Source organism: Erigeron canadensis, chromosome 3 (genome assembly GCF_010389155.1).
Source record: "Erigeron canadensis isolate Cc75 chromosome 3, C_canadensis_v1, whole genome shotgun sequence".
NCBI lineage: Eukaryota > Viridiplantae > Streptophyta > Magnoliopsida > Asterales > Asteraceae > Erigeron > Erigeron canadensis.
This window is the reverse complement of record NC_057763.1, coordinates 11,581,628-11,653,716: the sequence shown is the minus strand read 5'-3', so window position 1 is coordinate 11,653,716 and position 72,089 is coordinate 11,581,628. Positions and strand designations below refer to the sequence as shown.

At 38.1% G+C, this 72,089-nt stretch overlaps 1 protein-coding gene across 1 annotated transcript; it reads right to left on the bottom strand.

The window, feature by feature from the left end:
• Nucleotides 1–35,639: 35,639 nt before the first annotated feature.
• LOC122593241 (BTB/POZ domain-containing protein At4g30940) lies at nt 35,640–37,318 on the bottom strand. The gene has a single exon (XM_043765626.1). It carries the CDS (start codon nt 37,077–37,079, stop codon nt 35,748–35,750), a length of 1,332 nt encoding a protein of 443 aa, XP_043621561.1. The 5' UTR covers nt 37,080–37,318; the 3' UTR covers nt 35,640–35,747.
• Between the last annotated feature and the right edge of the window lie 34,771 nt (nt 37,319–72,089).

Sequence of the window (72,089 nt, the reverse complement as noted above, 5' to 3'; positions counted from 1 at the left end):
TCTATTCGGGCCACTGGAGCAAAGGTCTCCTTATTCTTCGTCTAGCCTTGTTACGTATAATAACACCATCTTCGTCCATTTTATTCCTATAAACCCATTTTGTACCAATGGGTTCTTTACCAGGAGGAAGAGGTACCAAAAACCAGACACATTTTCTTTGAAATTGGGTAAGTTCCTCTTGCATGGCAGCAACCCATGAAGGGTCAACAATTGCCTCTCCAATATTTTTGGGAGTGATCATTGATAAGAAATTAACATATAGACATGAATTTCTGGTCGCTGATCGAGTCAAAATACCCTGCTGAGGATCACCAATTACTTGATGGGAAGGATGACTAGATGTCCATTTTAGTGCAGGAACACTTGATGAACCAAGTAGAGGGGCGGCAGAAGTTTGGGGAATCGGTTCAGCAGGAGGACTATAAGAAGAGAGATCAATTGTTAGAGTTGGTTCATTAGGACTTCGATCACAGGAGCCATTTGACTGATTAGAGTTATCAATGACGATGGGGTCATCAGCAGACTCCATATCTTCAGTAATAGTTGAAGCATCATGAAACTCATCAACAGCAGAGTCATCAATTGGCAAATCACCAACCAGAGATCTAGATTTGGCTGATGCATCATGGATTGATCATAAAATGGGCTCAACTGGCTCAATCGAATAGATATGAGCAGCAACTTGCTCCAGTTCAGCATCTGCTGAACTATCCTCAGTGAGATGCTGATTTTCAAGAGGCAGCGAGCAAGAGGCATCAACAAATGAGTCAGCATCCTCCATAGGAGGAGTAATGAACTCATTGAATATCTCTTCAGTAGAAGAAGATTTGATATCTTTAAGAGCTGAGGAGCTTTCATCAAAAGTGACATGAATGGATTGATCCACTTTTTGAAGACGAGTATTGAATACTCTGAAAGCCTTGTTGATGGCAGAATATCCAACAAAGTAGCCATCATCAGCTTTAGGATCAAATTTACCAAGATGATCCTTGTTATTAAGAATAAAGACAGGACAAGCAAATACATGAAAGTATTTGATTTGAGGTTTCTTGCCTCTCAAAACTTCATATGCTTTCTTGTCATGTCTTTTGACAATGAGACAACGATTTTGAGTATGACATGCAGTGCTGACAGCTTCTGCCCAAAACCTACTGGGCAGAGAAGACTCGCTAAGCATGGTACGTGCTGCCTCAATGAGAGTTCGGTTTCTCCTTTCAGCAACACCATTTTGCTCAGGGGTTCTAGTAGAAAAGAAATTTTGTGAGATGCCTTGATCAGCACAAAAAGATTCAAGAGTGTGGTTTCTAAACTCAGTGCCATGGTCGCTTCTGAGTTCTTTAACCCTTATGTTGTTGAGATTTTCCATTTTCTTGATGAATTTAATGATCTCATCAGCAACATCACTCTTAGAATGAAGAAAGATGGTCCAAGTATATCGTGAATATTCATCTACAATGACTAAAGTGTATCTGCTACCCTTTAGGCTTTGGACATTTACTGGACCAAAAAGGTCCATGTGAAGAAGATGAAAACAACTCTTGATAGAGTTGCCTTGTTTTGTTTTAAAGGTAGATCTATGGCTTTTACCTTTTTCACAAGCACCACAGAGTCTATCTTTTTCAAAAGAGAGAGGGGGGAAGGCCACAAACAAGGTTCTTTTTGGCCAGTGAGTTGATGGTTTTAAATATTCACATGCGACATACACTTGTGTCATAACCAATTTAATTCAGATGCTGACTTTGCAAAGAAACAAGTCTCACTATCAGTTTTGATAGGAGTGAAGTCTACAAGATATACATCTCTTTTTCTTGGTGCTACCAAGACGAATTCCTTGTTAACATTTACAATAGTACCTTGATGCTTATCAAGAATCACTTTGTAGTCAGCATCACAAAGTTGACTAATGCTTATGAGATTATGTTTTAATCCATTTACATAAGCAACTTTGGAGAATTTTATAAGATCATTTGCAAGAAGACCATACCCTTCAGTTTGTCCAGTGGAGTTATCACCAAACACTACAGTAGGACCAGGTGCCTCTGTATATAGTTATTTTTAAGCAGGAACTTAGAGCCAGTCATGTGTTTTGAACAGCCGTTGTCCAAATACCACACTCCTTTTCCCAGCAAGCCCTGCATGGATGTAAGAAGGATTTAGGCTTCACTTTGAGATTCACCAATAACCCTTTCAGTAGGGTTAGAAAAGGGTTCATTAGAGGTAACAGTTGGCTCTACTGAGAGAGTATCCACAAGAGTGGGAAAGTCACCCCCATCATCATCCTCATCATTGGGCATTATGTTTGTCCCATTACTTTGGAGATATACATAGATTAGGAGCACTATATTCAACCAGCATTGCTGGTTGTCCCCAAGTGTTATATATGACCCTTTGAGAGTGAGGGAATTCAATATGCTGAGAGGAGATGTACTCAGCAACATCTGCTTCAGTGACAAAAGTGGTGTCACTGGTGGTAGGTTCAGGAGAAGGGTTCTCACTGATCCTGGTAGAAGAAGAAGAAGCTCCAGCAAACATAGAGGATTTAGATTGTATAACAACCTCTAGAGCTTCTCTTGAACTCAAATTATCACATTTGGAAGCAACATGTCCTCTGCTACTACAAAGGTAGCATTGTTTGTCAGAGGGGTTGCCTTTTTGACTATGGATAAGAAAGTCCTTCAGCTAAGAAGAGAGATCATTTACTCACTGAGTGAGTTCATTGATTTGAGGGTTAGAGGTAGAAGCCTTACCCTTTTGTTTAGATTTTGATTTATTCTTTTGCTTAAATCTGTTACCTGAGGAACAGGACCAAGGATGGACTCACTATAGTGATTTTGAGGATTTTGTGATCCTCTAATCATGGTCCATGCTTGTCTATTAGCAGGGTGAGAAGATGGACCCTGCTGAGGTTGAGTCAATCTACTTGGAGTGATAGGTCTAGACTGACGATTTGGAGTAACTGGCCTCATTTGCCTATGAGGTAAGTACTCCCTATTTGACAATGAGGAATGAACATGCTGATTTGGCATTTTTCCTCTTTGTGGGGTAGTGGTTCTCATTTGCTAATGTGGCAAATGTCCCCGCTGAGGAGTTATAGACCTCACTTGCTGATGTGGCAAGTGTTCTCACTGAGGAGTAATAGGCCTATTTGGAGAAGGTATTCTTCCTCTCTGAGGAGTGTTATACCTCGAATTTGATCAAGCTGGCATAGTTTGAGGTGCCATATAGGTTTGAACATCAGCAGGTACATCTTTTATGGGAGGTATTTGCTGATATCTAGCATGAGCGAACCTAAAACGTCTTTTCATAAGGCGATCATGCTGATCACCCTTATTACCAGCGTGAGTAGGTTCCTGCTGAGTAGAAGAAGAAGATTGAGCACAAGAAGGTTGTTGAATGACTGGTTCCACTCGCTGAGGAGTGCTATAGTCGTATGGCGCAGCAACAGTACTCCTCTTAAAGGGTTCAGCAGACTTTCTGGATAGTTGCTGAGGAGCAATGGATATGTACCCATCACTTGAAATATCCCTTTAAAAGTTCTTGAGAGAGAATTGAATCCTCCCTTCATGTGGCATCATGCCAACAATAGGGAGATGAGAAAACATGTTATTGGTGCTGGTTGTAGAACCAGTACCTTAAACATTGGGGAAAGAAGAGGATACACTGGTGGAGGAAGAAGTAGCACCAGTATTCATTTCAGCATGGTAGTCACTTTGTCCCTTGACAAAGTACCACTTTTTCATCTCCTCAGGAGAGATGGAAGCTGAAGAAGAGGGAGGAATAGAGATTTCTGGCTTAACATCATGATTTCTGGCTTAAAATCATCTTTGAACGAGTCAGCAAGTGAGGCAGCAACATCAAAATTGCCACCAATCACTACTTGTACTTGACCAGGAACTTGTTCACTTAAGCACTAATGATGAAATCTAGAAGCTTTTGACCAAGAGGTCACAATCTTCTTAAGATTTGAGACTTCAATCTTCAGATTTTCATTCTTAAGTTGGAGTTTTTGAGTCATTAACTCATGAGATTAAAGTTCGACATGAACATTTTTCAATTTTAAGAGTTTTTCATACTTTTCATTTAACTCTACGCCAGCAGAGTTGAGTTTGGCTTGAAGTTCAGCACGTAGAGTTTCTACGAACTGAAGATCACAAGACAATGACTTAATGATTTTAGTCTTGTCAGTTTCAGAGGAAGAAAGAAGAGAGTGTACCTTTTTAACCGTGATATTTACCCACTGACTGGAGGAGACTTGATCCTTTGTCAGTGTATCACCGTCAGCAAGTGCCATCAGGCACATGGTATCAACATAATCATCATCGTCTGACTCATCTGAGTCAGCCCAATCATGTTCTTCAGCAACAAGTCCTTTTGCTGGAGTTTTGGCCTCTTCTGTTTCAGTCATCTTTGCCTTAAGCTGATAGTATTTATTCCTGTACTCATCAGCAAACTTAGAAGAATTAGATTTAGGGGTTGCTGGAGTGGGAATAGCAACCCTGCACTCCTTTTGGTAGTGGCCTTTTCTGCCACACCTCCAGCATTCTTCCTGTGATTTGTCAACAGGAGGCTTGTAAGGAGCAACCGACTTACGGTTGTTCCATTTTCTGGAACATTTCTTTCCAGCAATAAGAGCAAAGCCCATGAAGTCACTAAACATTTCTTGTTTTTCATCAGCATCAAGCTTATCAACAAGAGATTGGATAGGACTAGGAAGGTTAGAGGGGTTGGCACCATCATTGAGATTGATGGGCTCATCAGAGATAAGTGCAAGAGGGTCTGTGATAGGATGAGAAGACATGTTGACAGTAGAAGAAGAAGGGCCAGCATGTCTCATGGCATCAGCAGAGGCTCGAATGTTTTGAGCCAAAGCTCTTTCTTCAAATTGAAGAGTGCCAAAGAGTTCTTCAAGATCAAAATCTTGAATTTTCTTTGTGGTACGGAGAGTTTGTCTTAAGTTTTGCCACTTAAGAGGAAGAGAGTCGATGAATTTTTGGCATACTTCAAAATTATTATGAGTAATGCCAACATTAGTCATATCATTGAGCAACCCTTTAAAACGCGTATAGGTGCCCTCAAGACTTTCATCAGGAAGAGAGAAGAAGTTTTCATAAGCAAGTTTTAAATCAATTTTCTTGATTTTAATAAGGTGAGCAGAACCTTCATAGGTGCTGACCAGTCAATCCCATACTTCTTTGGAAGAGGGATACTTGATGACCAGCTTCATGATTTCTGTAGGAAGAGTGACAATAATCATGTTTTTGAGCCTGGCATCAAGATTTACCAGCTTACGCTCTTCATCCGTCCACTGGACCTCTGTTTTTACCAGGTCAGTCACTATCTCAGGAGCTTCAGGTGTTGTTCCTGGAGGTCTTTGGACGTACATCGGTATGTATGGACCCTCAGTTAATATAGTCATTAAATAGGGCTCCACACCAGCGGTGTGAAGAAGCATTCTCTCTTTCTAAGACCCAAAATCTTTAGGCTCGAATTTAGGAGGTGTAGACACATAACCAAAGTCACGTGTGTTTACAAGTCTGGGAATAAACGACATGTTCTTGTTTTAAAAAAAAAAGATTTTAACAAGAGAAAATAACAGAGAATTAATGTAAACACAAGAAGGCAAACAGATTTGTTCCAATGATTTAGGAACGGTGGCTTTGATACAACTTGAAAGTCCACGAATGCACAACTTATGTTATAGTTAAGCTAGACAAGAAAGTAAATAAGAAGACAAACAACAAGAACAATGTAACTACCCTCAATTTCTAATTAGGATAATTTATTTGGACTTATCTAGGTCCTTATCCCTAGAGGTTTATTAAGAGAATCGACCTTCTAGACATTCAAAGCATAGCGATAATTGCCCCCTAGTACAATGAAATGCCTTAGAAATACCATAAACAATAACTATAATCATTCAATACGATCTCAAGCTATAAATTAGTTCTAATCAAACTTGGTGAAATGTCAATGAACCAAAATTTTATTTCGAGAAGTTGAGTTACATAAATAATTATACAAGACTCACAAGTTGTGATAATAACCAAAAATCCCTATAAATGTCCAACAATTCAAACACAAAGCTAATTAAAGTACATTTGAGCACAAAAGTATAATGACCATCTTGAAAATAGATTTATAAATTATTATGTACATAATAGTAAGCTTGAATAATAATAAGTACATAAATATATTGCAACATTTGAATAAGTCTTCCAACTAAAAGATATGCATATAACTTAAACTTATTATAAATATAAACTCTTATAAACTCCACCAATCAACATACAACTAACCCACTTATTCTTACACTCTCCTGCATGTCTTACACTCACATATACATACACCTATACATGTATATTGAATCTAGTCATTTATGCATCCAAATACATTACAACATTCAAAATCTACACCACCAACCTTTTACTAACCAATGGCCACCTCTCCATCACTCAACTCAACCAATTAACAAGTCTCTAACACCCCACAACCCTCTAATTTTCGTGCTCCCTCCCCTCTACACTCTCACTTTTCATTTCAAACACACACATCTCCAAAAACTCTCTCTTTTCCTCTCAAATTTTCTGCACTTTTCTCTCCTTCTCTTCTTCTCATTTTTGATTCATACAACACAAATTAGAGCTCAAAAATCTTAAGTGAATCAACTATAATAATAAGGGATCATGCTAGATCATTCAAGGGTATTTTAAAGCAAGCTAAGGAGTCCATTTTGGGGTCATATGGTCGTGGGTTTGGCTGTCCAAAACAGCCTCCATTTCGAGTTCATCAAAGGTATAACTCATCATCTCTTAGTTTAATCTATCTTGTTCTTGTATATATTCAAGGATTTTTATCAAAAGTTTATGTTTTATTCTTGTTTTCTTTGAAAAACACACTTGATGAGGGCAAGTTGATAGAATCTTCTTCCTCATGCTCATGCATGTCAAGATCTAGAAGAATGATTTTAGGATTCAACAAGTTAAAGACCCAAAAGTGTTGTGTTATGTTATTATCTAGTAAAAGTGACTTTTTCCTTGAAAAATGAATATATATTTTCATATATTCATTAATATATTTTTGAGATTTTCAAGAATAAACATATTTTTATGTTTTATGGAAGACTTGTTAGGAGATTTGTTCATAAAATGGCTAGATGGTTACATGCAATCACCTTTTTGGATGATTTTGCAAGAACTAGGTTTGTTGAATAAGTTTTGTATAAAATCAGTTTAATATGATGAAGAATGATCTTGTATATGTTTGAAATCAGTGAATATTGATGTTAAAGTGATACAAAGAGAAGTATTAATCTTGTAGTGATGGATTTAAGTGTTAATTAAGCTAGAAAGGTCATTGATGTGTTGATATAATCAAGAACATTCTGATAGAAATAATTTTCTATATTAAATCGGGTGAACTGAACATGTGAGGGCATTTTCAAGCAAAAGTATCAAAATAAAAGTTATAGACAAATGAGATAAGATTAACCTCCAACCGGAATTACTCAAAAATACTGAACAGAACGAAAGATATGAATTTTCTACTGAAACTGGTCAAAGCTGTTATTTTGTCTGAATATTTTAAAAACTTTGACAATTTTTATCTCCTAAACCAAAAGGCTCCAGGAGGTCATACTTGGTGGAAAGTAATTTCAATGTGTTTTGAACGTAAAATAAAGTCATGGGATTTTTCTAACAATCAGAACATCAAGAACGTTTATAAAACTTCTGATGTCGGAAGCAGTGCCCATTCGGGACAGTTTGTGTTTGGATAATTTTTCAGGACACCAAACATCATCTAAAAATTCACCGAAAATTCACAAAAATACTAGATACATATAAGTCACTGTGTAAAAATCATGAAGGTCCAAATAATTCGGCTTGACCCCAAAATAGTAGCCAACATTTTATAAAAATCTGAATTAAAAACATGAAATTTGGAAGGAAACTAACCACTTGTATAATGGACTAAAAGATGCACTAAAGACCATAATGGGCTAACCCGGCCCAAATACTAAACCCATAGAACCATAAATCAGTAGGCCCACTTGGCCCAACAAACCATAAAGTCTAATAACCAATACAACCCATTAAGCACATAACCCAAATAAGGTTAAGCTCAATAACTAAATTAAGCCCAAGTCACTTAAAAACCCATCACATTTTGGCCCAAATGATAATGGCTCATAATACTTAAACGAATTTTATGAGATAAGTGTAATCAAAATAAAACAAAGATAATTGAGTGACATAGGCATAAGTAATTATGTTAACCAATCTATATATTGATATCACAAATGCTTATTCGCGCTAAAATCGGTTACACAACAAATGATGAATAAGGATAACATAACTTAATATGGTATTTCTATATGATAACCTAATATGCCAAGTGAAACCACAAATGAAGCCAAGTTACCGAGAACCTAACAACTTATAACTACGCATGTAATGAAAGTAACCTTTTACACCATCAATCTCTACAACCAAAACGATGGGAGTGTTACCAATATACTTGGATCCCACAATTGATAGCAACATAATGAAAATGGCATTTCTAAGTGATGGCTTAAGATAGGAACTTACGTATATTAGTCCTATCGTAGGGATAGTCTTGGTTTGAAATATGATGGAGGAACATAATGGATATATGGTCAAGGAAGCTATAGATGGGGAATACACATTTTGGATAGATGAGTATAATATGCGGCATATCAAGGTGAGTCATAGCCCCCCTTTCAAACTATTTTATGTGTTTAACTATCGGGGTGAAAAGCATGATATGTAAATGAAATTGCTTTTATATACATATATATATATAATGATTTTTGATATAATGATTATGAAATGAAATTGTTTCGTATGTTCAATGTGATAAATATTTTATGATGAGCTTGAGTTCTGTCAACCCGTTTTCTTTCGGTACACTACTATTTACTCCGAAAGTGGAGGCCTGTAGTTAGAGAGTTGCGCAACTAGGTTTCGTCCACCCACCCATAAGTGTAACGGTGGAAGGTTGGTTGCCTTTGTGACGACCCTCACTTCCAGTCCGACCATAGTGGTGCTCTAGCTACCTTATATTTAAATGGTCATCTCCATGGCACGACCCTATTATTATTAATACGGCACTTAATTGACAGCTTGTGCCATGAAATGAAATATATATATATTGTTGGACTTGATAAAATGGTAGTAGTAGTGGCTCAAGCATTTACTCATCAAAATTATGTAAATTATGCCTTTGTGGCTAAATGAAATTGATATTTAATTATGCCCTTGTGGCTAAGTGAAATTGATATTAATATTGTTGATAATTGGAAATTGTTTGAACATACGAATTGGGTATCGTCCCTCATATGATATCTTGAAAGACGTTGAAATTGGTGATATTAAATTGATTTTGGTAACCGAATGATTTTGGTATGATATACGATTAATCGATTTATATACTTTTTCTCTCATGATGATTTGACAAATGAGAACCTGAAATTTTACTATGGATTTTTCCAAGTCTTGATATGACATTATGGTATTTGGAAACTTGATAACATGATATGAAAATTTTGTCGATCATATGGTTTGGATATTTCGAAATGTAATAGTAATCGGTTTTCTAAGTATTAAAACGGTGATGTACCAAGATTTATATAAAAACCTATGCACTCACCAACTACGTTTTTATATTTGACACTTTTTTTCATGCTTTTCAGGAAATAAGCTTACGCATTGAGGATTTATATGCTTCATGATTATTTGCATTGCACTTTGGAGTCAAAGATCAAACCTTGTGATAGGCAATGGAATCCGCCTTGATCATTGTAGTTTACTATTTCATGTGCTTGTTATTTGGTTCGTGGACTTAATGTCCAAGTATGGTGGACGCATTTGTACTTGGAAATTGGTTCACATGTTTGTACATTGTAAATTCTTTTTATCAAATAAAGTTATGGTGAATGTTATTTATAATCCTTTGTTTTGAATACTCGACTTTCTGTACATCTCATTGTTCCGTCTTAGTTGGGGTGTTACAAACAATGACAAGTTCAATTGTAATAAATTAATGCAAGTATAATCATATGTATCATTGATTAAACGATGAATACATGGTCGATCTTACAAACTTGACTTACAAGAATACAAATGAACAAGGTAATTGCTAAGTCTAGACACACTATAAACTAGAACAATTACAAGTGACACACACTTTAAAGGTGACAAACACACTTGATACAATGCGGCTGTGTTGCTTTATATAGAGGAAGAATTAGGGCAACACAACCTTCCTTTGATGGTGATAGATGGTGGTTGTCGACATCCCATTGGCTCCTAGTACTTCCATGCAGTAGCCCTTGTCTTCTTTACCAAATTGGGTATGAGAGAGAACCCTTGAATTGGTCCCAACTGTACCTTAGCCATACAAGTCAAATTACAGTTGGAAGAACCACCATGTGACTCTTGTCTTCATCTGGTTTGAATTCTTCCTGCCATGACAAACATTTGGGCAGCATCCAACCCGCTGAAGAGAGTCACTGGACTCGCTGAACACTCGCTGACGACATACGTCAGCGAGCAAGTCTTGTCAGCGAATCCAAGACTCAACAACCCCCGCCTTCCAATGTAAAAGCCCGCCTTCCAATGTGAAAGGGGTAAGGAGTTTCCGGTTTTTACCGCCGTTTCATTAAAGATTTTTCTAAGATTACTCGTCCGATGACCCACTTGTTGGAGAAGGACGTCCCTTTTGCTTTTTATGATGCTTGTTTGAGTGCTTTTCAGGTTCTAAAGGAGAAGTTGACTAACTCTCCTATCATGGTTGGTCCGGATTGGGAGTTGCCCTTCGAGTTGATGTGTGATGCAAGTGACTATGTTGTGGGAGTTGTGCTCGGGCAAAGGGTTGATAAGCATTTCAAGCCCATTTACTTTGCTAGTATGAGTTTGAACCCCGCTCAACAAAATTACACCACCACAAAGAAGAAGTTGCTTGCCGTGGTTTTTGCATTTGATAAGTTTAGGTCCTATTTAGTATTGAGTAAGACTATTATTTTCACTGACCATTCAGCTTTAAAGTACTTGTTCTCGAAACAAGGTGCTAAACCTAGATTTATCCGTTGGATTTTGTTGTTGCAAGAATTTGATATTGAAATTAAGGATAAGAAAGGTGCAGCCGACCATTTGAGCCGATTGGAAGACCCGAACCGGGAGGAACTTCGAGATGGGGAGATTAATGATCACTTCCCCGATGAATTTTTAATGTTCATTTCTAATTCTGATGAAGTTCCTTGGTTTGCAGATATTGCTAATTATTTGGTTGCATGTGAAATACCGAATGATTTCACACACCAGCAAAAGAAGAAGCTCATATCGGATGCTAAGCACTACTTTTGGGATAGTCCATATTTGTTTCATTCTTGTGCAGATGGCATGGTGAGGAGATGTGTAGCGGGAGCCGAGACTCGGGAGATTCTTGATGCTTGTCACTACGGACCAACTGGAGGCCATTATGGTCCTTCGGTTACTGGTAAGAAAGTTTTTGATGCAAGTTTCTTTTGGCCTACAATCTTCAAGGAGGCTCAAACCTTGGTAGAGACTTGTGACATAAGTCAGACACACGGGAGCATCACTAAGCGGGACAAAGATGCCTCAGCAAAGCATTCAGGTATGCGAGGTATTTGATATTTAGGGTATAGACTTCTTGGGACCATTCCCACCGTCTAATAAATTCCAATATATTCTTGTTGCCGTTGACTACGTGTCTAAGTGGGCCGAAGCCAAGGCTTTGCCTACGAATGACGCAAGGGTAGTCATTGATTTCCTGAAACAGCTATTTTGTAGATTTGGTTGCCCTAGAGCCTTAATTACTGACCGTGGAACCCATTTTGCAAATCATCAATTAGCTAAGGTCATGAAGAGATATGGTGTTGTTCATTACTTTTCTACTTCATATCACCCACAGACCAGTGGTCAAGTGGAAAACACCAATAGGGCTTTATAAAAAATTTTGGAGAAAACAGTTGGGGATAACCCCAAGGTTTGGTCAAAGAAGTTAGATGACGCCTTGTGGGCGTTTAGGACATCTTTTAAGACGCCGATTGGCACAACGCCATACCGGTTGCTCTATGGGAAGACTTGTCATTTACCCATTGAGATGGAGCATAAGGCGTATTGGGCATTGAGAAACTTGAACTTGGATATGATGGAGGCTAGAGAACTTAGAATGTTGCAACTTCATGAGCTTGATGAGCTTAGGTTGGGTGCATATTAAAATTCTAGGCTTTACAAGGAGAAAACCAAGATTTACCATGACAAAAGGATACGTAGGAAGGAATTTAAAGTTGGAGCTAAGGTGTTGTTATTCTTGTCTAAGTTTAAAATTAAACAACCTAAGCTTACTTCTAGGTGGATAGGACCTTTTGTAATTAAGCATGTTTATCCGTCCGGTTATGTTGAACTGTGTAAGAGAAATGGAGACGGTTCTTTCATTGTAAATGGCCATAGGCTTAAGTTGTATTTGGAAGAAGAACAAGATGAGGGGATGATTGAGGAGATCCCCATTTTTGAACTCGAAACTTGAAAGTTGGTCGAGTCTAGCTAACGACTCGTAAATAACTTCAGCGCTTCTCGGGAGGCAACCCGTGTTTAATTTTGTTGAATTTTATTTTCTTTTTACTCTTTAGATTTAATTTTGTTTTGTCAAGAAAGTGCAGGTACAGACTTGGTGTGAAGCGGATTGAGGTAAGTTTGTGATAAAAAGTTTTTCTAAGGAAAAAGATGGAATTTGGAACCGTGAATCCCCATTGCGCCGCAGTGGGGGGTTTATTTGGGACTGCGTTGCAGTCTATATTCACGGCCATCTGGAGCATTTTTCCCCACTGCGCCGCAGTGGGGTTATAACGTAGTAACTGCGCCGCAGTCTAATTTCACAAACCTCGGGTGTTAAAAGCCCACTGCGCCGTAGTGGGCGAGTTGACTGGTCAAGGAGAGCGGGGTAATAAGCCAGAAAAAGAGGATAGGGTATTTTTATCCACAAAAACTGATATCTCTTTTTCCTTCTTGCCTACAAACTGAAAAAACCCCTTTCAAAAACCCTCCAAAAGCACCCGATTTCTAAATATTATTCACATTAATCTTGCATTTTCTTCCTCTTTTCTTCTAGTTTATCATCTATCTACTATCATCATGGGAAGAGGAGTAAGTTTTCTTGTTTACTTTCTTTGTATAATTCTTGATTTTTGGTTTTTAATTTTTAGGGTTGCAAATTCCGAATTAATTAGAGGGTTTTGTTGGTTACATGGTATTGAAGCTAATGGGGTGTTTAATTTCCCATCTATAATGCTTATTCATCCGAATTTGAGTTGAAACTAAAGCTAGGGTTTTGAAAAATTTGGGGCTTTTTGATGAACAAGTGTGGGGGGAGGTTAATCTTTGATTGTGTAATGTTAATTGTTGAAAGATGGTTGTTGAAGTGATTTGTCACACCCCTTTTCTTAGTAATTCGTGAAGAACAATGGGTGAACTTGCCCAGTTATTCAAGTCACTGCGCCGCAGTGGTGGAGGATCTTGCCCACTGCGCCGCAGTGGTAATCCTCGACCTATTTGTCCTTTTGCCTCACTGCGCCGCAGTGAGGGGTGCTCATGCCCACTGCGCCGCAGTGAGGTGACTTCCCTGCCAAAAATGGTCGTTTGTTTAGCATGATTTCATTTTTGCATTCCTACTACTACTCATAATTGTTTACCTTAATGTTTGTGATTGCATGATGCTACCGGGGTTGACAAGAGGAAATAGACAGAAGTCGGTCAAGCTAGCAAGACTGCCGAAGTCCCCGCTAAGACGACTAGGCAAGCACCTGAAGCGCCTACTCTTATTTTCTGGCTGGGTCAGCTGAATGAGAAGCACACATGGCTAGCGTTTGAGGGAATCAGGCAACCACACAAGAACAACTACCTGAATAAGTTGTTTTCTCTTCATAAGCATGTTGTTTGCCCCCCAAGGTACTAGTTGGTGGTAGGGTTGTTCATAGTGATATGTGGCAAAACATTTTCCTGAATAGAGAACAGGTTTATCGTGAGTTGTGCTTAGAGTTTTACTCCACTTTGAAATTTACTAAGGAGTTGCACAAGGTCAAGGATATCTTTGAGGAAAGATGTGTGTTGTTTTTCTGTGGGGGAACTTAAAGGAAGCTATCTATAGCTGAGTTTGGGTATTATACTGGTATGTATTCGAGGGAGGAGTTGGATAACCGGGAAATCAGGCAACTGTTGAGACAAGGTTTGTATGTGAAAGCCGATTTGGGTGATGGTGAGTCCATAGCACAGTATTGGACTCGGATTTCTGGAGGAGAAGCTTGGCCTACTGGTGGATCAGTTAGTTTGTCGAAGATAAGGAGTGTTAGATTAAGGTTGTTGCACAGGATGATTGTTACATTTTTGGTACAGAGGTCCACACATTGGGACAAGGCGTACTAATTGGATTTATGGTTGATCAAGGTATTCTCTGAGGGGGCGCCCAGGAAATTTGCATTGGCCCCTATGGTTGTACTTGATCGTAAGTGTAATCATTCTGATTCGGAGTTGGTGTTGGGGCACTTTATTACCCGGATTTATAGCCGGATGGGTATATTTGACTCTCATGAGTGCCATATCGATCTCCCCCCCCCCCCCCGGTTAATCAAGAGAGCTTGACCGAAAAAGAATTGATCCGGGCGAAGATTGTTAAGAAGGGATCGGGGGGCCAACCTGCCAGGTTAATGGATGACACTGGTGTTATTGGAGCGCCACCTCCAGATGTAGAGCCTACTGATGTTGAGATGGGTGATGCTCCACCCGAGCCACTTAGGCGGGGGCGTAGCATTCCTGTCCCGGGCTCCTTTGATCTCTCACTTCTTGGACAGACTATCCAGAACATTTATGAGGAGCATCAGCAGACCCGCCAAGCATTTGATGACTATCAGCGGCGGATGGACCAGGATATGACCTGGATTGGTTCACAGCAGGCTTATACAAACTACACGTTAGCCCATGTGGAACGCCCAGTATCTTGGACAGGAGTTTGTCCGACCGGATTCGGTTCCTCCTTTTAGCCCACCACCTATCCATGTTCCCACGTATCGTCAGGGCGGTGGTTCTTTCTTCCCTAGGGAACACGTCTCCTAGGCCCCATGACTTGGGAGGATCTCCGCGTGGGCCAGTGCAGTTTGGCACTTTTCAGGGAGGTGTTCCGAATGCTGGTGGTTCTTCTTCTGGTTTTATTGTAGGTACCGGCTCTGGTTTTGCTGATTTTGCTAGTGGCTCAAGAGGCTTTGCTGGTGGTTCTGGACAGGTAGTTGGTGATGCAGGTGGCTCAGGTACAGGAGATGCACCGGAGGAGACTACCAGCTGGGTGGACAGTCTGTTTGGTCCACCCGGTCTCCCACATGGATATCACGGCCAATTCCAGTAGACAATGATAATGATTCCCATCCAGTCCCGTGGGATGGAATCATATGGTGATTTGATATCATTGATTATTTAGATTACTGTACTTCATTACATATTTATATTTGGTATCCACCCTATTGGGTGATGAAACATTGTATTCTTTGATTTTCCTTTTCTTTACTTTTTGCATAAAACTGTAGGAACTATTATTGTGTTGGGAATTTTTGTTTTATGATGCAAATTCAGCAGGTTTTATGATAGCCATTGTGGAACACAAGTGTGGGGGGAAACCCATGGATTCTCTTTTCATCTATACTCTATGGCATCAATTGATTGATTGTGTGATGGTGTGCATATGTTGGCAGTAAGTTCAGCGCCACTTTATTGTTTTTAGTTTGTTTGATGCACACACAACTCTCGCACCTTCCGTTTTGTCACAAGTTGTTTCTCCCGCCAAGCAAAGTGTTCTACCTTTATAGAAAGCGCAATTGGTGACACGGGGTCGACTAACTTGTTTTCAAACGGAATGTGTCCTTGTTCCGGTATGTGCTCTTATTTTTCTATGTTTCTTACCCCTATTTACCTTTATTTGACCGAATATGGACATTGAGGGCATTGTCCATCTTAAGTGTAGGGGGTGGCAAATAGGTTTAAGCTACCGGGTTTACCTCTTTTGTTGTTTTACCATTGAGATTTCTACCGGTTTTATTGATGTGTCCCTCTCGTAGGCCTTTAGATTCTATCTAAGGTTAGGAGTCTTCATTTCCAGCTCTTCACTGCGATGTGCATGTTTGAAACTGGTGCTTTCAATTTGGTGGGATGATAGAAGTGGATATGGTTTTTAAACTTGAGTTGAACTTGTCCTTGTGGTAAATTGTTTTTGTCATCTAATTTATGATAACTTAATAAGCAATTCTACTACAAAAATTTTTTCTTTGGTAAAATTTTTAATAGGCGAAATGTGTTCTGAACGGTTATTTGGCTAGTCCTTCGGGATTGATAACATTACTTGCATACTCATATATATCCAAAACACCCAAATGTGAGATTTCATCATTTCATGTATAGTTGTGTCAGTTGACGGTTTTGGTTTGATTGCGTAGTAAATGCGTCCCTCTCTTAGGCTCTTGGATTTATTCGGGAGTAAGGTTTCCCTTTTCGATGCCCTGCACTAGGATGTGCGTGTTTGAGGTAAATCTATTCCATTTCCGGTTTCTTCTCTCGATAAGAGTATGCTGGTGATGTGTTGATTCTAGAACTTGGCTTGGTGATCGTGACGACTACATCGGATGACGAATTGGGATTTAGTTTTGACCATGCTTTTTCTTTTTCTTTCTTTCTACTATACATACCCATATACATACATTCTTCCTTTCTTTGTATACCTTAGTGCAATTATACACATATACATCCCTTTAACTTAGCCTCTACCCTTGTATAAATCCACTCATATATGAATATTTTACCTAATTATACCTTACTATACCGATAGTATAACCTGGGGGGCCATTGATTGTCATTGGTTTGTTTGGATGGTTTAGGAGAGCTTCAGTGGATTGTCTAGTGGAATATTCTTGTCTATGGGAATACGTCAATGGGTCAAGTCATTGAGGATTATCTTAGATTGTCTAAACAAATAAATGAGATAGACATGTTCATCAATGTAAGAGGGTACCTGCTATTAGAGTAAAAATGGTTCAAAAATAATAAAAAGATGAAAAACAGAAAAATAAAAGAGAAAGAGAACTTGGGCTACTAGTGGGTACTTTTTAGTTTTAAATGTCTAAAGGTTTTGTATTATCATTAATTATGGTAGATTTGGTTGTTAATGAGTTGTTTGAAGTTGATACACCAAAATGGTGTCGAGTTTTTGCTTGGTTACTTTGGAGGTGTGTTCGCGGGATGACATCTTATGTGGTGGTGGTTTGTTGGCAATCAATGGTATGGGTTTGATTAGACTATTTTGTACATATTTCATATATACCTTATACTTGTGAGTATTCCCTTTCATTAACCTAAATTCCCATATCCCATTGTACATATCCATATATATATAGCCTTAGCCTAACTATACAACCGTCCTTTATGCCTATTTTAACGATATACTTGGTGCTTGCACCGTGTCGGTGAAGCAATGATCCTTGTTCAAGCCTATGGTAAGATATTATACATCACGACCGAGCTATGAGTGATTATTCATATATTCGACCCAAAAGTAAGTTCGTTGGAGTAGCATGATATTGATAGGTCATTTGTTTCACTTGTGCTTAGTTGTGTTATCGAGGCTTGCAGATTGTTCAGGTATTGTAAAACATTTCGGGTTTTCATTTAAGATTAAAACTGCTTCACTCAACATTCATCATTGATATGTTTGGTGTTGTTTCTTTTTGATACTCGTAACTTTTTTTGATAGCTTCATTGTCAAGGGATACTTTTTCTTGAATTCCGGATTTGTTTGAGGACAAGCAATGCTCAAGTATGCGGGGATTAGATGTGACCAACTTATACCTATCGCCCACATCATTATTGGCCATTTTATTAAGTGATTTAAGTGGATTTTATGTGCATTTGGCGCGTTTATGGTGTTTGTTCGTGTTTTCAGGCGCTAAACAGGTTACGTGATCATTTGGCACATTTTCGGATGATTTCTGAGGCCAAGAAGTTGATTTGTGAGTTCGAGAGTTGTTTAAGGTTGAAAAGATAGAAAGTTGGAGTAAAGTCACAAGTAAAGAGAATGTTTGTGATCATCAGGTCAGGACTATGCCGCAGTGGGGAAAGCATGAGACCACTGCGCCGCAGTCACATTAGTGACAAATGAGACCGAGGAATAGGACTGCGCCGTAGTAGGGGAAGCATGAGCCCAATGCGCCGCAATCACCCAAAGAAGAAATTTGACCGTGGATCCTCACTGCGCCAAAGTGAGGGAATGCACATCCCACTGTGCCTAATTCCCAACTTATCAAAATTCTTTCTATGAGCTACTCTACAAGGAGTTATTTCAAGGATCAAAGCAAGGATTTCTTCCATCGATTCATTGAAGATTCACGAGCACCCATCTAGATCGTATCTACTTTTATTGTCTTGCAATTTCAATTTCTCAAACGATTGGTACATCATGTTTCTCTTTTATTTTAATTATTATTTTGAATTGATAATGAGTGGCTAAACGTTTAGTCATCCACCTTGATGAAACTAGACGAATGATGTGATTGCTATATTTTTAATTCAAAGAGTTGATTTTAATTATCATTGTGTCGAGATCTTGATGATTTAATTCCTCTTTATATATTACTTTGATATTGGTGGCATGTGTGTTCTTCGTTAGTGGTACTAGTTGAATGCATTTGTGATTTTCAAATGGTTGTTTGTCTATAAGCAATTATTACTAGTTCATGGTATGATAGTGAATATCATTTTAATGAAAGGAATATGTTGTCAACGTGTTTTATAACGGTTGGTGGTAGCACGTTATTCCTCACATAGTTACAATTGTTAATTCGATAATCAAACAAATTAAATGTCGGTAAGATTGTCTAGGCATTGGTGGTACCGGCTTGGGTAATTTAACTAGCAATTTAGGTGATCGGGTAATTTGTTCACGGTTGGTGGTACAACGTGAACACCTTAATTTTTTCACGATTATCTTTTCAACTCAAATGAATTTGTCCTTAATTGAATGCAATCATGTTTAAAGTCTAGTGAATTCAAGGTGGATGATCTTTATTATTATTATCTGAAGTTTTTCTTTACTTTTATGCAAATTGTTTTTTTTTAATTTCTTTTTATTTAATTGTCAAGAGAGAATTGAAGCAACACCCTTTTTCCAAATCATTTTACCAAACAACTAGTCTAAATCAATCCCCGATAACTAACACGGTCTTACCTTTTAACTGTATTGCAAACGGTCGGGTCCACTGCCCGATAGTGTGTAGTAGTGAGTTTTTAGGTGATTCTAGTTTATAATTTTTTAAAACTCGATTTAGCACATCAGGAGTTTTCTTGGACATGCCGGTTTTTACCGCCGATTTATTAAGGATTTTTTCTAAGATTACTTGTCCTATGACCCACTTGCTGGAGAAGGACGTCCCTTTTGTATTTGATGATGCTTGTTTAAGTACTTTTCAGGATTTGAAGGAGAAGTTGACTAATTCTCCTATCATGGTTGGTCCGGATGGGGATTTGCCATTTGAATTGATGTGTGATGCAAGTGACTATGATGTGGGAGTCGTGATTGGGCAACGGGTTGATAAGCATTTCAAGCCAATTTACTTTGCTAGTAAGACCTTGAACCCCGCTCAGCAAAACTACACCACTACTAAGATGGAGTTGCTTACCGTGGTCTCTGTTTTTGATAAGTTTAGATCTTATTTGGTGTTGAGTAAGACCATTGTTTTCACCGACCATTCAGCCCTTAAGTACTTGTTCTCGAATCAAGATGTTAAACCTAGGCTTATCTGATGGATTTTGTTGTTACAAGAGTTTGATATTGAGATCAAGGATAAGAAAGGGGCTGAAAATTTGGCGACTGATCATTTAAGTCGATTGGAGGACCCAAACTGGGAGGAACTTCGAGATGGGGAGATTAATGATCACTTCCCCGATGAATCTTTAATGTTTATTTCTAACTCTGATGAAGTTCCTTGGTTTGCAGATATTGCTAATTATTTGGTCGCAGGTGAGATACCAAATGATTTCATGTCCCGGCAAAAGAAGAAGCTCATATCGGATGCTAAGCACTATTTTTGGGGTAGTCCATACTTGTTTCGTGTTTGTGCAGATGGTATGGTAAGGAGATGTGTAGCTGGAACTGAGATGAGGGAGATTCTTGATGTTTGTCACTATGGTCCAATTGGAGGTCATTACGGTCCCTCAGTTACTGGTAAGAAAGTGTTTGATGCAGGGTTCTATTGTCCTACATTTTTCAAGGAGGCTCAAACTTTGGTAGAGATGCCTCAACAAAGCATTCAGGTATGTGAGGTTTTTGATATTTGGGGTATAGACTTCATGGGACCATTCCCACCGTCTAATAAGTTTCAATATATTCTTGTCGCCGTTGACTACGTGTCTAAGTGGGCTGAAGCCAAGGCTTTGCCCACGAATGACGCGAGGTTAATCATTGATTTCTTAAAATAGTTATTTTGTCGATTTGGATGCCCTAGAGCTTTGATTAGTGACCGAAGAACCCACTTTGCAAATCATCAACTAGCTAAGGTCATGAAAAGATATGGTGTTGTGCATTATGTTTCTACTTCTTATCACCCACAAACTAGTGGTCAAGTAGAAAACACGAATAGGGCTTTGAAAAGAATATTGGAGAAAACTGTTGGAGATAACCCCAAGGTATGGTCAAAGAAGTTAAATGACGCCTTGTGGGCGTTTAGGACGGGTTTTAAGACGCCGATTGGCACCATGCCATACCGGTTGCTTTATGGTAAGACTTGTCATTTACCTGTTAAGTTAGAGCAAGAGGCGTATTGGGTGTTGAAGAATTTGAATTTGGATATAATGGAAGCTAGTGAACTTAGAATGTTGCAACTTCATGAGCTTGATGAGCTTAGGCTAGGTGCTTATGAGAATTCTAGGCTTTACAAGGAAAGGACCAATATTTGGCATGACAAAAGGATCCGTAGAAAGGAGTTTAAGGTTGGAGCAAAAGTTTTGTTGTTCTTGTCTAAGTTTAAGATCAAGCAACCTAAGCTAACTTCTCGATGGATTGGACCTTTTGTGATTAAGCATGTGTATCCGTCAGGTTATGTTGAGTTTTTAAGCGTAATGGTGACGGGTCGTTCATTGTCAATGGTCATAGGCTTAAGTTGTACTTGGAAGAAGAGCAAGTTGAGGGGATAATCGAGGAGATCCCCATTTTTGAATCCGAAACTTGAAAGTTGGTTGAGTCTAGCTAAAGAGTCATTAATAACTTAAGCGCTTCTCGGGAGGCAACCCGTGTTAGTTTATCGCATTTTATTTTCTTTTCATTAGTTAGTTTTGATTTTGTTTTGTTAAGAAAGTGCAGGTGTAAATTTGATGTGAAGTGGGTTCAAGTATGTGTATTTTGATTTTGTCATACAAAATTTTTCTAAGGAAAAAATGGAGATTCGGAACAGTGAATCCCCACTGCGGCAGTGGGGAAGAATTTGGGTCACTGCGCCACAGTCCCAAAATACTATCCCTCCGGTGTAAAAAGCCCCACTGCGCCGCAGTGGGCGGTTTGACTAGTCAACCAGGGGAGCGTGCTTTATTGCCAGTAAAAAGGGGGGAGTTATTGTTTTTTATCCACAAAATTTTTATCTCCTTTTCTCTTCTATTTGAAACAAAAAAACATCTTCCAACACCCCCCCTTGCTCTAAAAATCATCCCTAATTTCACATTCAAGCTTGTATTTTTCCTTTTTTCTCGTAGATTATCAACTAAATACTATTATCATGGGAAGAGATGTAAGTTTTCTTGATTCTTTTCTTTTTATTTTTCTTTATTTTTGATTTTTAATTTTTAGGGTTTTGAAATGGCAAATTAATTCATGGGTTTTGTTGTTTAAGGGCTATTGATGCTAATGGGGTGGTTAACTTCTCAATACAAACACTTGTTCATCCGAATTTGACTTTGAAATTAAAGTTAGGGTTTTGAAAAAATTAGGGATTTATGGATGAATAAGTATGGGGGGGATTAATGTTTGGTTATGTGGTGATTATTGTTTGTTGTTGTTGATGGAATGATTAATTACCCCTAATTTTTGGTTGCCTGTCGTGATGAAAGCATGAACCTACCCAGATATTCATGCCACTGTGCCGTAGTGGTGGTGTATATGTTGCCACTGCGCTGCAGTGGCCGGCTTGTGACCTGAACGTGATATATGCCTTAGTGTGCCGCAGTAAGGACCACGCAGTCCCACTGCGCCACCTACAGTGGTGATAGGTACTCTGGTAATGCCTTTGATTTCTATGGTATATTTGGGGAGAGACGTGATGGTGACGGTGATGGCGCTCCTTCAGCTTTTCCTCCTCCTGAGTTTTGATCATTGATGGTTTTGGTTATTATTATTGGAACATTTTTACATTTTTACATTTTCAGTCTATCTTTTGATGTGTGTTTATTTGTTTGTAACCACCTTAGTGAGGTGATGTGACTTGTTTCCTTCCCTTTTATGTTGGTTTGATTGAGTAGAATTCTACATTGCAGGGCTTATTTTTATGTATTCGTTAACATTTTATTGTGTGTTCATGGTGATAGCACGTTGATTGTCATATGCATATGCTGGCAGTAAGTTCAGCGCTCATGTTTCTTGTTGGCATCATTCACGCATGGAACACCTTTCATACCCGGCAAGTTTTTCTTTTTCCTTATTTTTGCTTCTTAGTTTACTTTTCCCTATTTCCCTCAGATTGACTTAGTTTATTGGACATTGTCCAACTTAAGTGTGGGGGGGGGGGATGGTAAATAGGAAAAAGTCGGGTATTTTAGAGGAATTTTGAACTTTTGCTTGCTTGTCCTTGTAGTTAATTGCTTTTGTCACCTAATTATACATATAATTGAGCAATGTAACTACACCCTTGGCAAAATTTTAATATGTGGAATATGTTTTGACTGATTAACGTGGCATCTCTTCTGGATTAATAACATTACTAGCATGCTTATAGCACCAAAACACCAAAGTTGTGAGATATTATTGATTCATTGCTAGATATGATAGGTGTTACAGTTTTGGAACTATTAGCCTTGTAAATTTGTCCCTCTCATAGGCTTTTGGATTTATCCGGAAGTAAGGGTTTCTTTTAGAGCTCTGAACTTTGATGTGCAAGTTTGAGGTTGGTTTTCCATTTCTAGAATATTGCATTTGCTATGAGTGTGCCGGTGATTGCGTTGATTCTAGAACTTGTCCTTGTTGATCGTTCCGTTATTTTGCTATATGATGAAGAGGCAAATCTAGATTAATACCTTTATTCTTTGATTCATTCACCTTTTGTTTCGTAAAAATCTGTTATGTGCATGTTTTGTGATGTGCTTAGTAGCTAACTACACTGGTTAGTGAACCACCCGTTGGAAACCCGTATGTTGCACTCACTTTTAGTGCAAAAAACAATAGAAAACATGTTGTCACTAGCCTGTTCTTTGTTAAATCTACCTAAATATAAACCTTTCTTCGCCATACTGATAGTCGAAATCCTGGTGGGTCATTGGTTGCCTTTGCTAGATTGGATGGTTTGGGTTTTGCCTTATTATGTCGGGTCGGGATATTCTCATCAGTTGGGGGTAGTTTGATTTCGTCATGGTTCTTGGATAAAGTCTAAATCGTTCATCTTAGCATCTTTTGTGATGATTTGTCACTATTTCTTAAATTATGTAAGAAAATACCAATTAGTCAGAGTAAAAGTAGCTCACAAAAAAAAAAATGAATAAAAAGAATAAAAGAATTGGAAAAAAAAAAATAGAAAAAATGAAAAATTTGAGCTTGGGCTGTCAGTTGGTATTTCTCCTTTTGTCAAATCATTTTTATGTAAGTTGGTCGTCATTATAACCAACAAAGTGTGCTGAAGTTTAATACGTATATGGTTAGAATGTTTGAAGTTGGCAAGTTGTTTGAAGTCAACATTGATTAGATTTGGTTGATAAGTTGTTTGATGGAGAACTTTTTGGGATGTGGACCGTTGGCAACTAATGACACGGGTTTGTTTGGACTAGACTATTTGTAAAAAATTGTTAAGTGTTGTGTTAGTTCTTTGTTAACACAAATTGTTTTACCAAATTCCTTTGCCTTGTTTAAATGCCCTGTTTAGCCTTAAAATGTTACCTCCCTTAAAGTCCTCTTCTGATAGACGTTATAGGGCGCATGCGCCTTGGCGACTTAGGAACGATCCTTGTACAAGCCTATGGTTAAAAGATTATGCATCACGACTTGGCATTGAGTGATTATTCAAATATTCAACCCCAAGAGTAAGTTAGTTGGAGTAGGATAGGCGATTTGTCACTTATTCGTTTCATTTGTGCTTAGTCGTGTTATTAAGGCTTGTGTATCGGTCAAATATTGTCAAACATTCCGGTTTTCATTTAAGATGAAAACTGCCTAACCATTTATTCTCATTCTTGATTGTGGTTGAGTTTCTTTTTGATTACTGAAATGTGGTTCCATGATGTGCCAAGGAGTTTTATGATTTTCAATTTCGATTTGCTTGAGGACAAGCAAAGCTTAAGTGTGGGGGGATTTGATGTGTCATATTTTATACCATTTCCCACGTGATTTTAGAACCAATCATTCGTAATTTTAATAATTTTATATCGAACTTTCGATGCTTTGAAGGTTTGTTAAGTGTTTTCAGGTTGGAAATTGATTAGACGAATGAATTGGTCGATTTTGATGAGTTATGGAAGAAATGAGAGAAGGACTCGGTTGAAATCAAGCGAAATACGAAGAAAACGAATTCTGGAAGTTGTAACGGCCGTTACTAGAGTAACGGCCGTTATAGAGGGAGTTTGTGGTTTCTCCTGTAACTGGCAGTTACTTCACAAACGGCCGTTAGTAATTAACTAGCGAGTAACGGCCGTTACTCCAGTAACGCCCGTTAGTGATCTAGTACAAGTGTAACGGCAGTTAGCCCACTAACGGCCATTACACGCGTATTTTGTATAAAGGTTCAGTTAGGGTTCTTCACTTGTGACGATTTCTTGGCATAATTTTCATAGTTCTCATATAGTTTTTAACACTTTGGAGCAAACAAGTGGTTGGGGTGTTACATTTTTTCAGCCTTGGATTGTAATCATCATTGCTACCGGATTTTCGTCAATTATTTGGTATAATATGATTTCTTCTCTATTTGTTTGTTCTTGTGTTTTTAATATGAGTAGCTAAATCCTTAGCACCCGCTTGGGTAGTAAGCATGTCATAGGGTCGAATTAATATTGCTTGTAAATGTTGGACAAGGTTTATATGTTTAATCGAAGATCCACATTTATTTAGATTTAAATATTGTTTTCAACTTTTATATTAATTGATTGACAAATGTAATTAAAAGTTCGGGAGAAATCGATGTCATTGTCAATTGATTTATGTAATTGTTAATCGGTCTATAATTAACCTAAAATCGTTGGAGTTCGGGAGAAATCAACGATAAAGATTAAGAACAATTAAATTCAATTTTGAATGTGTAAACGCTTATGATAGAGGGATCTGATTAGGCGAATAAGCAGTTCGGGAGAAAGCTTTTAAAAGATTAAATCATAATATCAACTCAGGTATTTAATGCTTAACTGTTTAGAGTAGAAATTAAGTGCGGGAGCAATAATTATGTTTTGAGCAAATAAAGTTTCAAGTATAACGGGAGTTCATCTTGTCTACATTTTGAGTCGTTCAACAAATGCAAGTAATATTTATACCCGATGATTGGCATGTGAGCTGATCCAAGTAGGTGTTCCTTTTAAATCAGTGTTAAGATTCAACCATCAAATATTCTTTTGTGATTAATCCCACGGGATTACTGACTTTCTTCACTAACTTTTGCAACGTAACAATTCGGTCACAAAACCCCCCTTTTAATCTGAATCATTTTATTGTAACAATTACTTATTAAGTCCTTGTGTTCGACCTCGGTTTACCAAGTCAACTATACTGCATACGAACGGGTTCACTGCCCGCTAGTGTGTAGTAGTCAGTAGCTAGGTATTTCGTGCTCATAAATATAAGACTAGAAAATACACATCAGTGATATGTAGCAACAGATTTTTCTTAACAGGGAACCTGTCTATCGTGAGTTATGCCTTCAGTTTTATTCTAGTTTGAAATTGACTAAGGAATTGAATAAGATCATGGATATTTTTGAAGAAAGGGTTGTTTTGTTTTTCTGTGGGGGACAACAGAGGAGGCTGTCTATAGCTGAATTTGGGTTTTATACTTGTATGTATTCTAGGCAAGAGTTGGATAACCAGGACTTTAGGTAACTTTTGAGACATGGTTTTTATGTCAAAGGTAATTTGGGTGATGGCGAGTCCATTCCACAGTATTGGGGTCGGATTTCTGGAGGAGAGGCTTGGCGTTCTGGTGGGACGGTTAGTGTGTCTAAGATCCACTGTGTTAAGCTTCGGTTGCTTTACAGGATGATAGTTACATTTTTGGTTCAGAGGTCTACTCACTGGGGCAAGGCATACCAGACCAATTTGTGGTTTCTAAAGCTGTTTTCAGAGGGGGCTCCTAGGAAGTTTGCATTGGCCCCGATGGTTGTGATTGATCGCATGTGTAATCATTCTGACTCAGAGTTGGTTTTTGGGCATTTCATCACCCGGATTTACAAGAGGATGGGTGTATTTAATACTTAGGAGTGCCAGACCCATCTGTCTTCACAAGTTAATCAGGAGGATTACCATGTTAAAGAGTTGATTAAGGCAAAGATTGTGAAGAAGGGGCCGGGGAGTGTGCCTAACAGACTGATGGATGACGAGGGAGTTGTTGAGGGTCCACCTCCAGACTTGGAAGCCGATGTGGAGATGGCTGATGCTCCACAGGAACCACCTAGGATGCTTGGTCGTAGCATCCCTGTCCCGAGCCCCTTTGATGTTACACTTTTGGGACGAACAGTTCAGAATATGTACGAGGAGCAGCAGCAGAGCTGTCGGGCATTTAATGAGTACTAGCGGAGGATGGATCAGGATATGACATGGGTTGATTCACAGCAAGTCTACACGAGCTATACATTGGATTATTATCAGCCTTTGTGGAATGCCCAGTATCTCGGTTGGGAGTTTGTTAGACCCGATCCAGTCCCTAAGTTTAGACCACCACCTATTCATGTCCCCACTTATCGCCAAGGTGGTCAGTCGTTCTTTCTTATGAATGCCCCAGGGAACATGTCACCACGGCCCCATGATTTAGGAGGTACTCCTAGACGGCCAGTGCAGTTTGGGTTCTATCAGGGTGGACATGATGCTAGTGGTTCCTCCTCTGTTGTTCCTGATTTTGTTGCAGGTTCTAGTTCTAGTTATGCTAGAGGCGATGCTGGCGGATCTGGAGGTTTTACGGGTGGACATGCAGGTGGAGATGATGGAAGCTCTGGTTCAGGTCAAGAGGGGAGCGCAACTGGGTTACAGACCTTTATGTCCACCCGGTCTCCCATATGGTTATCATGGACAGCTTCAGTGAGATGATGATGTTTCCCATCCGTTCCCGTGGGATAGAGTCATATGTTGGTTGATTTGTGATGATTGTGGTATTTGGATTACTGTACTCTTTATTATTTCTGTTGGTATCCACCCTACGGGGTGATGAAATATTGTACTCGTTTATTTTCTTTCTTTTGTTTTGTTTTGTTTTTTTTTTTTCAGCATGAACACATTAGATAATATGATTTTGCTTGGGAATGTGGTTTTGTTTGTTGATGCAATTGAAACAGGTTTTAAACATTTGATGGCCATTGTGCAACCCAAGTGTGGGGGAAAACCCGTTGGCTTCTCTTCTCATCTATATTCTGTGGCATCAATTTGTTGATTGTGTAATCGTGTGCATATGCTGGCAGTAAGTTCAGCGCATTTTTGTTATTGGTATGTTTGATGCACACACAACTCTCGCACCTTCCGTTTTGTTACAAGTTTGTTTCTCCCGCCAAGCAAAGTGTTCTTCCTTTTTAGGAAGCGCCATTTGTGACGCGGGGTCGACTAACTTGTTTTAAAACGGAATGTGACCTTGTTTCGGTATGTGCTCTAGTTTTTCTTTCTATCTTTCTTACCCCTATTTACCTTTATTTGACCGAATAGGGACATTGAGGGCATTGTCCATCGTAAGTGTGGGGGTGGCAAATAGGTTTAAGCAATCAGATATATCTTTTTTGTTGTTTGCCATTGAAAATTCTACCGGTCTTGTGGATGTGTCCCTCTCATAGGCTTTTGGATTTTATCCAAGGGTAAGGGTTTCTATTTTGAACTCTGAACTATGATGTATATGTTCGAGATTGTGGTTTCGATTTGGTAGGATGATGGAAGATGATATGATCTGAATTTTGTGTTTAGTTTGTCCTTGTGGTAAATTGCTTTTGTCACTTAATTTATGATAACTTAATAAGCAACTTTACTACAAAATTTTTCCTTGGCAAAATTTTAAGCAGTGAAATGTGTTCTAAACGGTTGTTTGGCTAGTCCTTCGAGATCGATAACATTACTTGCATACTCAAATATATCCAAAACACCCAAATTGTAAGATTTCATCATTTCATATATAGTTGTGTTAGGTGTAACAGTTTTGGTTTTATTGCCTAGTAAATATGTCCCTCTCTTAGGCTCTTGGATTTATTCGGGAGTAAGGGTTTCCATTTGGTTTTCCATTTGGTTTTCCATTTCGATGCCCTGCACTAAGATGTGCGTGTTTGAGGTTAATCCATTCCATTTCCGGGTTCTTCTTTTAATATGAGTGTGCCGGTGATGTGTTGATTCTAGAACTTGGCCTGGTGATCGTGACGAGACCGCAGTGAGATCACTTTTGTGATATAATTATATCGGATGACGAATTGGCATTTAGGTTTGACCTATACTTTCTTTTCACTTTTTCTTTTTGTATACACATACCTTTACTATACATACTTTCATACACTGGCATATACATACATTCTTTCTTTCTTTGTACACCTTTGCAATTATACACTTATACATCCCTTATTAACTTAGCCTTTTCCATTGTATATATCCACTCAACTTTACACAAATTATACCTTACTATACCGATAGTCTAAATATGAGGGGGCCATTGATTTTCATTGTTTTTGTTTGGGCGGTTTGGGAGAGCTTCAGTGGATTGTCTAGTGGAATATTCTTGTCTATGGGAATACGTCAATTAGTCAAAGTATTGAGGATTATCTCGGATTGTTCAAAGAAAGTAACTTGTTATAGGCATTGTTTATCATTGTAAGAGGGTGCTTACTAATAGAGTAAAAATGGTTCAGAATAAAGAGATATAAAAAAAAATTTATTTAAAAAAATGTGGGGAAAGAAATTGGGCTACCAGTGGGTATTTCTCAAATTTTATATGTCTAGAAAAATTGTTGTACATTTTGGGCCGAGGAAGTTTGGAAGATTTGGTTGATTATAAGTTGTTTGAAGTTGATACACCACAATGGTATCGGGTTTTGCTTGGCTACTTTCGAGGAGTGTTCGCGGGTAACATTTTATGGGTTAGTGGTTTGTTGGCAATCAATGGTACGGGTGTGATTACTTTCCTTCTTCACTAACCTAAATTTCCCATACTCCATTGTAAATATCTATTATATATAGCCTTAGCCTAATTATACAACCGTCCTTTATGCCTATTTTGATGATGTACTTGGTGCTTACGCCACGTCGGTGGAGCTATGATCCTAGTTCAAGCCTATGGTAAAATAGTATACATCAAGACCGAGCTATGAGTGATTCTTCATATATATTCAACCCCAAAAGTAAGTTCGTTGGAGTAGAATGATTGTGATAGGCTCATTTGTTTCACTTTTTCTTAGTTGTGTTATCGAGGCTTGCGGATTGTTCAGGTGTAGTCAAACATTTCGGGTTTTCATTTAAGATTAAAACTGCTTCACTCAACTTTTTGTCATTTGACATGCTTGGTGTGGCTTCTTTTTGATACTCGTAATTGTTTCTATAGCTTCATTGCCAAGGAATGCTTTTTCTTTAATTCTGGATTTGCTTGAGGAAAATTCTATTTAATTACAATTATCTCCTTACTTTAACGATCGTTAGCTAGTAACCGTTAAATATTAACGACTGTTCGTTTACTTATTCGTGATCCATATTAATTAATAAATCAATTAATATTAACTATATTTGAATCGAGATGTGTGACCCCGTAGGCTTAAATAATTTCCGGACATACGTTCATTTTACGTGATCACATACTAACAATAATAACTTTCGAAATTAAGTGTGATGTTCGGTGTTGCAACAAATTTGGTGTACATGTCAAAAATTATAGTATTGCACAAAAAATTACACCAAATTTGATATACATGTCCATGCTTACACAACTTGATTGTTTGTTCAACTTTAAGTCTTCTGTTACATAATGTATGCATAATGAATACAACTTGATATATTTTCTCCATATACCCCAAAAGAAACCTACGGAAAAGATAGCGTGTGTCGTGGTATGTTTTACGGTTTGTCACTGAAATAATCTTAATAAACAATCAGCTCGATCACAAATCTCTGCGGTAACAAAATATGATTTTGGCCCCTTCTGTAGATCTAGATGTATTATAAAGTAATCAATAGTAATACAGTCTTGTCTTCCATGAGTGGGGAGGTAAGATGTAGATAGTTTTGCCCCTTCTTAAAGATAGAGACACTATTTCAAGTGGACATCCGACCATTTTACAGAGAGCAAGAATCAAACCTTGACCTCTATTGCCATTGGCATTGGGTTTTCTATCTGATCTAACCCTCCAGCCATCTAGGTGTAATATATATTTCAAAAAGGTGTAATATATAAACATATATACAATTTTCCTCTAAAATCGTCGTTTGGTTGACAAGACCGAAAATTCTATATGCGTGAACGGGTCACCTCACTAATGAACCATTAATTATACGGAATCAAACTTAATTGATCATGTTTTTTCATAAATACTTGATAGATATCATTATGTTTTGTTCCTATGTAAGAAGCTTCTTTGTAGTTCACATCCAAGTCGATCTATTCCTTAATTAGATCAGATAAAAAAAAAATGAAATAAGATAAAAAAAAATCGGTCCTCTTGTCAATTGGATCAACAAAACCGGACTTATTATAATAATGCATTACTGCCTGCAATGGTCTTAATTAATAATTCATGAAATCTCATGTTTCTGGCAGTATTAGTTGGGACTAGAACCTTTCAAATATATAAATTTGCACATACACATAAATCTTACTGACAAATGACCCTCGATTAGCAAACCGGAACTAAACAAATCATATTTATGTGTTAGCTACGTACCGACGTTAATTTGTCCACGGTGATCCCGTTACGAGTATTAATTAACTAGTGCTCAGACCCGTCTGGACGGGTAATCTCAAAATATATAAATCTTATAATAATTGTAAAACAAAAAGTGTCGTACCAATATTACAACTTAACAAAAATGAAAGCTAAATAAGAAACATATGAAAATTAACTCCATATAAAATATTGATTCCAATTTATCCTTTCTTTTCAACTTTAGTTAAATAAAAAGAGAAATAAAAAGTGTATGATCAATATCACAACTTAATTCATACGAAAGATAAAGAAGAAACATATGAAAATTAAATCCATATAAATATTAATTTCAGTTTACCTCTTTTTTTTCAACTTTAGTAAAATAAAAGATAAATAAAAAGTGTAGAGTATATAATTTGAAACATACATAACAATTCATTAATAAATACCATCTTGAACATTCTGATTTTCATCGAGTTGTTCATAACACGGAGTCGTAGATGATGGTTAATATGTGTTGGCTTATAAGATTTTTTTTATTAAAGATCGGTCATTTTTTATTAAATAAAGATTAAAAAAATAGAGCATTAATAAAGAAGGAGTATTAGGCTAAAGGAAATGGATTAGAATGTCAAGTGTATCCCAATTTCTCTTTTAGTTATATTAGAAATAGATGGTTTATGTTGTGTAACAATTGGTCAAACAAGGCAATGCCACAACTATTTTTAATGGTTTGTATAACTATTTTATATGAGTTATCCGCTAATAATATCAACGAATTTTGTAAAAATATCAAAATCTAGAAACCAAGAGTAAGAATAATTAAAAGTTGCCTTTTATTTTAAATAATTCTTACACTTGATTCCTAAAGTCGATCATTCATGCAGAGTCAGTTCCTATTTTGCGCAAATTATCGGTTTTAAAAGACAAGATAGAACACTAGTACATTAGAAATTTAAACCATGATTCAAGTGGAGTAAGACAAGGGTCATGATCTTGATGGTGTGTCTGTTATGGGCTGTGTGTGAAGTGAGTGTTTTACTCCATCTGCTGTGGAGGCTTTAGAGCAACCCAAGATTCTTAAATTTTGAAGCACATGATGTTAAAGGCTAAGGCTCCTTTTATGGACCACTATGCAAGTTTTATTTATTAGGATTTTTAAATTTTGGATTTGCCATCATAAAGAATAGTATTTTTAGAAGCTCAAGACATGTTTATTTAGAGGGATAATGACATACGAATGTGACCTATGACAAAATAGTTATGTAATGTAGTAACCTATTTAGGTGGCTATGTAAAGTATGTATCTATGTTTTTTTGGCTATAATATGTAAAAACCTTTTTATTTGGGTCAATTAATATAAGGACCTATGTATTTTTTTTTTTTGCTATGCTATATAAGGTCCGTACACATTTTACATTGTATAACCAAAAAAACATAGGTGCATACATTACATAGCCACCCGAATAGATCACTACATTACATAACCATTTTATCATAAATTGTTACATTTATATACCATTTTGTCATATTTAAATATTGGAGCACATGATCCTTAAAGGTTACCTCATTTTTTTTTTCTTTCTCAAAGAGTAAGTGTATAAGTTTTGATGCATGAGATTCAAATTGTTGTTTTCTTGAGCTGTATTTATTTCGGTTTTAGAAAAAAGACTAACCATTTCAAAAGTGAAATGATATGAACTTTATTCTATGGAATCGGTCATGAACTTTTAGCAATAGTGGTTGCAGCTACTCGTTTGAAACTAGTATGAGGTAAAAATAATAACCAAGATACTTGTATATCACTGAAAATACATTACAATAATTTTTTAAACAATAATTATCAAAATCACAAACCATAGCTTGCAATTCTAAACTCGTTAGCCATGGCTTGAAATTTTACAAAATCACAAACAACGGCTTACCCATTTTTGCAAAATGGCAATACCATGGGTTGCGAAATCACATGTCATGATTTGCGATTTTTATTAATATTTTATGAAAATTCGAAAAAAGTTGGATGCTATTGTGTTATTTTTAATAATAATAATTAAGTATTAAAGTTATTTTTTTTATTTTTTATATTGAATTGATATTGAAATATATTGTATATAAGGTTAAGTGCAAAAATCATCCATGTGGTTTGTCGAAACTGCATTTTTCATCTATCTATTAACATTCCGGCCAAAATCATTCCTGTGGTTTGCACTTGATCCTTGCTTCTGTTAAGTGTCTCACATGCGTGTCACGTGAGGGGTATTTTCGTCCACCAGACCTAAATATACTTATTTTATATAAAATAAACTCTTCCTTATTACTGATAATAAGTTTTTCCCTCTTTTCTTTCCCTCCTAATTTCTCGCTCCCTTTCCCTCTTTCTCCCACGTAAAAACGTTTCCCCACGGTCGTGAAACTTTTTAACGCGGGAGAAAGAGGGAAAAAGGAGGAAAAATTTCGGAGGGAGAAATTATTAGGGAAATAAAAGAGGGAAAAACCTATTATTATTATCTTTTGTTGGGTCGAAAATCGACCAAGTGTGATTTGTTCAGAAATAGTTGAAGTTCAGTGAAGACACTTGTACAGAATTCTAAAGTCGTACAGAATTCAGTGAAGACACTTGTACAACTTGTGAGATATACTCAAAGTAATTCTTACGAGTATTTCCAAGTTAATAGATCACTTGTATTTCAAGGTTGTTTAGATATTTTCACACTTGTGATTATCTTTGTTCCGCAACGACCTTTGTATTTGTTTATATCAATAAATCAAATACATTGAAAAGTACATCGTGTCTCAATGTCAAATACTTGATTAGATATATTATTTATATAGTTTCAGCAGTTTAGTTTCTTGCAATTACTTTCAGTGTTTGTACTTTATCGTCTCATATTCATAATCTGGATCGCACTCTCTACCGGTCAATTTCCAGTTTAGTGTTGCTTGCCAGTCGGGTTTACTTAATATACTTGAATTGCATCTTGTTGTAGGGACTCACGTCTTTAATAAGGCGGGGGTTTTCCTTTATATAATAAGTATATTTAGGTCTGGTGGACAAAAATACCCCTCACGTGACACGCATGTGGGGGCACTTAACAGAAGCAGGGACTAAGTGCAAACCGGATGATTTTGGCCAAAAACTTACCGGAGGGATGAAAATTGCAATTTCAACTAACCACATGGATAATTTTTGCAATTAATCCTTGTATATATTATCATTGTTATAACTTGTGTCATTTTACGTAGGAAAAGGAGGAGGATTCCCTCAAGTTATTTTTATAACTTGAGTCAAGTTGAAGAAATCTTGACCCTTGATTAAAAATCAAGGGCTAAGATTCAATCATTATCTTTGAATCTTGATCATTGATTTTCATCTAAAGGCCAAGATTAACCTTAATATGACTAGTCATGTTAGTTTAACTTGAGAGAATCCCTTTCAGAAAAGAAATAACAAAACTAAATCTACTGCAAAATGGCTTCCTAATTGCGTTAAATTTTGTATCATATAAATCTATTGAATACCTTTCACATGACAAATTCTCAATCTCAGCAACATAAATGACAGAAGGTAAGGTATTGGTCTCTTCGGTTGATCAATAGAACGAAGGAAAAAGCTCAGTGTACAGGCAAACATAGCACAATATACAAAAGAAATTTCTGAATTTCGGTACCTTTGAAATAATATACAAAAAAATTTCTGAATTTCGGTACCTTTCAAATAATTCAATGCCCAAATCTACATATGTTTTTATACTTCTCTTTTTTTTAACGGACAACAATAAAGCCAGAGACAGTCCTGGCTAATCCAAGCCCTCCATCTCTATATATGGACAAAAATACTCTCATCATAAATTCACGGCGATAAAACCTTGTATAGATCACCATACCTTAATGTATAAGGAGAATAATATTTGTATCACATATTTTGCTAAATATATTAACACATATTTTAATAACTTGTATAGCGTGTTTAAAAAGTTGTCAATTCAGTTATTAATGTGAAGTGGCAGGACGCCAGGACCCATATGTAAAACTGCCAATGTTCGCAGACAGTCAGTCACCAATGCAACAAGAGTTAGTTTTGTGAGTTAGTTTAACAACCACATGGCCAAGAATCCCTTTTGTAAATGTGAATAGTCAAAAAGAAATTGGATAAGCTCCAAAAAAGACCTATACCCCTTTTCCACAATCTACTGCTTTATGTATAAGTCTCTAATCTCTATGCATTATGGACAAGTCATATACAATCATATAACGGACTGTTCTGTAAGAGCATCTCAAGTACAGAAAAAGTAAATTGAAACAAACACACTAAAAACATTAAATTTAAAATGATTTTAGTCTTTTAGTTTCTCTATGATTAGAACTAGTAACTACACATGCTGGAAGCATACCAAATAAAACCAACAACAAATTAAGCATACAAAATCACACAATGGGTGGAGGAGGAGTTTCCCAAATATCAAACACGTTTTCCTCACTATGAAGAGCAAAAAGCCGATCGCCCGCTATCGAAAAATCACATATCGATCCCCCAAAACTCCTTCTAAGCCTCGACGTTAGAACCCAATCCGATCCACAGAACACCGAGATACAATCGTTCATAGACGAAAACAATTGCCCCTCGTGTAGTGCTAGTTTAGGGTAACATGGCTCATCGGGCATTTTTCCCTTCATTAACCGACTCCTTGAGCTCCATCTAACAGAACCCGGGTCACGCCTCAAGTCCATAAAACCTAAATCCTCAAACTCGTTGACCACGCATATCGAGCTATTTTCTTCCATACCAATCGCGTCTCGAACCCGTCTGTCGTCACTGTTGGCTGTAGACCACATGTCAGACCAAGACCAAACCATTGACTTTGACCTAAAGTCTAGCAAACTAATGTAACAATTGTCTTTTCTAGGAAACAAAGTGGCTACCAACAAACAATTTGACCCATTCAACCATTGCAGCTTATCAGCATCTCCAAGTGACCACCCGGGTGGCTCGTAAAAGAAATCGACTTGTTGACCCGTGTTTTGGTCCCAAACACCGATCCCATACTCATTACTCCGACCTTTACAACTCGAAAACAATTTATACCCCTCGTTAAAACACAAGGCACCCGCGGTATAGCTTTTAACAACGTTTTCGTGTGTCACATTAAACTTATACTTTAACTCTCCGGTTGTCGAATTAAACAAACCCATCCCTCCTTGACCACGTCCGAGCCGCTCACAAGTACTAATCACAAGCCCGGTCGGGCCAAGCCAGCCTGCATCGTTGACCCGTTGGTAATCAAGGTTAATTGGTGGATGTTCTTCAAACATCCAATCATAAATGTGGACCATACTACCATGGGCCACACAACAACCGCCATCAGGGGAGGCCCGAATAGCCGTGCCATCCCCTGGTGCCCGACCCGTTACGGACTTTGCGTGCTGGAGACGGTTGCCATCAAATTGGCCCCATTTGGCTGATCGAACATGGTCCATGAGCCCATAAAATAAGGCTTCTCTATATACTAATTTTTCTGGTATATTTGATGGAATATAAAGCTCCCCTGTTCTTAACAAGTCTAAAAGGATTAAAAAACAATCTGGGTTCCTATCAATAAAGTGTTCTTCTTCACATGTGGAATTCAATTGAAGTTCCCAATTATCATCAAACATCGCACCGAAATATGATTCTCTTCCAGCAATTGCTAAAGTTGTTGATGTGGTTTCAAAGATCTTGCCACCAACATTCAACCTCACTCGATCTTTTTGAATCGCCATGAATTAAATTATCTAAATTCAACACAAAACATAGGTCAAGAAAAACCCACTAAAAGAGTCAAAGGGTTTGATCATTTTATGAAGCTGGCCTAGACCAATCCATTAAACAGGGGAGAATTGGGTTGATCTGAATTTAAGAGATGATAGAAATTATGACAAATTGGGATATGGGTATTGATTACAGAAAGAATAAAGCTGGGGGTTTTTGAATATAGAGTATTTGGTTGAGAGAATTAGGAGAATTTTGAGGGATTGGGTTCAAATATATACAACAATTGAATGAATTTGACTTTAGTTTTTTTCTTTTTTAAAATACATCTTTAATGTTATTCTCACTGGGCTCATCATATCTCTCTAAGTTTTCTCCTCCTTCTTTTGGGCAAAGAGGTAGTCGGCAAGTTAGATCAACTAATATCGACTCTTTGGCAAGGCTGTAACATATGCATTGGTTATTATTGGCAAGGTTAATCGGAAAATTGGATCGGCTACATTTGGCTGATGCTAATGAACATTGGGAGCATCTTTTGTGACCGTTACGTTTTTTGTTTTTAGCAAACGTAAACGTTGGGAGCGGCTGTAATTTTTATTTTATTTTTTATTCTTTTTTACAACTTCTATATATACATACACAAACATTTTAATCAAACAACCAAATAACAAATATACAATAAAAAAACAAACATACTAATCATATTATCAAATTTTATTAGCCAAAATATCAGACGACGAATAACTACCTGTAGCAATAATCCCTGAGTTCGGAAGTTCCGATTTCTCGTCTTCTTCATCGTCTTCTGGCAGTTTCGAGTTCTTGGTTTCTGTTGCTCATGCAGCCTTAGAAGAAGACACTACATCTTCTTCTTCTACAAACACGCGAAGATTTATTTGGAGAGATCGGCACACGGCTCATGAGAGATTGATGTCCATGTACTTTGTACATGAGCCGATGTTTGAAGACGATGTTTACCGTACGAGATATCGTATGTCGAGCCGGTTGTTTCTGAAAATCGTAGAAGATATCACTGCATCATTTCCATGGTTTTGGGATTTAGTGAATGCGGCAGGTATTAGAGAGTTCTCGCCGATTCAAAATTGCACGTGTGCGGTACGGCAACCTCGCCGATAACTATTGATGATATACACATACGGAGCTCTAGCTCCATACCCGAAGCAGAAGCAGAATACGAAGACACCTTCGTACAGGTAATAAATATATATGTCCATAACGGAGCTTACCTCCGATCAAAACGAATATCCCGGAGCCCTAAAGGTAGCAAGTACCCAGCTCCAAGGAGATATACAAGAAGGAGCGGATAAAGATCTTTTCCATAACTATTCGACTAAAACATGTATCAAGTCCAAACATCACGGACACGGTTTGGTAACAGGATTACCACAAATCTCCTCAAGAAGGAAACAAGATATTCACAAAGGAAGAAGAGATTTACCCTAACTTTCTTACCCTCCTCTCCAAGTCATGTACCCTCTGTATAAATAGAGGAAGAAGCCTTACGGCAAAGCATTCATACACATCATACAAATCATATACAAAACCTTTACTCATAGTTTATTTGACCTCCAAATAAACCCTAAACAAATCCTTAAAACCCTAAGTCGAACACGAACGGCTTAGGATCAATAAATCATAAGCGTAAAGCGGTGTCCGACCCTCTGACCGTAAGGGAATCACCAATAAAACTTCCCCAACCATACTCACACATCCGGTTGAGCCATAGTGCGATTATTTGATCAAACAAATTGGCGCCGTCCGTGAGACCTCCAAACTATCTCTCTACAATGCCCACTCACTATCATAATAATCAGTAACGACGACTAAACTGGAAGTATATTGCTCAACGGAATCCAGAAACGTAGGAAGGCCGCGCAAGAACCAAATAAAAAAAAGGGCACTACGAAAACCCACGTATGTCAGATCTTCAGGAGACCGCCTACGAGGATAGAGTACTAGTGGTTAAGAAAACGCTAGAAGCACAGAAACAGTTAAGGGAGAATCATGTACCGGTACGAAAAGATCCAAACCAAAGAGGACAGAAGGCTTCTGGCTTGTACATCCGAATTCAAAAGTTTGGATAAACGCACGAAGAACCCCTGGTACCCCCGAACTCCCTTAATACCCCAACAGGAAAAGTACATAGAATGGGCGCTATAAACGCAAAGGGCCCAATGATGGCGGCCCCGAAACAGCAAGATACACCTATGTCCGGGCCACCAGACAAAAAACGAACCACGCCCATTGCAGAACTAAGAAGTCAGCACCAAGGCATGACTATGCCAGACACACCTGGAGAAGACCAAATCAAGACCGCTACAAGATCCCAGAGCCCACCAAAAAAGGTGCCCATATCATGCCCGCAGGAGAAAAACCAAAACAGGGATGTGCCTTACGAAGCCAGAGCCATGATGGATTCGCCCAACGGCCACTAGATACAAAGCTGAAGGGGCCTGGGCCAACACCGCAAAGTAAAAATCTAACAAAAGTAACAAATGCCTCACCATGGCAGGACAGGGAGATTGAAAAAATTGGAAACCACCAAAGGGAAAAGCTCTTCGCAAAGACACAGGGCCAGAAGCGAAGGAAACCCGAGCTGAACACCTTATGCCCTGGTCAAGATAACCTCCCAAGATAATTTATAGGCCAGAACCCAAGCATGACCTCCAGCGGACAAATAAACTATGCAAAAGCGACACCGCAAAACGAAGACATCCCACCACCTGGAAAATCCAAGAAATCGAATCCGGGTGAACAGAGACACACCTTTGAAGATATGAAGGGTCTCGAATTCCCAGCACTCTAGTCAGCACGCCATCCACGATGGTAGCGGACAAACCTGGAGAAAGGATTTCCGCACTGATAGATAGGAGGATCACTGACGCTTATGTACAGGCCAACTACGATGTCATATGAGCTATAATAAGACGGTTGAGAGAAATAGGCCAGGTCTATGAGCTGGAACCTGTTTCCCCATATGAAGACAGAGCAGAAAACAAAATAACCTGGGATAACTTCACACATAAATCACCGACCATAATAGAAGGATACCACGAAGAAAGGGACCTAGAAAAAGCGCCTGGAAGACAAACAGTGCCTCCGAGCAGTAGCCAAACCCAGGAGGGACACTATTCGAAAATGGACATAAAACTAGAAAACCTTCGAGAAGAAAACGATACTTCGTCCGAACATGCACACGCAACAAGTAAAACAAATAAAAACAACCCGCCTATTAAGAGCACACCTGGAAACCTGGTGAAAGAACAAAAAATGCCAATCGAAAACATATACTATAACGGCGAGGGGGGGGGGCAACTGACTTCCTGAGCCACTTTTCCAAAATTGCGGCAATTCGGAAATGGGACCTGATAACGATTTCCCGAGCCTTCTTTCACTCCTTAACCGGAAAGGCGAAGGAATGGAGCGACAATGTAAAGTCGATAGGTGACGTCGAAGACCTCAAAGCGAAGTTTGTGTTACAATTCGGCACACAAAGGAAGTATAAAAGGACGCATATAGCGGCACACGGTATAAAACGGCGAAAGGAAGAAACGTTCAAACAATTCATAGCCAGATACACATCCGAAACTAGGAGATAAATGGGTTACCCAAAATCCAGAAAATATCGGGACTCATCCATGGCCTTCGAGCACTGGAATTAGTAGAATACCTTACGACAATTCTGCAAGAAACATACGACGAGCTCGTAATAGGTGCTCACGCCTGGATTGATGAAAACCAAGGCAACGTTAAAAAAGCGGGTATCGAGGGGGAAGGCAAGTAGATAATATTGTTGAGATTGACAAAGTCTCCAAAACAAATCTTTGCAACGGAAAAGGTGGCAGAAACGTTCCCGTCCTCACCCAGGTTAGTAACTAGGAAAAAGGATCAGAATAAATACTGCGACTTCCACAAAGATTATGGGCATAACACGGACTCATGTCGGAATCTCCAACGGGCCATCGAAGACGCAATAACCGCTGGAAAGCTAAGGCACTTGGAAAGGAGCGTGAATAGAGAAAATGCAGAGCCCGAAGGAGACCACCGAGAAGGTGTAAACCTCAAAAAAAGAACCTCGTAAAAAGGAGGTTCTAGAATCAAAAAACCTAAACAGACGGATAGGTTGACCTTCCTACAGGACGGAGAATGAGCAAATAATGGGGTATCCACATCAAGACTCGGAAACCAGGCTCCCATTAACGAAGCTGGAGACAGGGCCGACAATGCTCAGTCCCCAGAGCCCTCCATAAGCAGGTTAAAGAAAATTATGGATCACCGGAAAGTAGCCAGTGAAAGCTAGAGCAGCACAGAGCTTACTGTGTAAAGGCCCTCTGCCATTTATCTTAATAAAAATTGCTTTCAAATAGATCGATCAGAGTACTATGCGCAATATATACATGTATACAAAAGACTTTATGAGGAGTTTAGGGGACGCCCGACAACACTTCCATAAAACAAAATACGTCATAAGACGACTGCCATAAAACAATTTAGTTAAAAGGCGACTGTCATAAGACAACATACGAGCTCCAAATATAATTGTAGTAGCTCGGTTCATGGACAAAGCCTTCGCGACAAAAAGATCAACAAGGCAAGTCCAAATAAGGCCTTAAGGAATAAGTCTTGCAAAGGTAAAAGCCAGTAGATTGCCTGATCCACATCTTGAAAAGGTATATACCATTAGATAAATCCACAAACATAAGGCTAAATTAATAAAATTATTCGGAAGGAACAACCTATAAAAGAAAGGAAATGAAGAAAGAAGAATCCAACAAAGACACGAACAAGTTTTATGGACAAGAACACGGATAAGCTCCGACTCGGCGTCCACCCTGTTCGCATTACAAAGGCTTGAAATCCTCGCGCACACCTCAGACCCATTTAGAAACGCCTTGCAGGCATGCGGGATTACTTCAGTAATAAGCTGCTTATACTTCCCTCTAAGCTCAACAAGGGCAGCGCGATTACTAACAAGCAATGCATCCTTAGCAGACAAGTCATCTCTCAACAACACAACTTCCTTATTCTTTGAGCGAACTCCCTCACGAACAACATTAAGTTCCGTAGTCAACCCACTCAATTTAACTTCTAAGTCAGAAACCTTAAATTCCAAAGATAGTTTCTCTGACTTCAAACTTTCAACCTGTTCGGCTGATGTCCCTATATCCTTAGAAAGCTCGCGAAGTCTTGAGTCCAAAACACTACCAACAAGGGATGCGCAAAAAGACGACTGATTGAAAAACTTAGACAGCTGCGAAGCATTTAGACTTGCCAGCTTTGAGACCCACTCAGGGGGAGCGATAGAGCTAAGGCTGCGGTGGCAGGACAGCCCCTAAGGAGCTTGGGTCAAGGGACTAAAACCTATAAACAAAAAGACGACCTACATAAGGCAGAACTTCAAAAACCGAGAGCAATCCCTCTAAAGGTAGAGGGTTACCTGAACTCTCCCCTGCCTCTCCGGATCTCTAAGCCTTCTTTCTGGAGCAAGATACGTTGGATCGCCTTGAAGAAGTCTTCTTTCTGCTTCTCAGGCGACCGACAACAGTACCCTGCTCATCCTCGGGCTGGTCATATTGTTCCCCACTTGTAGGATAGTCTGAAACATCGACAACAAGAGGGTCGACCGAGGCAGCCTCAAGAGAAATGGCTTCACCCGCATGGTATATGGCCTCCAGCCCAGCTCGATCATCAGTCGGCTGATCGCTACCCCTACCAGAGGTCCTTGACCCCGAAGCAGGAATAAAAGGCGCAACCTTCACAACCAACTGAGCAAGAAATGATTGCCTGTTTATCATTTGCTTAAAAGCCATCCTGCAAACAATATACGGGGTTGAAAAATCACAAAAATGAGGAACAATAACAGCAGAGCCAAGTATGACAACAAAGAGGGGATCAGCAGAAAATAGGCACCATCTAATTAGGATAACCCCAAAAACATTACAGAAAAAACGGAGAAATATAGGATAAAGGCGGAGAAACAAAGGATCTACGAGTGGGAAACTAAGAAAATATGAGGTAGGGCAGATCTATGAACCCACATATTTTTGGTCAACAAAGGCGATTAGGAAATCCACGAGGATGGAATAATCCAATTCGCATCACAAGAAGAAGAAATCGAGTTGGAAAGGCTACATACCTTGTTTGATGAAGCAGTTGTATCGAGAATACGATGGATGAATCGTTAAAATCACAGCCGCTAGAAGAAGGTATTATTTCTCTTTTTTGTTTGTTATTTATATGTGAGTGTTGGGTCGAAAATCGACCAAGTATGATTTGTTCAAAAATAGTTGAAGTTCAGTGAAGATGCTTACTCAGGATTCTGAAGCCTTTCAGAATAAAGCTCACTGAAGCTTCACTTCAGTTTCAGAAACAACACCACTGAAGACATTCAGACAAAAGTCAAAGACTGAAGACTGAAGAAGAGAATCATCTCAGAAGGAGAGCTCAGAGAAGATTTTATCTAAAGACAAAACTGAAGCAGCTCAGTTTAAAAGTACCTGCAACACTTTTACACTGATTACGTGGAAGTCTTTTCGAAGTACTTTAACGACCTTTACCCGGTTAATAACATTATATACCTTGTAAAGTACTAGTTTGAGTGAAAGGTTGGGAATAAAGTGTATTAAGTCACATCAAAGAAACTTACACACTTTACCTTAAATAAACATGTTATGGATTTAACCTACAAATCCATAAATGCACCTAACCTTATTTGTACGGCCATTTGCCATGTCATCAAGGCATCTTGGCCTATAAATACAAGACTTCACACAACTTGCAAAATGCTAGAAACTCTTGCATTGCAATTTGTGAGATGTACTCTAAGTAATTCATACGAGTATTTCCAAGTTATTAGATCACTTGTATTTCCGGATTGTTTAGATATTTACACACTTGTGTTTTTCTTTGTTCCACAACAATCCTTGTATTTTGTTTATATCAATAAAGAAAATATATTGAAAAGAATACTAAGTGTCTCAATGCTACATACTTGATTATATCTAGTATTTATATAGTTTCTGCACTTGTTCCATAAGTTATTTACTTTCTGCACTTTTATTGTATCCATATTTGGATCATACATCAGACTGGTTGGCTTCCAATTTGATTGTACTTGCCAGCCGGGTCATATCTTGCTATATATTCGGGACTCACAATTGGTATCAGAGAAGTGTTAAAGTTATATAACATAAACTGCTTTTTCTAACTTTTTGATCTGCAGATATGTCTGGACAGCAAGATGGTGGACCAATCCCAAATGAAACTAACCCTAATGGTAACCCACCCCTAAACATCCACAATAATATACCACAACACAATGTTCATGTTCACTTTCCTGTAAATCTTGTCCCTAAATTCAGTGGGGATAGTGACTCTTTTATAACATGGAAAGCTTGCATGATTAAGTATATTGCTGGTGTTGAAAGACATCTAACTGACATTTTGAAAGATGGTCCCTTTGTCCCCATGAATGCTTCTATTGTTGTCAGAAATGCCGATGGGACTCCTAGGTTAACACCAAAGGAGAAGGATCATTGGTCTGAGGAGGATCAAATGCTGGTAGATCTTGATACTAAGCTTCAGAATATGATTCTCTTTTCAGTTCCTGAGTCTCTCAGACCTACCTTGGTTTTACTTGAAAATTTTAAGTTAATGTGGGAGGAACTGATGACACAGTTTGAAGGCACAAATGAGACTGTAGTCACAAGAAAGGTTTCTTTAAACAAGAAATATGAAGCTTTTTTTGCTTATCCAAATGAATCTTTAACTCAAACTTATGTCAGATTTAAAATTCTAGTTAATCAGTTAAAGGCTTTAGGTGTTGAAAAAGACAAAGAAATTCTTTTGGAAAAGTTTTGTGATATCTTACCATCAAAATGGGAAAACTTAATCTTGGTTTTGAGACAAGGAAAAACCTTACATAGTCACACTCTAGCATCCTTATATGGAGCCTTCAGATATACTGAAGAGAACAAAGCCGAGAGAGTTGTGGGTGAGCAAGATGCCAAAAATCATGCTTCTACTAGTACTACAATGGTTCAGTATTCTGAGCCATATGGAACTGCCCTACTATCATTTGAGAGTGACGAAAGTGACTCAGTGAAGAAGATAGTGGCTGATTTAATGAAAATTGATATACTGATTACGCAACACGTGAATGTTATGAGGAAGACAATGATGATCTCGTTGCCATTCTGTAACACCCCGAACTAGGCTCGAAATGCACCGAAAAGCATGACACAAGATGGAATTATCGTAGAACGAGACTATATGAAAAATAAAAGGATTCCGTGAACCCAACATTTAGTTTACAAGTTACAAAAGCACAAGGAGCATACAACCATCAAGTGTTTTACAAAAATGATATCAAAAGATGGCTTATGATCCTAAGCAAGTCCATCAATGGGTAATGAATCACGGATCCATGGTCATAGTCCAACTTCTAGCAATGCAATCAAGCTCTTGGGTTATCTTGGTTACCTGAAAAGTGTACTAAACAATGTCAACACTAGGTTGGTGAGTTCGTAGGAAAGAGAGAACAAGAACACGTACCAATGTCATCCATCACATAAACAATCATAAAGAACAAAAATTTAGACATCCATTAAGTATCTAACATGACAAATGATCTCACACTTGCACACAATGTCCCTCAATTGTCCTCATGTCATCCATAATTATCATCAAGTACGTATCGTACCCGTATAATGTCATCAAGCACTAAAAGTGCTCGTTTGTATTGTCATCATACCCCTCATTTCATTCATTTCACGTAAATTGATCATCCATGGCCATCATTGTCCACACATAACCAAACACCATGTGTATATACTTCCTATGATACTACGTTTGAAAGGTCTTTAATGCTTATATATAGGGTCACCCGCAGCCTTCCCACCACATCTCCAACCTTTCAAAGGCATTATCATCCTCCATATATACCCAACTATCCTAAAACAACTCATCATACATACACAAGTAACCATACAACAAATCACATAATTGCACGTCATCAAAACCTTCACGCAACATGTAATTCACAATTTGTCATCATGGACAAAGTACACTTTTCAGCCCAACTCTTAAAGAGTAAGGGAAGCTACGAAAACTCACCTTGGCTCAAGCAATTACAAGTATAAGTCAGGCTATAAACGTCCAACGACCGCCAAATGTCCACAACCTATCAATATATACATTACAATACATATTAAGAGTCTCACTTTGTTCTACTTATGACTCCCAACCATGAATGACTCAAGAGATTCGAACAAGAAACCAATGGACCCGAAAGAATGTATACAAGAAGGTATGGGTCGACTCAAATACCATGGACAGTCAACAAGCTCAAAGGATTCTTTGTAGACTACTTTCAATTTTTCCCTTGTCTACTTCCAGTTTTGTAGACCAATTTCGGTACACAAGATGACCAATTGAGACAAAACTTAATTCTTAGAAAATGTAGAGGGCTCAAAGACCTTTTCAGAAATATAGGGTTTAACTCTTGAAGATCTCTAACGAACGAGTTACGGTGTTTCCAAAAACAGACCTGCACACTTTCGACTAGTTGAAACCTAGTAACCAAACACACCCAAATTCGTCCCAATATGTTTTGACCTCAAATTCGACTAGGAACTTCTTTCAAACTCATTTTTAGACATAAATGAACATATTTAGATACAAAACACTTCAAAACTGGATTCAAAACATCAATTTTTAGCTTAGATTCAAAATTGACCTAATTTACCCACTTTGTAACCCTAATTTTTGACCCACTTCGATTTTGACTTGCAATTTGACTCAAGATCATTTGGGTTTGACTAAAAACATGTTAATAAACATAAAATGATTGATTTGAGTGAAATGTAACTTACTAAAACCCCTTCCAAGTTGTTGGTCCGAAATTTGAGCTAGATTGGTAGAATTCTTGCACTTTGACTTTTCAAAATTTTGATATGTTGCTAAGATGATGATAAAGATCATTATTCCTATGTAAATCTATCTTGAAACAACCATTAATAACCCAAGAATTTAGAGAGAGAGATGTGTATATGTGTGTGTGTTCTTGGAGAGGTTTAGAGAGAAAGATAAGATGATATGAATGAATGGATAAGAAAGTGTAAGGGATTGGGTAGATGAGGCATAAGTAAAAATGGTAAATGCTACACTATTACCCTAAGTAAAAACTCTCTGTCTCCAGTAGTCTATTTTTGATTTCCAGCAACTTTAGACTATTACTCTGGGAAGTAGTCTTATTCTGTTTAATTCTCATTTTTGCCACTTTTAGACTATTACTCTGAGAAGTAGTCTTATTCTGTCTAATTCTCATTTTTGCCACTTTAGACTATTACTTTGGGAAGTAGTCTTATTCTGTCTAATTCTCATTTTTGCCACTTTTAGACTATTACTCTAGGAAGTAGTCTTATTCTGTCTAATTCTCATTTTTGCCACTTTAGACTATTACTCTAGGAAGTAGTCTTATTCTAAGTGTCATAAAAAATGTAAGAACCGACTAGTACTAACAAAAGACCCCGACTAGCACATAAGTCCCAAATTGAACAATAAATTGATCTATATATATGAACACATTGCACTTAATTGAGCTCCAAATTGTTCTCAATATATAACTAACTAAATAATTAGTCAAAATGTACATGAAGTCAAAGAGTCAAGAATCACGATTGTTACAGCTGGCTAAAATGTTCAATCATTTTAAGGCTAAATCTAATCAATCTGGCAAACAATTTGCATCTAGTGCTTCTTTTCATAAGTCCAATCTTGAATGCTTTAAGTGTGGAAAGAAAGGACATTTCATGAAGGAATGCAGATTTAGTCAACCCTCATCATCATCTGCCCCTAACCACTCTAATTTTCTGAAATCTGATGACGGGTATAAGGCCAAATACAAGAAACTTAAGGCACACATAGCTCTCATGGCACAAGACTCTTCCAAAAATAGCTGTATGATCGTGAACACCGAGAAATGGGAAGATTCTGATTTGTCGTCAGATGATGAAAAAGAAGTGAGGGACATGTGTTTCATGGCAAGAGAAGATCAAGGTCATGTTGTGAAGTCTGATGTCGAATTAGGTCGTTAGGTGGACATTATAATGAAAAAGGTTAGTAATTTTGGTAAGGAAAGTAATGAAGAACTTAAACTTGATCTTTTAGTTCTTATAGAGGCCGACATTTCTTTTGTAGAGACTGTGAGTTCAGAAAGTTTAAAAACGTTTGAAATAAATACTTCTGAACTGAACTCCAGTTAGGCTAGGCTAAAAGAACTGAAAGATGTTCAGTTGTCCCTGAGAAGCTATTAGTCTTTGGATGCCAAACTGGAAATTGAAAAAGAGGAATTAGAAAATATTCTTGAAAAAGAACAAAAAGTAATTAAATCTTGGATGAATGCTCCCAGACCAGATGCTGCAATTAAAAACACTCTTGATAAACAAAAGATTGAATATGAATCTGGTGAGCTTCATCTAGCATCTATAATCACTGATGTAGATGCTCTTCCAAAACAAATGAAGACTGACACTGACCAGGCCCAAGAACTCTCTGAGGGAAAATCTAAAGCAGCCCAGACCACTGTTTTAGAAAAGATTGCTAAACCAAAGAAACAAAAGAAGCAATCCTCTCAATCTTCATCCTAATCTATCTCCCCCACTGAGCCATCTACCTCTGATTCTGGTAAGGCTCAGGTGTCTAATGAAGAATCAATTTTGCCGAGGCTTGAAAGTTAGTTCCAATTGTTAGCAAGGCAAATGCAAAGTTGCAATGCCCGTTTAAAAAATGTTGAAGGAACACCTTTAAAACCACAACAAAATGCAAAACCTTTTTCCAAAAAACTTAAGAATAAATCTGTTAAAAAGGAAGAGAAAAAGGTTGAACCCCTTTTTAAACCAACTGTTCCTCATGTACCAAAGAAATCTGAGACATATAAGGGAGAGTCCAATGAACCCATCAAAAGATGGGTTCCCAAGTCGAACTAATCTTTGTGTATGTGCAGGGAGACCGCAAAAAGTATATATGGTACCTTGACAGCGCTGACTGCAGGACCATGACTGGTAACAAGACCTTGCTAAAGGAATTTAGGGTGCAAGAGGGGCCCTCGATAACATTTGGGAATGATGGAAATGGACAAACTGAGGGATATGATGTTTTGAATAATGGACAAGTCAAATTCACCAAAGTTGCATACGTGAATGGTTTGAAATATAACCTGATCAGTGTTAGTCAACTCTGTGATGATGGCTTTAAGGTTTTATTTGATATTTCTCAAGGCACTATATTCAACAGGGATTGGATGGTAGTGTTAGTTGCACCAAGAAGGGGAAATATCTATGTTATTGACATGGAAAGCTCACCCTTAGAACAATGTTTCTATACAAAGGCTGATGAAGATATCAACTGGTTATGGCACAAAAGGTTATCCCAACTGAACTTCAAAAATATCAATAAGCTGTCAAGAAAGCAACTTGCTGATGGGATCCTTCCATTGTCTTTTAACAAAGACAAGCCATGTCCTGGTTGTGAAATAGGTAAGCAGACAAGAGCTACATTCAAGACTAAACAAAAATTTAGTATAACTGAACCTCTTCACATGCTGCATATGGATCTCTTTGGTCTTGTGAATGTTCAGACAAGAGCAGGAAAGAAGTACACCCTTGTTATAGTTGATGAATACACAAGATATTGTTGGGTGATTTTCCTCAGATCAAAGAGTGAAGCTGCTGCTGAAATCATTTCTCTCATCAAACTAACTGAACTCAAATATCAACGAAAAGTTTGTCAGCTCAGAAGTGACAATGGCACTGAATTCAGAAATTGAACTCTGGAATCCTTCTGCACTGAAACTGGCATATCTTAGAACTTCTCCTCAGCACACACACCAGAGCAAAATGGTGTTATAGAAAGAAAGAATAGAACGCTGATTGAAGCTGCTAGAAGTATGCTAAATGAACTTGGTCTTCCAAAATGTTTTTGGGCTGAAGCTGTATCAACTGCTTGTTACACTCAGAATCGATCTGTGTATATTAAAAGACACAAAAAGACCGCCTATGAATTTCTCAGAAAAAGAAAGCCTAATATTGGATATTTCCATGTATCTGGATGTCCAATATATATTCTGAACAACACCAGTCAACTTGGAAAGTTTGATGCAAAAGCTGATGAAGGCTACTTCTTAGGATATTCATCAATTCGTAAAGCCTTCAAAGTCTATAACAAAAGACTTGATAAGGTTGATGAATCAATTCATGTTACGTTTGATGAATCAAATTCTGCAATTTTCAATAAACCATCTCCTGAACCACCCTTAGAAAGTCCTATTAGTTTTGGTACGTCTGATCACATTTCTGAACCTGATCAGACACCAAAACCAGTTTCTGAACAACCCCATTTAGAACCAGTAGTAACTGCTCCTAGTGACATTCCCCGTTCAGAACCTGAACTGACTATTGGAGCAGATGTACGTATCACTCCCCCACAAGTATCAGTTTCCACTGAAAGAACGCATTATGAAGAATTTCATGATGCGAATCATGAACTCCAGGAAGATGAAGATAGTGAGACTGAAGTAGTCTTCTCTGAAGATCCTCCTAAAGTTACTCAGAGGAACTTTTGCACTGATATATTTGTACATCCTGGTCAATACTCTAGGTGGACAAAAGCTCATCCAATCAATCAAATCATTGGTGATTCCACTAGAGGGGTTCAAACCAGAAGAGCCACTAGCGATCAACGCTTATATGTCAGCTTCTTATCACTGATTGAACCGAAGAAGATTAACGAGGCTATGGCAGAGCCAAGCTGGGTTGAGGCTATGCAAGATGAGCTCAACCAGTTTGAAAGGAACAATGTTTGGGAGCTTGTTCCTTGTCCCAGTAATTTAAAGAAAGAACCAATTGGGACAAGATGGGTCTTCAGAAATAAGATGGATGAAGATGGTCATATCATTCAAAACAAGGCAAGGCTTGTTGCCAAGGGTTACTCTCAAGAAGAAGGAGTAGATTTTGATGAGACTTTTGCACCAGTTGCTAGACTTGAAGCTATCAGAAATTTCTTAGCTTTTACTACACATCATGAATTTAAAGTCTATCAAATGGATGTCAACAGTGCATTTTTGAACAGTGAATTAGAATAGACGGTGTATGTGTATCAACCACCAGGGTTCATCAATGAAGAAAGACCTGACTGGGTGTACAGACTATTGTTATCAATTTGGTAATTAGTGGGGACGTGTTGTGATAGATGGAATCCAAAAAGTCCCACACATGTCCCAAGTCTTTATATCGACGGATAGGGTTTTATCCCTCCACCTATAAAAGTTCCTTTTATGTCAATTTCTTCATTACTTTCTCTGCCACTTTTCCATCTACTCTCTATAAGTGTCCCCTCTCTTTTCTTTTTACCGCCGCCGTTTACTGTTCCTCTCTTTTTTTTTCTAATGTTTCAGATGTCCTATCATTAAGGTATAATGTCTTCAAAGAGGAAGGTTGCTGATGTTGGTTCTTCTGGCTCTCCCTTCAATGTTGTTGATTCCACTGTGAAGAAGGGAAAAGGTGTTGCCGATGTGTCGCTTGTTGCTTTTTCCGGGACAACTGCTCGTAAATTTATGGAAGAGAAGCTTTTGTCAAGAAACCTTGGTGACCGGGAAAATCTTTTGATTAGTGGTTTGTGTCGGGAATATGAATATTCTCAAGATATGTTGAAGGAATCACAGTTTGTTGTTGGAAATTTGTTTGACAGGATATCAGATCTGGAGAAGCGCTTATCGGAGCTAGATGTGATGGTTAGGGCATTGCGTGGTGGTTTGGCGAAGCGACATGATGAGTTGTTGTAGAGAGATCTTGAGAATGGAGATCTTTTGAAAAAGCTGGATGGTTTGGTGAACCGAGTGATCCCCTATATCTGTGAAACACTTGCGACGGGTCCTGAGGCGGTGAAGTTGGTTGATCTCGTGGTGAATACCTCGAAGAAAAAAGGTGTGCTTTCTGCTACTTATTCTAAACATGATCCTGGATATGTGAAGATGAATGAGTCATTTGATCCGGCTATCAGGAACTTGGCTGTCTACCAGAGTAATTTTTTTTATGATGTTACCCATCTGTCTGATCTTGATGTTCATGATTTTTTGGCTGTAAAACCTCGTTTGGACTAGACTTGTTGTTTTATATGTTGTGAAACTTTATTATGGAATGTTTATGTATTAGACTTATATCGTCCTTTATTTTATTCCATATTTTGGGTTATCTGTTCAGGCGTCCCTGTCAGTTTGTTCCCATTTGAGGCTGCGACCATCAGATTTAAGACAAATACCCTTTTTTTTTGGTGCATTGTCCCTCTTGGGGTTTTTGTTTCGAGGCTCGTAGCCTTGTGTTAGTTAGTCATGAAAGGCTATTAGTTTCTTAATATGTTATGGTTGTTAGATTTTGTGCTTTGAAAGTGTTTTTTGTATTATTCAATATTCCATGAATATTAGTGATAGGGAAAGGAGACTTAACAGTGAAATTTTCGTGAATTCGAACTATTCCAGGTCCTGTCAACCGGAACCCCTTCGGGTGTTTCAAGCTTGTATGCCCCGTTTCCAAAGGATGCATGTACTCTGTATGGGCCCTCCCACATTGGTCCTAATTTTCCAGTGTACTCTTTCTCGCTTGCACTATTTAGTCGTAATACGTAGTCTCCGGTCTTAAAGCTTGTGAGGTTTACCCTTTTGTTGTAGTACCCTTCAATTTTCTTTTTGAAAGCGGCTTCCTGGATGGCTGCTATTTCTCTTCGTTCTTCGAGCAAATCCAAATCTATTCGTAATTCTTCACTGTTTCCTTTTGTATTCAACATCCGATGGGTGGAAACTTGGAATTCTGCCGGAGCCACGGCTTCTATTCCGAACGCTAGGCTGAATGGGGTTTCTCCGTTGCTTCTACTTGTCCGTTTCCTTGAGAGGGGTAGACTAACGCAAATGATTGCTTGATCTGCAATTGTTTACAGAACTTGGGGAAAACTCCTTTTGCGAACTGTGGCCCATTATCGGATACTATTACTTGTGGTATCCCAAATCTACATATAATGTGTTCCCATACGAATTTTTTCATTTGATCTCCATTTGTTGAAGCGAGCGGCTTTACTTCGATCCATTTGGTAAAATAGTCAATTGCAACCACTAGGAATCTTTTCTTGTTTCGCTCTTCGGGAAGTGGTCCTACGAGGTCAATTCCCCATTGTATGAAGGGCCATGCTGAGATAACTGAGGTCATGTCGTTCTTTGGTTGTCTTGAGACATTGGCTCGTAGCTGACAGGCCTCGCATTTCTTTAATAGTGCTGTCAAGTCTTGGTGCATAGTTGGCTAAATATATCCTAGTCTCATGGCCTTTGTTGCGACAGACCTTGATCCCGAATGGGCTCCGCAGATTCCTTCATGTATTTCTCTGATGATCATTTCTACTTGCTTAGGTCCTGCCCACCGAAGCCAGGGCGTGACGAACCCCTTTTTATATAATTTGTTGTCGAGGATTTTGTATTGTGGAGCTTTAACTCTTATTTTTCGGGCTTCGTCTTTGTCGGCCGGGAGTATCCCACTTATTAAGAATTCATAAATGGGAGTCATCCAATTCTCCCTTCTTTCTCTACAAGGTCCAAAACTCGCTTTTCTTCGATTGACCTTTCCTTCAGGACTTCCACTAATACCTGCTTTCCTAAATGTCCAAATGTGAGCGAAGCTAACTTGCTTAGGGCATTTGCTTTTTTGTTCAGATTTCTCCGAATATGTTCTATCTCAAACTGGCTAAAACATTCTATCAACTCTCGTACCTTTTGTAAGTACAACTTTGTTGTACCTTGCTTTGCATCATATTCCCCCTTTACTTGGCATGCCACTAGCTGGGAGTCGACATACGCGTGGATGTTGCGGATCTTCATATCTTTTGCCATTCGCAGTCCTGCTAACAGTGCTTCATATTCGGCCTCGTTGTTAGTTACTTCGAACTCGAACCTTAATGCATAAGTGAACTCTTTATCTTCTGCGCTAATCAGCATGAGGTTAGCCCTACATATGCGCTGCGTGGACTAATGCCAGGGTAAGTTTTTCTAATTCCAAGTAGTTGGCCTTTGCGCCATGTAAGACCCTGCTTACAAAGTAGATCGAGATTTGGTGTCTGTCCCTTTCGGCCACCAATACCGCACTTACACATTCGGGCGAGGCTGCCAGGTACACGAAAAGAGTTTTTTTTGGTTTCGAAGCCGTGTGTGTCGGTAGGTCTGCGATGTACTCTTTCATTTGTTATAGAGCCTTGTTTGCTTCATCTGTCCACGTGAAGTCTTTGTTGCTGGTGCAACCTTTCACTATTTTGAAGAAAGGGAGCTACCTATCTGCGCCCGAGAGAGGAAACGTCTGAGTTCAGCGAGTTTTCCGTTTAAGCTTTGGACTTCCTTGATTGTCTTTGGTGCCGGGATCTTTTTCAATTTGTCTATTTTCGAGGGGTTTGCATGGATCCCCTTATTGCTAATGTAATATCCCAAAAATTTTCCTTCCTCCACACCGAAAGAGTATTTTTTAGGGTTGAGCTTCATGTTTAACCTACGAAGGTTCCCAAAGGTCTCGAGGATATCCTCTATGTGGCCTTCCTCATCTCTGCTTTTGATGACCATGTCATCCACATATGCTTCTAGGTTCCTTCCTATTTGCGTCGCGAAGGCCTTGTCAACCAACCTTTGGTATGTGGCTCCTACATTCTTCAAACCAAATGGCATTTTTCGATAGCAGTAGGTTCCCTTATTTGTGTAGAATGTTGTCTTATCTTCGTCTTCTTCAGCCATTTGTATCTGGTGGTACCCTTTATATGCGTCTAGGAAGCACTTTAGTTTGTGCTCCGTTAGCGATTCCACCTTCCAATCGATCTCAGGTAGGGGGTAGCAGACTTTGGGACAAGCCTTATTTATATTCGTGAAGTCGACACACATCCGCCATCCCCCGTTTCCTTTCTTTACCATCACTGGATTAGCGATCCAAATCGGGTACGTGGAATCTCTTATTATACCGGCCTGTAGTAGTTCTTCCACCTTCCTTCTGGCGGTTTCGTCTCTGTCGGCAGGGAGGCTGCGCTTTTTCTGGTGAACTGGTTCTATGTGCTTTCGCTCGTTCAGCCGGTTCTCCGTCACGAAAGGCTTTCCTTCCAACGTGAGGACCCGAGGTACCTCGGTCATGTCTTTGTACTCCCATGCGAAAATATCCATGTTCGACTGTAACAATTTCCGGAGCTTATGTTTGCATCCGTCTGAAAGGTGTATACCAATAGAGATCGTCTGATTTGGGTAATCTGGGTTGACCGTGATCCTTATCGTGTTTTCCTCTTCCTGTGTATCCTTCGGGGCCGACGAGCTTCTATCTTCAGCCCTTTTCACGTCGCTGACTTGCTTTGCTGCTTCATAAGAGGAGTGGATCGTTCCTATTCCTGTCTTGGATTGGAACTTTACGAGCCTGTGGATTACTGAGGGCACCAATTTCAGTCGCTGTATCACGGTTCTCCCTAAGAGAATGTTATAGGGCGAAGGGGATCGTACTATCGAGAGATCCAGGGTCTCGGTTCTTTCGTGTGTCCCGTCGCTGATAGTGACGTCCATATCCATTTCCCCAGCGTCCATACATGTTCTCCCGAAAAGCCAACTAGCGGGCCCAGGAGTCTATTTTCCTAGCTCGTATGGCATCTGGTAACTTAAGGAAGCAGTGTTCAAAGATGACATCATACTCGCTCCCGCTATCTAGGTAGACCCTCTGCACCTCGATATTAAACACCGCGGTTTGGATAATAAGGGGGTCGTTGGATGGTTCGTCTTCTTCCAGAGAGGGAAAATAGAAACCCCCTGGCTTGATCCGAACTGGATCTAGGTGACTGGCCGATCTAGGTGACTGGCCATTCCTTGGCTGATCGCTAGGGTTGCCCTCCTATCCTTTAGGGGTCTATTTTTGTTCTTTTTTATCATCTTTCGTGGCGTGAGTGCACAAAAATCTCTGTCTTGGGTTTTTGATTCTAAGTAGCATCCCACGGATGGCGCTAAATGATTGTACACTAAACCGAGATTAGGTTAAGAAAGGGAAATGATGGGTGTTTTTGGTTATTTGTTGGCGATTCCCCAAAGGTAGAGTGAATCTCTTTACGCCAATTGATGTATATATAACGTATGACCGATTGTGATCGTACTGTTGAATGAGTTTTAGGCTGGTTGATTACATTTAGGATGTATTCCGAATGTCCTCTGATGCCTTCATGAGGTCTCCTTTTATAGAGATGACTTTGGCTTGGGAAATAAGTCAAGATTTAGGGTTTTCCTAAGAGTATAATTTCCATAATTGTCGGCTTCTTTGATAAGAACAAATCCTGACTTTGTAGGGAAGCGATTCTTATCCTCTTTTATCTTCTATGTGACCTTCGTTACGTACAACCTTCGTAGCGTGCTTCATACCTCAGGCAGGGTGTGTCATCAAGATCCCAACGGCTACTCCACTAAACCCTTGTGATTTACCCAATTGTATCTTGCAAATAATACCAATAACTAAAACTAAAGTTTGGTGAATTTTTACTAAACTTGATGAGACTTTTCGCACAATAACTTTTATCGAAACCGAATTTATTTTTAACTTCTAAAAGTAACTTCAACGAACAATCTTCTCACAATTATTAACCGAATGAACTAAACTTGAACTTGAGAATAACTTAGGAGTTTAACGTAAACAAATTGATTTTACAAACTAAAACTAATGCACAAAAGTACAATTATTTTTTTTTTGGTGAAGTGATTGTGCCCAAGATATAACGAAAAAGTGTGGAGAACCTTCTCCTGAGCACCTGAGCACACCTCCCTTTGATCTTCTTCGAGTGCCTATTTATAGCCAAGAGTGCAATCAATTACTTCCGATAATAGGGTGATAGTTCTTCAGAAGCTAGTGTACTATGTCATAGCATTCGAAACGTGTTTATTGAAATGTGAATTTTTCAATTCATAGCTGCATGTATTAATTCATTGGGGCCGAGGTGATTAATGTCGCTTTCATGTTTTATCTTCATGCTTCAAATTTCCAAAACGTGATCATGGTGGCTAATTCATCGAAAATGATCAACATGAAACTTGTAGATAGTAATCTTCTGAATCCGTAGAAAGTTGAATTGTCTCGATCGGAGTCCAAATGAATAAACTATGGCCAAAACAGTGCAACGACTTTTTTATTTTCTTTTTTTTAGCGCATTTCCCCATCAATTTCCAATGCAACCTACAAAAACACTTATGCAAATAATAAATAGCTAAAATACATTAATCTACATTCAAATGGGTCATATTTATACGTTAAATAGCACGAAAACGCTCAAATAAATATGTATAATTTGAGCGTTATCAAATTCCCTCACACTTGAACATTGCTTGTCGTCAAGCAAACTAACATTTAAATAGAAACTTTCCTTGACTTGACTTATGACACATTCGATTTTTCATAAGATATAGAGTTATTGCTAATTCTATGCAGCTTAAATTTATATAAATGGAGATATATTTGGCATCTCAATGATCAACCAGTATGATTATCTAGACAATACCTTAGCTTAAGGCAAGAGATTGGATCATCAATAACATCAAATCCATGTTTATGTTTACATTTTTACTGGTTTTTCTCTTCCAATAGACATTAAACTCATAACTTGTCACACCCCACCTTAGGCGGAATCGTAGGATATGACGAAAAGACATAACATAACACATGGAATTTATAATAGAGTTTTTACTAAATGAAATTCAAAGAAATGTAATTCCCACAGCGGAATAAGTCTTAGGCAACATGCCCATATAAATAGCAAATGATGTAACAACTAGCAAATAGAAATGAATGTTCAAATGCATACTAGAAACCCATGAAGGATCTCGTTATTGGTCTCACTAAGTCCTTATTCTCTATCTCCTCAAACGTTGTTATTACCTGAAAATGAATGCTCGAAAATGTCAACATAATGTTGGTGTGTTCATAGGTTTAAAGTAATACAAATGAATTTGTTGTGCATGATATATGAGGTTTGGACAATAGTGTAAATATAAACATGTATTAGCATGTATGCATACCAAATACTGATCAATACCATCATAGTTTTCCAACAACACAACCTCATCACTCCTGCCAACAACTCAATCACACATTGCCTACCAACAACTTAATCACACATTGTATACCAACAAACTACCAGTTGGAGTGTAAAGTTGGTTAATAGTTATTGTAAGTCTCCTTGACGCGGATCATTAATAGTTTGATCCCGTTATCCAGAGATGCGGAATCCCTCTCTATAACGTGGTGATTCACAACGAAAACCCCTAGATCACCTGCTGTCTCGCAGATCTTCTTCGGGCTAGCGGAACGACCTTTGACCTATTAACCTGCACAAATATGCTTGATAATTCGAAAAATGTTCGACCCTAATCTCTGTTAGGGTTTTGGTATTTATAGGAAACACCCAATTGGACTTCAGCGAGTCGAGCTCGCAAATCCAGCCCAGTCCGTCACTAATACGAGGTCGTAGTCTGTGATTGGCCTCGTATTTGACCCTGCAAATACGGGGTCGTATTCTTATAAGCCACCTCGTAATTGACCCTGCAATTACGAGGTCATATTTCACATAGCAGAATATTATTACACATTTAATACTCAAGCTTAATCTAGTATTCTATGCATAATACAAAGTTCATTAATGACAATCACATGACTAAGACATATTACAATATAAGTCCAAACAATCTAGACTGCTATTGACATAGACATGCACTTACAGACTCCCCCTTGGCAATAACATCTAGACGTTAAAATAAAAGTCTTTGTCTTGTCTTTGTCATCAATCTACTTCTTCTGCTTTCGTTTATCAGCCTTTTTCTTCTGCTGAACTTCTTCTGAATCATATGCAGCCTTATAGAAATCACAGTCTGAGTGTAAGCCAATCTTCAAGCACAAACTCAGTGCATTCCTATATCGCAACGCTGGACCCTGAAAATCTTTTGGAATCCAAATATTAACACTGTTCAGCTTCAATAGATCTTTCTGACAGAAGTTCACTAGATGCAAAGGCTCATAAATCCTCAAAATCTCATGATGACTACTATCATATATCACAACTTCATATGTTTTACTATCAAAGTACCAACCCTCCATATTATCCAACAAATCTTTTCCAAACTTCTTTAAAAGAACTTCTTTGGAAACTTGGCAGGCTTGTACTTCAAAGTAATCATGGGCTCTTTTGTCTTCGGATCTACCCTTAACTTATCCTTGACCCTTTTGCCCTCTTGTGGATGATATTTTCTCTTAGCAGGATCCTTGATCTTAATATCATTTGAAATAGCCAAACACATGAAATCAACATCAGTGAGAGAGTTGATGGCTTCTGTGGTCATCTCCAAATACTATACAACATCGGTTCTCCTAATAATCAGATATTTTATCTCGTTATCCCAATGAAAACTCACGATTCTCGATATAGCATTGGTAGCGTAGGCTTCAACTTTTTCACCCTGAATCTTGTCTTTATACTTAACAGGTCTATGCATTGCCTCAAGCTCAACCTTACTATGCAACCACCATCCTGATTTAGTGTTAGTATTTGGCTCTGCATGTAGCTCATCAAGGTTCACGCCAACTGGTTCTTGAGTAACTTGAGCTTCTTGATCTTGGACTTGATTAAAAGTGTCCATTCTATCTAGTTTGGCTCGAAAGTCCTCAATACTGAACCCTTTTCGTTTCACATCTTCATCCACAAGCCTTGAAGCTGCAACTGGCACATCGATCTCTGCGTTGTCCATCCAACCTTCATCACCATAGATTATCTTTCCTGTTTCCCTCTCTATTTCGGTTGTCTTACAAGATCCTACCATATCAGCTGCAATCTCAGTCAATGACTCTATTGCCTTGGTCAGATCTTCTCTATTAGCATTACCCCTATCCTTTGCTGCATCCGGGTCTTGACTTGAATCATCATCTTTCTTCTTCGAAAGCTCATCACCCTTACAGCCTAGATCCGATAATAACTGCTTCTCAACCAGAAACTTCTCAACCAGCTTATTCAAATTTGATTGCATCACACTATCTAGCATGACATCAGCAATCTTTGTCATTTGTTCAGCTACTCTAACTACTCCTTTGTTCGCTCTAGTAGCCGAACTTTCAGCCTTTGTAGCTTCACGATGAACCATGTCAAAGTTGGGCATGAGAGTGTTAATAAGATCTTGATGACTCTTCTTTTCATCATCAAAAGCTTTCTTTAACATCTCAACTTCCTTTTGCTTTTTCTGCATCTCTTTCTCATGGTTCCTCTTCTGTTTCTCCAACTCATCAAACAAACCCGTAACTCTATCCTTTAACACCGTCATCTTCCCTTTCATGTCAGCCATACCAAACACTGGCGGTAATATAGGAACTTGACGTGCAGTCGCTTCAGTTCTTGGTTCAGGATTAGGTATTGAATCACTCATTCTATGAGTTGTAGACGGTCTTTCAAGATTAACAGTCGTCTTTTGAGATCTTCTTGGTATCACTGTCTCTGCATGTGATTTAACTGATCTCCTAGACCTCTGTTTCGGGACTCTGCTTGATGCTCCTGGAGCTTTATCAGACTTACTCCACTAGCAACAGCTTTCTCTCTCACTTTCAATCTAATAACATTTTTCTTCTTCGGAGCAGGTACTTCTTCAACATCTGCACCTCAACATCCCTAGAAGATTCTGTTCTTTTCCTTTTTAGACCTGAATCAGATGGTCTATCTCTCAAAGCAACATCAGTAGCACTAGCAACATGATCAACAGGATCTTCATGTGCTTCTGCTTCTTTTTCAAGAACTACATCATTCTTCTCAACCCTCACCCTTTCTGTATTCTGAATATATTGTTGCTCAATATCATGCATTGATTCATCTGGCATCACCATCTGTAGAGGAATTGGATTAGCTACTGGCTGATGTGGAACAATCTCAGTTCTGAATCTGGCAAACTCTTCAGCAGTACATGGATTGAAGTTTATATCCACAAGAGCTCCAAACAAGGGTACATCTTGAGCACCAGGATCTCCTAGAAAAACGATTCCTGAACCCATCATATGCCCTTCCCACCATGGATGTCACTTCCAGAACTGTCTTAGTAGCCGACAGATTTGGAATATGATGATTGATAATCATCATAACGAATCTAGGATATATCATAAACCTATGCCCCTGTCTGGCAGTTGTTTGCTTCCTTAGTTCGTCGAAGAAATACTTAGAAAAGCTATACGGTTTATTGTATACCAGACCAACCATCTGAGCTTGAGATTCTTGATTAAGTGTATCCCATCCGGTTCTTTTGTTACACAAACTAACCAATAATACATGCGCTAAGTATCTCCACCTTCTAAAGAATCCGCGCTTCTTCAAAGTTCCCACATTCAAGTCATCAGCATAACCCATTCTTGTAAATCCTCCAATAATAACCTCTCTACTGAAAGTAGTAGGTCTGTTCTCTCCTCCTTCTTGATTAAGTGTACCTAACTTTAATATGTCAATAATATCGTGAACGAAGAACGTGATAGTCTTGCCAGCAACCACTGTCTCAATCATCTCCTGAGTAGCAGTTTTCTTATGTCTTGCATTATTCCAGAACTCTACTAGGTATGATTCATACAAAGCCGGTGAATGAGTAAGAATGTAATGAATTCTTGATTGCTTCAAGAATCTGAATATCTCATGATAATACTCAGACCCATCTTGACTCTCGTCTAGATTAATCACAAAGTTATGACCTGCTGTAAATTTTCTTGCCATTTCTGTAAACAATAACAAACCATTAAGTACCTAAAATGACATCAAAATTTACATGCATAATCTACACAACTAGAATTATCTCTATAATCTAGTCAAACATATAAATTATCCTTGTAATTTATAACAAATACAATTAACATAAATTATCTCCGTAATTTAGTTAATATCATTAACTATAATTATCTCTGTATTTAAGTTAAACCATCATAAATTATCTCTGTAATTTACAATCAACAAATATAAATAAATTATCCCGATAATTTAGTTATACAAAATTAACTCATTTTCAAATCTTTATAACGATAAACTTTTGAAAATCTGTTAACATAACTTAAATTAACCCTGTAATTAAGTTAAAATAATAATTAACTCATTTTCGAATATTTTATAAATATAAAACTTTTGAAAATCGGTTAAGTCAAAATACGAGGTCGTATCTCTCTACGAGGTCGTATTTGATAGTCAAAATACGGTCAACCAAACTCTAAAATACGAGGTCTTATTTTCCAATTTGGCCACGTATTTATCCAGGTCGTAAATCGGCATCGTATTCTGGAAATCAAACCAGTCAAAATTAATTAACATTTGCAAGGTCGTATTTTCTGGCTAGCAAACCCCTAAATACGAGGTCGTCGCACTGTTCATCTTCCCCAACGTGATTTCACGATTTACCCAACCAAAACTTGTAAAAATTGTATCTATACGTTCGTATTCAAGTGATAAACATACCCCAACCCTTAGTTTTACTCAGAAAACATCAAAATTGAAGAACTTAGGAAAAACTTGTTCAAAAATTTCAAACCCTATTTTCTTGATTTTATTGTTGCATGGTTAACTATTAGACGATTAGATAGTATACCTAGATTCAGAATTTCGATGTGAACACAAAAATATCAACAACAAACTCTCGATCTAATTGAGTACATCAAATCTCAAATGGGGTAGCAAAGTGGATTTTCAGGGTCGAAAAGCTCTAATTTTGATTCTTAATATGTGAGGTCGTGTTTGGGTAAAATTGGTTTATATACCCAATTGACCCGAATGGGTCTGGGTCAACCCGACCCACCAATTACAAGGTCGTATTCTACGATCTTCAATTACGAGGTCGTAATCTCACCTCCTGCACACTTTAAACTTCAATTTTCGTCAAAGTTTCTGAATAATTGATCAACGTTTATTACGAATTTCCTGGAAACATGAAAAATTAAAATGACCAAACCTGTGGTCATTAAATATTCATATTTTCCCTAATCTTCGTCTTACACCTGAAAAGTTAATAAACTTATACAAAATTCTTTAACTTTTCCATGATCAATCTTTCTTAAACAATCTCGAAACGAGCTTTCCCTTACTGTACCACTTGCAAATAATCCACATGCAAATTTAATCTGTACCACTTGTGACATAACAAACGTATTCATACAATTTCACAAAATATTCATAGTTGTAAAATTGATTCTTCATTCTTACACTCCCCCTCAACTTTATGACTAGGAGTATAACTATGATCAATCAATATAACTACCATCATTCTTATGTCCCCCCCCCCCTCAATTTATGACTGGATTACATAACTATGATGTTATATAGAACAATTAATCATTCTTATGTACTCCCCCTCAATACATAACTATGATTAATTATCAAAGCAATATACCTTTATGAAACGTAAATTCTTATAATATAAAATCTCTTTATATTATACAAATTTCAAACAGTATTGATTACCTTACTGTCTTGTTTCGTATTATCAGAGCAAAACACTCTATTATGAAATGTACGGTATAAAACACATTTCACAATCATGTGGAAATTCTTATAATACAAAATTTCTTTATATTATATAAATTTCATATATTTTAACATATTGATTATAACTTCATATTCTTATGAAAATAATTTCATAACTATATGACCTAAATAATCAATATTTTACACTTTTCACATATACAATTATATTTCGATATCTAAAGCTTTAAAGACACATAAAACTTTTCGTATTTAAATATAAATGAAACCATAAGTCTTTGTGCTTAGTCCTACTGTGCTTAACAGGATTATTGGTAATGAATATGGTGGATTTAGTGTCCTTCTTTACAAGAGCATAAAGGAATATCTAACCTTAAGCATCTGAGCCTGTGAACAAGCATTCACTTGTTGAAAAGTATTCCCATATCTCCTCGAAGATTGACATCCACGACTGTCTCCTTCCTTAAGAACATCAATTTCTTCATCCCTGTGATTAAACTAGTGCAATTCTTAAATAGACATTTAGCATATCCAATAACGAACAGACATTACAAGATAAAATATGTACTACATATCATCATCTAGAAATGATCTTCTATACTAAATTATCTATCACAAACTTTAGAAAACATAACAAATAATAAAACTAATTAGAGCATGTTTTCTTGAAGCAATGATCATCAGTTTCATGGATTTTTCTCTTTCGTCCATCTAACCGATCTTCAAAGTCCTTCACAGTTTGTTCATGAGATCTGCATATCTCTCCTTGTTCAGGAGTTAACACAAGAGGTACAATTTTAGGATAAGCACGATTGCGATCCTCTTTGCTAACCTCAACACTCCACACTTTGTCAATCAAAACCCAAGGAAAACAGTCTTTTGAAAATTCTCTCTCGGTAAAAACCCGATCACCACACTTTAGTGTATAATGCGTAAGATAGACTTTTTCGTTTTCTAAGTCCTTCCCTGACATCCGTACACCAGGTAAAGAGTCTTGATCCTGTTTTTCAACAAAATTAACATGGTCAATTAAAATACTTCCTTTAATAACTCTTCCAACCCCGGAAATATTTCCGCCTTTGAAATCTACACAACAGACATATGATCCTTTGACAGGAGTTAAATTCTGTCACTAGACCCTTGTCTTCCATAATGTGCCTGGAGCTTCCGCTATTGACAAACCATAAACCGGCGGTCTTACATTTAGTTTCTCACGGGACCCCTAGCTCTTACATTTAGTCCAGCTAACCAGTTCAGTTTCTCAAGAGCTTCTTTTCGGCTATAGATATACTCAAAAGATCTCGCATATATGTTTAGATTACAGATCTTTTCTTCAACAAACCAAATCTTATCAATTCTAGACTCAAGTAGAGTGCCTGTCCCCGCTACATCTAGTTCTGAGAAGATACTATCACTACCGAAAAGTGTAAAGTAGATAACTTGGACATAATCCTTTTTGAGGTGAGTATTAAAGTCATTTTCTTTATCAATGTATTTGGAACTAACAACATCATTTAAGCAGACCTTTGTGAAATCAATTTCCCATTTAAGCGCTGTATTTTCACCTGACAAATCTATGTTATGCTTACATATGGATATGAGAGTGTGTAAAGATAGACTTACCTGCTTTCCTGGTGCTTCAAGATTAGCTACAAAGTTCACTAGCTCTTTTGTGCTTAGATTTTCAGGTATCTCAATCTTCACATCTTTGTTTTCTTTCTCATCTTCCATAAGGGATTCTCTTCAGTGGATGTATCTACTAAACTTGCACTGCCTATATTGATCTTCCCATTGATGACTTTCCCAATGCCAGAGATATTACCACCCTTGGGACCAGCAAAACTGACATACGAACCTCTAACAGGAGTGAATTCAGTTAACAATCTCTTATCTCCTGTCATATGTCTTGAACATTCAATATCGACAAACCACATCCCTGTAGTTTTCCATAGTGATTCTGGTTGTTCAGTGACTTCCAAGTGTGCCATGAACCCTGTCTCAGCAGCACTGTTACTTGCTCTTACTGGTTCTGATGAAAAATATCATGTTCATCCGTGCTGGCATACAATGTATAGTCGAATGAATTATCAACAAGATCGTTCATCCCTCCATCAAAGTCTTGAATTTCTGCCATGAATGCATGATTCTGATCATCAACACTAGTCGAACCCCAATTATATATACCATCAGACTGAACCACTAGTGCTCTTGAGTTGTCGATCTCTCCTGAGCTACGGTTCCCAGTATTAGCATATGGACGCCCAGAATTCTGACTAGCATTAGAACCACCTTGATTGAAGTTCTGACGACCTATAGCTGAATTGTTATCCCGTCTTGTCCTCTGACACTAACGTGCAAAATGTCCAAAGCCATCATAGTTGAAACATTTCACCTTGGTTTTATCAAACCCTACTTTGCCATCAATCACCTTCCTTCCAGTTCTATCAGTGAAACGTTGAACTCTCAATGTCAACATAGCCAATTGCCAGTTCAAGTCATTTTCTTCTAGATCGTCTGGATCAACTTGCTTGTAATCCTCCCTAACCAGTTTAGGATCAGTCTATTTTCCTCCAATTAGCTTTTTATGAGCCGACACAAAAGAAACTAGCATGCCTAGATGTCCCTCTGCAAATCTTATGCTCATCGGCATACCTGTTAAACCCGAGCTTGGAGAACTACTGTTCTGATTACCATTATGCACAACAATCGCTGATTCCGAAGAGTTTACATACAACAAGCTATTGTCAGAATCCATCGTCCTCTTTATTTTCTCATCATCTCCACTGTAGAAGGCAGTAATCCCTCCACTTGAAGATCTTGAGGAAGGAATGCTTTGCTTGCTCTGATAGAGTTCAGGACGCTGAACAAAATCACTACTACCTGCTTCCTTCGACTTTCTTTTCATATCTTGGCTTCTCAGCTTTCGAATAATCTGTTCCAGTGTCTATTTGCTGAAATCGGGATTTTGTTGGATAAAAGTGATAAATCATTCCCATTTGATAGGAAGTGCCTCCAACAACTTCTCGATCTGGATTGTACCCAAAGTAGGCAAGCTCAACCAGCAGATGACTGTAACGAACCAGTGTCTCATCAAGAGTTTCATCTTTGAAGCTAGTGAACACATAATACTGCTTCTTCAACAAGTCTTTTCTACTTTTCTTGAGATCGTCGTCACCTTCACAATGCTCTTTGAGTGCATCCCATAAGCCTTTTACTGTATCATACTTTTCAATCAGATGTAGAAGTTCCCCTTGGAGAGCCATTCGAAGCGAGCCCAATGCCTTGCTTTCGGCTTCATAATCTTTCTTCTTATCGACGTCCATTTGCTCATATAAAGCAAGCCTAGCAGTGCTCAAACCTGGAATTTCACCTGGTACTATTGGAGGAGTATAACCCTTGGTAATACACATCCACATCCTCACATCCATCTGCCTGCAGTATGACTCGAATATGCCCTTCCAATTGATGTATCTGTCAAGGCTTATCAACTTTGGTGGTGAGTTGGCCTTTCTGGTTTCATGGTCCATCAGAATCATTTGATTCAACAAAGCCTGGTAATTTGCGGGTAACTGAGACGTCATTTTCTTCGAGCTAGTAAAGTTCACGAACTGCTTAAAAATAAACGAGGTCGTAAAGTTCACGAGGTCCAAGAATATGAGGTCGCAATTAGCTACTCGAGGTCATAATTGAGCTGTGAGGTCGTAACTGAGCTCACGAGGTCACAAACGAGGTACGAGGTCGCAATTGAACTGGCGAGGTCGTAATTAGTTATCCAAGACGAAAATACGAGTTGGATGAGGTAATACGAGCCCGCGAGGTCGTAAACGATGCTAGTTCGATGATTCTCTTGAATTCGAAACCCTAAAAGCCAAAAACACACATACGACGGCTGCAAACACCATGATATACCACGAACAAGATTTCCGGTCGTAAACTCATGAAGGAATCATGTCTAAACGACCCTAAATCGATATTGTATATCACCAACAAACTATAACCTTCCGGTATTAAACCAAGAGGCTCTGATACCACTTTTAAGTCCCCTTGACGCGGATCGTTAATAGTTTGATCTCGTTATCCAGAGGTGCGGAATCCCTCTCTATAACGTGGTGGTTCACAACGAAAGCCCCTAGATCACCTGCTGTCTCGCAGATCTTCTTTGGGCTAGCGGAATGACCTTTGACCTATTAACCTGCACAAATATGCTTGATAATTCGACAAATATTTGACCCTAATCTCTGTTAGGGTTCTGGTATTTATAGGAAACACCCGATTGGACTTCAGCGAGTCGAGCTCGCAAATCCAGCCCAACCCGTCACAGATACGAGGTCGAATTCTGTGATTGGCCTTGTATTTTACCCTGCAAATACGAGGTCGTATTCCTATAAGCCACCTCGTACTTGACCCTGCAATTACGAGGTCGTATTTCACATAGCAGAATATTATTACACATTTAATACTCAAACTTAATCTAGTATTTTATGCATAATACAAAGTTCTTTAATGACAATCACATGACAAAGACATATTACAATATAAGTCCAAACAATCTAGACTTCTATTGACATAGACAGCTATCACTGTTATCAGTAAATAGTCTTCAATAGATATCGACAGACATCTATTGCCGTAAATAGTCTTCAATAGATATCGACAAACATCTATTGCATCATTGAAATCAACACAAGGAAAGCTAGCATACACATTTCATAATTACACGTATTTGTCCAATAAAACAAACAAGTTTTGACAAAACTAGGAAAAGAAATAAAAATGTTTTGAGCATCGTTTTCCTCCAAAGAAATAATATAAAAAAGGGCCACGAAACTCACCTCAACAAGCAAGTAGTTGTGCAAAGTCCAAAACGATCACTAGAATCTATGTAGGTTCCTATGTTTGTGTGGATCGTAATAAGATGTGATTCGTTAGTCAAGGGTGCGAAATCCTCTTGAGATTACTAGATTACTATTGTCTTTTGCTGATTAATGATCAATTAACCAACCTAAGGAGACACACAAGATGTTGGTTCGTGTAGAAGATCACACAAGCAACACTTCTACTCAATTCGTGATTTTGTGATAATTTCGTTAACTATCAATACCTAATTTCGTAGGTTAGGTTTGTATTTATACTAATAAGGTTTTGGTTCGTGTGGGCTTCGGCCTTAATCAAAGTATTAAGCCTGATTAATCAACCAACCAATCTACCTCGTGCTGATATCAGCACAAGGTCAGTCCTACATGCTGATGAGGTCAGCACGAGGTTCGACCCTTTGGTTCTTTGTTTGACTTTGTTGGACTTATACATAACATCCAACCATCGTTTATGTATTTTACGACACTTATAAACCTTGGTTCTATGTTCTTGTACCTGCAAAACAATATATAACACACAAACACAATACAAAACATAAACAGATATAATATTGAAGTTCAAACGTAATCATTAAATATCAACACAAGTTCTTATTTAAATGATTACACACAAGTTCCTAAAAACATAAACGATAATCAAATCTATGTTTCTATTGTCACACAAATCTGCATCTATAGACTCCCCCTTGACAGTTGCAACTAGATTTCTTTAAAGTCTTTGAACTTCAAAGCTATCCATTAAACAAAAGCCTTGTGCTATCCGCATGAATTCTCTCTTGTAAACAATGTGCAAGAATGTTGTGATAGCGCCTTTCTTCAACTCTCCAAAATCCCACTGCTAAACAAGATGTATTCAAAAGTCTTCTCTGATCACCTCTTGACAAGTTGACAACCTGCATCGGATCATACATGCGTAGCAACATTTGTTTCTTTGAATCATCAACAAACATTTGTGCTTCGCCTGACTTGATATCTATCTGCCAAAATGTCATCGTTGTCAGCATATATTAATCCCATTTGATAGCGGGAACCTTCTTAACACATTTTATCCTTCTCTGGACAAACTAAAATATGGCATCTGGATTCTTAATCTTCTTCTTTGGTGTAGGCTTAATCAACCTATCTTCTGGCTTCAAACCTCTATCACTGAAATTCCAAATTCTTTCATCTCGGAATCTATTCCAGTAGAAATCTGCAAGTCCATTTTGTTGAAGATTAACGAACCATCTTCTTCCCAAGTCTAACAAATCAGAATCACTGAGAGAGTGGAAATGTCTTTGACACGTACTAGCATCCTTCTTTTCTCTTGATAACAAATAATTCGATTCTATGATCGTAGAACCAACTTTGTAACACTGAAAAATACTTTGGTGCATCCTTGTCTGAGATGAACTCCCAAAACATCGATGGCTTATACGTATCACCTATCGGCATACCAGTAGGTCCTCTATAAGCTGGAATCAATCTGTTAATAACAAACTGATTATCTTGCTCTACTGGAGGTATATTAAATCTTTCAAGATTAACCTCTCGCATAGCATCTATCTTCCAGTATAGATCAACAAAGTTTTCATGTCCTTCACTATCAATTATCTTTGCAACCACAGTGAACATCAACTTTGCAGTATTCCTTGGATCATCTGGACTATGTCTGATCGGATTAAGTACGAGACGTTCTTCTTTAGCTACAGGTTCAACTTGTAATTCTTCATTAAAGACTCGATCAAAGTCATAAGGTATTTCAAATAACCTTTTTCTGTTAGCTTCAGAAACAAATTCTCCTTCTTCCAGATCTTCATCATTGATACTATCTAAATCATCATCAACAGCATCAATACCTTCCAATGCGCCTATTTGGATCTTATCTGCAATTTAATAGTTCAAATATACAAAGACAAAGAACATAAAACTTATAAGTCAAGACATAAATAACTAGTATAAATACATAAAACAAATTAAAAAAAATAATACTATATCATAAATATAATGTAATCATACATCAATATTTATCTTATAATCTTTATCTATTTTAAGTTATACAAATGTTATATCATAAATATAATTTAACAACTTAAAACATTAATATTTATCTTATAAACATTATCTAAGTACAGAAATCATTAACACTAAGGTAAATAATCTGAATCTTCAGGATCATTAGAATCATCTTGTTCAGAGCCAGACGACATGCGATTTAAAATCCTTAGTCGTCTTCTTTCTCTCCGATGACAATCTGAATCTGACCATTGATCACTATCAAGGTCTATATGAGCATGATTATGGAGTGGTGCTTAAGCAACTGGCTGATAGTGAATCTGCCAATGCTGCTTTGAAAGAACATTCTGATGGTCAAATTCGTAATCTTGCTGATGCAATGGAGAAACAGCAGGCTCACCATGACAGGACGATTGGTGATGTGCAAACTCTTGCTAATGGATTGTCCTTGACTATTACAGATCTGAGTACACAATTGGCGGCTTCTGATAAGAATTAGGCACAACTTCTTCATAAAGCTGATAATATTGAGAATTCTATGGATGATAGAGTTAAAGATGCGAAGACGTTGCTCGGTAAATTGAATGACACACTTGTTGCTCATCAGCAGTCGATCAACAATCATTGGGATACACTTGATAAGGTTTCTAGCTGGATAAAGTATTTTGAAGATTGACTCGCGGCTTTGGCATCTAGGGGGAGAGTAGTGATCCCTTCTGATGCTTGTAAGGTTGGGGATTCTTCTGGTAATGTTCGACCGAATGATAAAGATGATAATCCTAATGAATCTAGAGGTGGTGAGATGCCAAAGTGCTCGACATCTCATGCTCAAGGTGTTGCTACCACTCAGGGGGAGTCTGATGCATCTAGAAGCAAAAGGAGCTCTGGAAAATCTCATGTTGTTATTCTTGATGATGAGGTTGAGACTTCTAAAGCAGTAGGAAGTGAAAGTATATCTGAAGACCTTCCTGTTGATAAGGAAGTAGACTTAGATCAAATCATTTCTAATGATGAGATCGTTGGTACTGAAGATGCTGATGCTGATGTTGTTGAAATTGTCTATCAAAAATCTAAATCGATAAAGACAACTGAGGATTCTCTGAGTAAAAAAGCACGAAAGAAAGTTTTTCGTGAAGGAATTTCTGATGGAGAAAAAGAATGTTTTGAAAAGAAGATTAAGAAAGTTTCTAAGATTCTTTATATAAGCAAGTTTAGAGATTCTTCTTTACCGAACACTGGTGGACGTATATTGAGTTTCTTTTGGGATAATGAAATATATGCGTTTGTTGTGAAAAGAACTTATGGGGTAATGTATTTTAGATCAAGTAAGATAGCATTGAGTACTCTACCAAAAAGGGATTTTGGCTATGTTGCAAAGGCTCCTTTCTTCAATTATGGTAAAAGTCCACATGCTGATCATTTTGTTGATCTGATGAAATATGAAGTAAGTACTGGTTATTTTAAGAATTTTCGTCCTTAGAAGGGTCAACTGTTGATTAAACCAGATGAAGTCGACCCTGTTACTAAGAAGCCGAAAGGTAAAATCGTTTTTAACGACATTCAATGCTTAAA

Excerpts from the sequence above, each read along its gene's own strand:
- LOC122593241 (XM_043765626.1), bottom strand. The coding sequence starts at position 37,079 with ATGGCGATTCAAAAAGATCGAGTGAGGTTGAATGTTGGTGGCAAGATC.